The sequence below is a fragment of the Merops nubicus genome, unplaced genomic scaffold (genome assembly GCF_000691845.1).
Source record: "Merops nubicus isolate BGI_N331 unplaced genomic scaffold, ASM69184v1 scaffold22069, whole genome shotgun sequence".
Classification (NCBI taxonomy): Eukaryota; Metazoa; Chordata; class Aves; order Coraciiformes; family Meropidae; genus Merops; species Merops nubicus.
The window spans coordinates 1-57,796 of record NW_008630536.1 but is presented as its reverse complement, the minus strand read 5'-3'; the positions used below and the strand labels follow the sequence as shown (position 1 = coordinate 57,796).

General features: G+C 40.4%; 1 protein-coding gene across 1 annotated transcript; it reads right to left on the bottom strand.

The window, feature by feature from the left end:
* Positions 1-24,188: 24,188 nt before the first annotated feature.
* On the bottom strand, positions 24,189-48,176 carry SPAG6 (sperm associated antigen 6; the record flags this gene model as incomplete). Its single annotated transcript, XM_008947357.1, has 9 exons — positions 24,189-24,431; positions 26,630-26,775; positions 29,504-29,620; positions 30,828-31,019; positions 33,341-33,493; positions 35,941-36,114; positions 36,992-37,197; positions 44,366-44,549; positions 47,965-48,176. Coding segments are annotated over 9 exons (1,451 nt in total), but the record flags the coding sequence as incomplete, so codon positions are not given.
* Between the last annotated feature and the right edge of the window lie 9,620 nt (positions 48,177-57,796).

Genomic DNA, 57,796 nt, shown 5'->3' with positions numbered 1-57,796 from the left:
TTTGGCACACGAGAAATTATATTTTCCCCCGCAGTGCTGCAGATGGAGCTCCAAGCAACTGTCAGAAGCGCGGGTGCTTCCCCCTCCGTAACTAGAGGCAGATTTGAGGCGGTGACCCACAAGCAGAGGGCTCTGTAGCGTTTCCCCCAGCCTCCCTGCAGCCCAGCCGTGCTGCCAGCACCTTCTCCTCTCGGCACCTCTAGCTTGTCCCAGGGTGGTGAACCAAGGCCGTGCTGCAGCGTTTCAGGTCTTATATCCTCGTCAGGCCCTTTGGGATTTCTCACCCTCCACGAGCTAGATCCCTCCACTGCAATGGGATTTGCCAGGATTTCTGGGAGAAGCAGCCCCAGCTGGGCACCGGCTGCTTCAGCAGCCCCCCAAAGCACGAGGTGAAGGGCTTCTGTCATGTGCAGGACCCCGTGGCGCTCACAGCCCTGAACCTATTCTGCATCCAAAGTGGGAGAAACTTGTTTAATTGGTTGTTGGTGTCTTTTCTTCAGGAGCATCAGGGAAAGAAGAGGCAGCCCTGAAGAACTGTGTGCCAGTTCAGCAGCATCCGGGAGACTGGCTGACACTTCCATTGCACCTGTGCACCATCAGCATCCTGCCTTACAGCCCATCAGCAGGACCTCATAAATGGTGGTTCAGAAGCCCTTGGAAGTGACCTAGGATTTCAAGACAAAATGCTGCCACTGCCAGCTCTAGAGACGTTTTAATTACGATTCCACAACATCTGTATCAGAAACCTGGCTATTTTAATGACAAAGTACTGTGATGCCACAAAGTATTTTTCAAACTAATAAAACCTCTGCAGAATATTTCTCTGGAATGTATTAAGATCCAATTTCTGCATTCATTAGTAATATCAAATAGCATGTGGTGGATAGTTATTTGGGAAAAATGCATTCAGTATAAATTATTTTTGTATTATCAGGAATAATGTGGAGAGAGGCTTCCCGGCATCCTCAAGCTTCAGCCATTCCACCACCTGCTGCAGTTTATGCCCTAATCTTGTGAGATTTACATAGCATTTTAATTTTCAGTCTTGCCTGCATTTGCCAGCTGAGGGATTCTTATTAAACTTCACATTAATTCCAAATTCACATCATAACAATGGCAAAGAAATGGAGTACTGACAAAAGCGAGAGGCCAAACATGACTCAATTAAAATAGTATGTATCACTATTAATCACCTCTGCCTGTCCATCTACACTCCTGTGGCGGTGCCTCTCTTTGTAGCAGCAGCATCTATGAGTAAAGGCAGCTCTCCTCCCTCCACTCCTTCATCCACCTCCCCGAGGGATGATGAGGAGAGCAGGAAGCACCTCAAAGGGCAGTGCTAGGAGAAGCTCAGGGCCAAAGTGAAGCTCCGTCGCTGCTGAGCTCTGAGGCAGCATGTGCTGGGCTGCCCTTGCCGCCTCCTCTCTCTTCTTGTCAGGAAGCAGCAGCTCATGTCAGCCACCAAACTGAGCACCCCGTGTATCCAACCACCTGTCATGGTGGTAAGAAGCCTTGCTCCAGCAGCCAGTTTGTCCTTGTGCTTTTGCAGATCTCAGCCACTTGCCAAAGCTTAACGCTTCACATTATTATTAACAGTTATTCCACATAAAAATAAGGCAGGACCAATGGCAAAGAACAAAAGCAGACCAGCAATAACCACTCTCTGCAAAGTCAGCCCCCCTGGGTAAGCAAACTGAAGAGGGCAGTTCTTCTGCACAATTTACCACCAGTCAGCCTATTAACCTGGTGGTTAATAGGAGTTCAGTTGGAGACAGCCAGTGACGAAGGGGATGCTGGAGGCCGAAGGGCTGGCCCTGGCTGTCACCCTCCCAGTCCCTGCCATGGCCCACAGTGCAGTAAGTTTGCTGAGAATCAAGGTGAGCTTTGGGGTAAGTGTCCCACAGGGCCTCAACCTAGGGCAGCTGCTGGCAAGCTGGAAGATGGGATGGTGAGCTGGGGGCCATTCTCTTCAAAAGTGGTTGATATACTGACAAGCCCCAAATTTGCTCCAGCTGTCATGAAGGTCAGATTTAATGGAGAACACTTGGATCGGTCTCTCCACCTCCTCTGTGCTTTGTGCAGTTACTGGCATTTGCGTAAGGTGGGAACAAACCACCACTGGCTCCAGCCAACAACAGCCCCACGCCCACAAGGACAGCAGGAGCCCTGCTGTGAGGGAAAGCCCTCACACAGAGACTGAGAGCAGGGCTGGTGCACCTCTACGTGGCAGAGCAAAAATGCAGCTCCACATGCTGCAGACTTGCCCATATGTGATTTTGAAGGTCATAATATGAGGCTGAAATTGCAATGCCTGTGAAATTACAAAGTTTTAGAACAATCTTACTGCATCTCCTGCATCTGCCTAGCTAAAGGTAGGTTCGCTCACTCCAAAATCATTCAAATATGACCCAGGGAGCTTCTCTTGAGAGAAGCTTTGATGAGGTCTCCACCTTTGATAGAATGGATGGGACCATGTATGCAGGAAGTGATGTTGTCTTCTGTTCCCCTCTCTTTTTTCCAGATAAGTCCTATATGTGTCAGCGTTACCCCAAGCCTGTAGCATAAAGGCAGCAGCCACCAGAAACCACAGATAGCTTGGTTCAAAGGAGAGCAGGGAAAACCACACAATTTGGAAGACCAAACTTACTGCTTAACAGTAAGCATACATATTTGATCTGGCTGTGCTAGCTGCTCACAAAGCACTCCAGCCCAGTGCATATGGGCTCCATTTCATTTGAATAAAAACACTTCAGGTAGCCATGGAGGAAAAGATACAACTTGCAATAAGCACGAACTAGTTTCACAAGAGTAATCACTCATCTGAAACTGGTAACAAAAAAATGGCCCTGTAGCCAAGCACATCAAGCTTTAGCTTGACTAATTTGTGAGTGGTTATCTCTTTGAGAACAATATGTTGAATCTAATCTGGAGAAAAGTGGGTAATTAATGAATCAGTCAATGGCACCAGCTCAGTTAGAGACAAAGCTCAGCATCTTTTTTAGTGTGGGACTGTCATTTGTTGCAAATGATCAAACACCTAAATGGAGAACATTTTTCCTGAAAAAGGTACTGAGCCAGGCAGTCCCAGAAGCATTTGCAGCAGAGCTGGGCTTGGCTGCTTCCCCAGGTTACTGCTGCACCACAGCTTTCCTCTACTGAAACAGCAACACGAGGTGACACATAGGACAGGTTAATAGTAACAGAAATTATTTTCCTCTCTGTTCGCATTGCTGAAACTGCTGGGAGAGGCATTTCCGTTTTCCTTCTTCAGTAGCAACCCTGGCCATCGTGTAGTTTATCTGACCTTTGGCTATGCTGCACCATGAAATCAGACACCGCCAGGAGGGGGGCCAGAACAAAGCCTGGGGAGATTAATAAAAGCATTATTTGCAATGTGGCACAGGGCCATGAGTCACCGTGCAGCCAGGCTGCTGCACCTTCTGGCAGCAGGAAAAATCCATTAAAACTGTAATTAGGAAAAGGGTTTTTAAAAAAAAAAAAAAAAAAGGAAAAGAAGAAAAAGAAGGAAAAAAGATAATCTTCCCTTCTGCTCTTCTTTGACACAAAATCCTGGCCAAATGAATGAACAGGAAAAGCAGGAAAAAGCCACTCAATTGGAGTGGAAGCAAAATATAAACATAATGTGTGACTTTAATTCAAAAGAGTCTATTCTTTACATGATTGTTTGGGGCTTTGGGGGATTAACCAATAAAGAAAAAAATTCTGCATCTTCAGCCTGACATTGATGTTGGTATGGTACTTTCATTAGTGCAAAGATTTGCTGACATATCTCCCATAATAACTTCCACCTTCCCAGCTGCAGTGTGCTAGGATGCAAATGCAATGTTCTATGGCAAATATAACTTTATCTTCTGATGTCATCACATGCCAATGTCTTGACTTGAAGAACTCTAAATTCTGTGCAAGTCAGGTTCAAAGAGCTTGAGGATAAAGAAATATACATAATTATTATTATTAGAGTTCTATACCGAGCACAGATAATAGGAAAAGGAATTGGATTTCTTATCTTCAGCTGCATTGGACTGTAAGGTTAGAGATCAGTGACATCTTGAGTCGGAAACAAGAATGATACAACTCAAGCGATTCAAAACTAATCAAGATTATATGAATCACAGTGAATCAAACATGAACACGAGTTGTGCTCTGTGTTAAGGAGCTCCCTGACTGTACCAAGCTCCAGCAGGAAAGACAAGACCGGGGCAGTCTCTGAGTGAGGATCAGAGGGGATAGTCCTGCTGGAAATCATGCATGCCCAGTCAGGAGGACCCCATGAATGGGGCTTTCTACAGACAACTACCAGAACTGTCTTTCTTACCTGCTCTGATCCTTATGGAGGATTTCAACCATCCAGGCATCTGATAGAAGTGCAAGGCAGTATTGAGCAGGCAATGCAGGAGCTTCTTACACTGTGCTAATGATAATTTCATCACATGAATCCTGGAGGGGCCAGCCAGGGGTTACACTCTGCTTGACTTGCCAGTGATGAATGCGGTCATCGTATCAGGCTGGGCTTATCTTCCATCACCATAATTGAATTCAGGATCCAGAAGGAGGCTGGGAAGGTAAGCTACAGAGTTATGAGTCTGGATTTCAGAAAAAGAAACTTCATTTTGCTCAGGGATTTGTTAAATAAAATCCCCTGGGATGCAACCATGAAGTAGAAACATGCCCAGAAGATCTGAACAATTTTAAAAGCGATCTTACTGAAAGCTCAGTAAAAAATAATCCTGTTGTGCAGGAAGAGGGAATTTCAAAGAAGACGGGATTGGCTACAGGAGCATCTTATTGATGAAACCAGATGCAAAAAAAGAAGGTATTTGGCAAGTGAGTATGGATTTATTGATGACAAACTGCACTTGACTAACCAGCCTTCTTTCTAAGATAAAACCCCTGAATGTATGAAGAAGATGAAAGCACTGGGTGTAATTTACCCTGATGTTCATAAGGTTTTGACACCATCTCACACAACATCATCATTTCAAAGCTCAGAGGGTGTGAGCTACCAAGAGAGGCTGTAAGAGAGGCTGAAAATTGGCAGGTCATGTCCGGCAGGTCACCAGCCAGCACCAGAGGAGCACTGAAGGGGTCACTACCGAGATCCACGTTGTTCAGTGTCTTCATCAGCAACCTTGATGGTGACACTGTCAGATTTGTTGATGAATTAAACTGTCTGGGCTGACAAACAGTCAAGCTTTGATGCAGAGGCTCCTTTACAAACTTGAGATTTGGGCCAACGGACCAACAGAACCTCATGAGGTTCAACAAGAAAACATGATCCATTACAAGCTGGGAAGCATCTCACTGAAGAGTCACACTGGTGAGGAGGAGCTGGCGACTACAGAGGGCACAAGGCCAAACGTGAGTCACCAGCACCAGTGTTCTCTCATCTAAACAGGACATGTGAAATCCTAGGCTGCATTAGGAGAGAAGTAGCCGGAAAACTGAGGGAAGTTATTAACTTCCTCTATACAGTTTTGCACCCCATTTTTGGGTCCAACACTCCAAGAGAGGCATGGAAAAACTGAAAAGAGTCCAGTGGAGGTTTAGTGAGATGATCAGAGGCCTAGAGTGACATAAGAGAGGCCGAGGGAGCTGTGCTGCTTTAGTCTGATCAAGGGGAGGCTAAGGGCTGCTGGAAGAACTGTCCACAGCTCTTTGAAGTGTGGTTACACAGACAAGAGCCAAACTTGTCTTCTTGGTGCTAGAGGCTGTAAAAGGGGCCAGTGGCCACAAGATAAGGTCTGGAAATGAAAAGTCATGTTCACCAGGAGGGCAGTGTAACCCTGAAACAGGTTGCCCAGAGCAGCTGTGGAACTTCCACTCCTGAAGATGTTTCAAGATTTAGCTGGACCATGGCTGACTTTATCCAGCATTGGTTTATCCAGCCCCACTTCAGGCAGGGTGTTGGACTAGATGAACTCCAGAGGTCTCTTGATCCTGTGATTATCTAACTGAAATAATAACTGTATGAAATGATAACAAAACGTGATTATAAATAAGATTAAGTGGATTCACTTCCCGTTTGCAAGAAGGTAGCTGAATATGAACTACTTCATACGTTTGCACTGCACTAGACGAAACTATACAGTGATTCCTGAGTAATGTTGTTAAAAACTCCAAGATCAAGGGAACAGGAAATAACAAGGAGGAAGGATTGCAACTCAGAGTTAACTTGATCATTTGTATGGGCACAGTGAAACCATAAGCTTTCCAATGCAGCCAAAAGCAAGCTCAGACATTAACAAGGATGAAAGATTTTCAGCAGAAGAGATGTCATGCTGATCAGCAGAGGTTAAGAAAAAAGATTTGTAGAGCACAGTAAATGAATTTGAATTTGCAGACCATATTGGTGTCACAAAGGAGCTAATATACAAAGATGGGTGCACACCAGTGTGGACAGAAGGAAATGCCAAGTATGACGTGGTAGGTTACATCACTTCTGACATCAGCTGTTCTCCTGGCCACCTCCTGAGCAGAATACAAATGAACAGAAGAGAGTCCTAGAGGGTACAGAACATCTTATGGTGAGAGACTGAAACGTTTCAGTGTGGTAGTGTCCTGGTTTGAGTTAGAACAGAACTAATTCTGTTCAGTGATTTTACTTTTCAGTTCAGACTCTTCTAACTAACTGCACTTTTCAAAGCTAACAGCTTATTTTCATAGACAGTGTCTGCTTCTAGCAGTGATAATGCTCCATGTTATACGCCAAGGACTGGCATGCAGACCAAAGTTACTGCTAAATCTTGGGGTGCAGAAAGTAAAAGGAGTAAAAGACTGCACCCATGGGGAGGAGTGGAGAGGACAGGTGACCCTACACTGACCAGCAAGGTATTCCATCCCATGTATGTCATATTCAGTATAAAGCTGAGGGATCACCAGGGTCAAGCTCTCTTCTTCAATGGCCAGCATCTGAGGAAGACTGCCCGTTCTGCCTTCGATCCCAATCCGTGTGTTTGGGATCCACTTGAATCCACTTCCAGAATCCAGCTCCTGAATCCTGTTCGCATCTGTCCCCGAGTCCAGTCTAGGACTTTCCACAGTGCCTGCTCCACAGCATCAGTGGTGACACTGACATAATTGACATCAGGGGGGGTTTGGTTTCATATTGGGTTTGCACATATTTCATTTTATTGTTATTATTTTCATTAAAGCTGTTTTAGTTTTCCAGTCTATAAAATCTTTCTCCCTTACTCTCTGTCTTCCCCTTTGGGAAGGGAGAGGGGTTAACAGAGGGTGTCTCCGTCAATTGTCTAGTAGCTGGCTCAGCACTAACCCTTGACAGGGGCAAAACTGAATTTTGCTGCTTCTGTTGAAAAGAGCTTTTACAGCACTTTGATGTGTTTTCCTTCATCTCCTGCGTATAGGCAGAGCCAGCAAGCCCACGTCAAGCCCTGGAAGCCCCTGCTCCTGCTTTTGCCTCAGCGCTGGGGGAGCAAATTCAAAGCAGGGCTGTGGGCATAGACAGCAGGGACACGGTTTTCCCTTTGCAGATCTGTTTTGCTGCTTCCACCAATTTGCTGCTTGAGGCATCTGACTGCTATACCCTCATTCAACACGGGCTTTGGTCTCCACGTAGTTAGATGAGGAACACAGACTCAGCAGCTCCTAAAGCTTCCCCCCCAAATGTTGGAAGTTGAAGCTACATCAGCTGAAACAGGAAATGAGCCACAGTTATGTACACAACTTGTATATGAACTAAATAACAGTCATTAACTATTGAAATAAATTACTGGTGAGTGAATGCTATTAAATGAGTGCATGTTTGTCCCAAAAGCTGGTGTTATCTACAGCTACTAGGCCTGAAACATGACTTATCCCTGGGCTGGCTAGGCAGGAGGTCAGCTAGATGATCACGCTAGGTCTTTCCGGCCTTAAATTCTGTGGCTCTGTGGAAATTATGTGTCAGAGGGTTTTTCTTGTTGTAGCCAGACTGAGAGCTTGAAATCCACATGGTTACTGACAACTCCCAACTGTCAGTAAAGCTGTTTCACAGAAAGTGTTACATGACTGATGTCTCTACAACTGCACTTTTCCAAACAGATGGGGGCTGGGGGGAGAGGAAGGCACTGCTCTCAAATCAAATTAGTCTTGATGGATTACACAAAAGAAATTTAACACATGCTCCACATTTTGAGAAACTTCTAAATATAACAGGTCCACTGAAAACAAAGTATATGAAGGTGCTAAAAATACGTAAATACACAGCTGTAAAGCTATCTTCGCATTACAGAATGAGGACCGCTATCAGGGACTGGGAAAATAACATTTTCTTGATGCAGGAGACCCATGTCAGGGTTGCCACACCTTGTTTAATGCCAGTGATAAGTTCATTTTTGAAAGCTCACTGTTTGACTTCTGGAGGTTTGTCTCTATGGAACACAGGGCAAAGATAAAAATGTTCCCATTGTAACTCATGTCATCATTGCATTTAGAAATAATAAATTCGTGACATTATGGAAAAGAATGAAAATAAGCCACAAGGGAAAATGTGATATTGAAATTCTGCTGCAGCTGGAAACATACTGTAATAAAGAATTAACCAGTGATTCTTGGCCTACACCCTGACTTTCTTTCATTATAATTAGGCAGGGTATATTTTATTTTACCAAAGTAGTTATACTGACAGAACATTTACTGCATATGTAATTTTACTTATATACAGGCATGATGCATTAGATACAGCAGTGTAAAAATAGCACACTAGTATACCTGCATGTCAACCAAGCAATCGTACTGCTTTACATGGAGCCACGTAGTTAAGAGAACATATTTTGCATGTTCAGACAGGTTCTTGGAAAGCTAGAGAGTGATATTCTGAAGATATAAGTGTTTTACAATTACTTGTAGGTACTAATAATAATAGAAAAAGCAGTCTTAGAGACAGAATTAGCAGAATTAAAAGACAAAACTCAGATTTGCAGAAACAGAAAAGGCAGATTTTTTGTCTGAACAATTTTAAGTTTAGGAAGTAAAACAGGCACTGAGAAGTATAACAAATAGGGTCTGTATAACAGAGGAATGATTTTCCCAAGAAAATTACGTCTGAATTCCTTTATAGCCATTTTGGTTCTATGAGTGATAAAAAGTAAATCATACCTCTAGGTTCTTTATTCTATGTATAACCTGCTTTGAAAAAAAAAGAATAATGGCAGCTTGCTAATTATTATTTTTAAGGTAATTTTTAAAATAAGAAAAATACTCTCCCATGTAATTATAAAAACTAATTGATATGCTTCCAGGAACAGCAGGAAAAAGTTGGACTGTAGCCTCCTACCTAGAACGGTGCCAGAGAGTTTTCTTTGCTAAGACTGTGGAAGGCAGAAGAGGCATAAAAGCCACTGTAGCAGCAGACACTGAGAACATTAGCATGGGGGACAATTTTTTTTCCACTTGTCAGTGAACATGTACAAAATCTTCTGACTTGACTCTTGAATTATAACTGGGGGTATTGAAAAAATATTAACTGGTGCCTAAGCAGTGCTTTTTTATCTTCAGTATCTTTTACAAACATCCGTTTTGATTCAGCCCTGGCTTATGCCAGCTTGCAGCAGCAGCCAGATGTGGCTCACTGCCCCACCAGGCACCTATATGACTTTGCAGTGACGTTTATATGGTGGGAGGTGCTGCCTGGGAAAGGATCTTGTTTAGGCATGTGCTGAGTCAATGTATTTCTCTGGCAGCTTGCACCAGCAGAACAACTACAGTGGTCAAAGAGTTATTTATAACTACCCTCCTGCAACAGGATTCTTGAGGGAGGATGTTGGCACGAACACCACCATTCCATGTGCACGCACATCTCCAAACACAGCAGCTGCATCTCTATTTAATGAACCCAGAGTACCATTCTGACATAAGTCCTGGGTTTAGTTTTTTTTCCTAAGGAGGTCACTTATATGGGGAAAAAAAGAATGCAGCTCCAGCCACAGTCAGTACACACCTCATCCAAAAGCCTGGAGGCCTCCCCACAAATTGCCATAACTTCCTAATGAACTCATCAGAACTGACAGCATGGGTAAGCCTCTGACCATACAAACAAACCCCAACACTAATGTGGCTTCACTCACTTTAGCTTGCCTTAGACTCAGCTCCTCTCAGAATGCAGCCACTATACAGCTCCTGAAGCCCATGCAAGAGTGGGGAAAAGGAAAATTAACCTTGAAAAACTCAAAGCTCTGAACTCATTGCCCCACAGGAAAGCCACCCCTCTTGGACACAGCTGAGCCTCGCTCCCTGCTGGCTGCAGTCCCTTTGCTTGCTCATGTGGAACAAGTTACAAAATCAGATCATTGCTTAACCAATTTAACCAGTCAGCTACCACAGGTGAAGAATGACCATCATAGTATTCTTACTTTCTTGTGCTCTAGCATATGGATGAACCAGGCAGAAAAATGAAACAATCTGAAAAATGCAATGGCACATGCCTAATCTGCAAAATGCAGCCGTATGCATGGGGCCTCCACGCAGCAGTACATCTTCATTACTGTACTGGCTGTGAGCAAGTTGATGAGGAGCAGAAATAGTTCTTAGGCACTCCAGAACGTGTGCCTGCTGGTTTACTTTCTTTGTTTTGCAGTTTCCAATGCGAGCATTCAGCCTGCCTGTCTGCTGCAAGAAGGCTCTGCAGTGGAGGAGGTGCTGCTTCCCGCACTGAGGTTTTGCACATTTTCCTTCCCCGGCATTTCCCTGGGCAGGGGGAAAATGTGCAGTTTGCTCTTTGTCTACGGAAAATGTAAAGAAACTGGGAAAGAGGACAGGGTTGTTTACTAACCGCCTCCACAAGACAATATAATGGTAAAGGAAGACCGATTGCAAAATTTCCATGAGAGAGAAAACAAAGCCTGTCTCTCTTCCATCTTGTATCTCATGGTCCTGCCAGGCAGGCAGGATGCTTTGCACATTTAAAGGTGTAAAGCACATAATAGAAGCTACATCATAGGTGAAATAAATATGTCTGCATGCATTTCAGAGAAGGTAGGACTGGAAGCAAAAAAAAATCAAAACCAGAACCCTTCCTCCACCGTTTTTCTTCAATACGTGGATCTGTATGTTAAGAACTTCCAGAACAGTAGAAGGAGGTGTTGCAAAAGGGAAACAGGCAACTAATTCCAAAATTGGGATCCAAAGCCTCTTGCACACAGCATAGAAATTAGACTAGAGAAGTAATCTTTTGTACTAATGGGGCTGAATTAAGAACATTTCATTCATGGTCATTCTATATTTATTCCAGCTACACAAACCCTGCTTTGCTTTGGGGGTTCAGAAGAGCTGGAAAGATTTCATAATGCCACTGTGTCAGAGTTTGATGCCTGGGTTTCATTCCAGACAACATAAAGGCTGTATGGCAGCTTCCGAAGTGCCAGTATCAAAGCAACAGCCACGATGTTGCCCTTCACAATTATTTTTATTCTAAGACTCAAGAGCTTTGTTATACTTTCTTAAAAAAAAATGAAAAAATCCCTCTCCTTAGTGGTGCTAAAATCAGCAATGTGAAGAACAGATACCAAAATCATCTTCTTCCCCATTTATTTTGCTCAGATGTGAACGATGCTGCATCCAGCACAGAAAAGGAGTAGATTAGTCTCATGCCACTGGAAAAACAAGTGTATTAATATCAAGTTTCCCTCATGCATTTGATAATAGATTGTGCACTCTGTTTCTTCCATGCGTTGTAGCAGCTTACTGAAGATACTGTCAGTAGTCGCCAACAACCCAGCCTGCTCTTTGGACTGAAGCATTCCAGCCAGCTGTGGCTTTATCTTTAGTCCTTTTAGGCGTGGCCTGGCCTGTCAGCTTGCTGTGCATTTAAAAAATAGTTAGTACTTTCTTAACACCACAATCCTCCACTTGATTAATCTTTCGGGGTTTTTTTAATATATCCCGTAATCTTCCATCATGCACTCTTCTCACAAAGATTCTTGGCTACTGTAACAGGTGAAAGGTCACAGCTGGACATCATCCATCACAGCGGCATTCTCTCTGCACTGCAGTTGCATGAGTGGGTGGCTGTTCTGCAGGCTGCAGTAAGCAGGTAGGGACAGCTCCATCGAGAAGGGTTGCACGTTGTCAGTGCAGGTCCCCAGATGACTTCTATCATAATTTTAAGGCTCTGCATGTCATAAAATGCCCTGACACTAAGCTGCAATCTGTTTCAAATTATGCCAAATGCCCCCACATAAATCTCACTCGGAGCAGTCCTCCTCAGACACCAGCTGTGACAAGCTCAGGGCACAGAGAGCTACATAACAAGGTGTGGTTGCTATATCCTAGTTATCATTTGGAAAACCAAACCAAATCAAACAAACAAAAACAAACAAACAAAAAAACACCACACACACACACAAAAAAAAAATAAAAAAATAAAAAATCACAACTTAGAGTACCTTTCTTCAATTCACTTACCAAAATCCAAGACTGGAAAACATCAAGCATCAATGATCTTACACATCTTCTCCAAAAACCCTGGAGAGGAACCAGCTTCTAGAAATTATTTCTCTTCAGCTGCAGCCTCATGAAACCTGCTTGTCTTCAAAATCTTACAGCAGAAGTTGAGTAAGCTGTGCTGTCAGCTGTCTGGCTTTAGACACAATGCTGCTGCAGGCTACAAAATCAGTGTGGGGCCAGCACCCAAGTGATGGGTGCAGAGAGGGAGCCATAAGTGAAGAGGAAGGAGCCTGTATCTATTGAGAAGTGACCCACTTAAAGAGTCCCTGGTCACTGCCCGCTTTTCTCCTCCCACCTTTCCCCGCCACGCGTGGAGTGGGATGCCATGGTGTGTGGGAAAGACCAGCTGAAAAGCAGCGCAGGAAGAAGACAGTAACACACCACCAGGCACTGGAAAAGAGTCAGCATCTCCAGGAACAGGGAGGGCTGAAAGTAGCAGTGGGCACAGAGAAGATGCTACCAGCTTGATGAAGGTAAGAAGCGCTGTAAGAATATAGGAAAGTGGACAAATTAGCTGAATAAATTTTGTGGTGAAAACAGCTGGATAGACATCTCTGGAGACTGAGAAAAACCAGAAACAGAATGGAGAGATCATCATCATCTGTCCATGCTTATAATGATGACAGATATGACAGCCTGCCCAAGCCAACCGTTCCCATCCTGCTGTGGCACTTTTTCTTCCCAGAACAAAAGCTCATCAGCAGTCACTTCGAGCCCAACAAAAATCTGACATCTTTTACTGCTGCCTCCTGTGTTTTTATTTGCTGTTAACTATTTCTTTTTTGCTTTTGTATTTTATTTTCTCCCCATCTTGGTGATGATCAGTAAAGAGTTCTACCTGCAAAACTGCATTGCTTGTGAGTGGGCACAACAAAAGGCTTCGCTGCCTTCCAGCCTCTTTCCTGAGCTGAATCTTCTCAGTCTCCTTAGCAGCATTCGTCCCTCATCAGGCGTCATGTAAGAAAGAGCTGTATTTAATAGTTGGGTCAAAAGATTTTCATTGTGGCATTTTTCTAGCCTGAAAGCTCTGTATTTAGCTATGTTCTTCAGTTTTGTGCTCATTTCTTCTATTGAGTCCTAATCTATATGTTTTCAGTTAGAGTTACAGTCTGCCTCTCCCCCTTTACTCCAATAAACTGCCAATGCAGATATTCCCATCACACCATAGGGACTACCTCAACAATTAGCAATTGTCTATCAATAGCAGGTATGAAATCTATGCAAGAAACTGTATTCTCTCCTAATCTCTACACATCTCTGTATTTTGAAGACTATTGTATGAGAAGCCACATAAAATGCCTTGTGCCTATGGAGGGAAGAGCAGAAAAGAATAACTGGCACCTAAGAACTCACTTCAAAAGTTGAGCAAATGTGTTTTGAAGTTTAAAAAACTGAGTTACTGACATTTCTCTGGATGGTGGTTTCCACTCCTAAGTAAAGCTCTGCTCTGTCCCTAACTATTGTTCATCCTAACATCTCAGCCTGCATGGGTTGGGGGAAGGGCAATACAACATGGCAAGCACCAGGCTGCCAGTGGGCTGGCAAGCTGCCATTACAACTCCCAGCCAGTAAAAGGACTTCAGAAGTGATCTTGGGAGTTGCAGACCAGAGAGTTTGCTATCCATCCTTGTTAACAGCAGTAGGGTCTAAAAAAATAGGCACTGTAGAGAGGGATAAACATTGTCCCTTGGGAACAAAGCAGCATGGCTTCTGCAGAGAGAAACTTGGCCTCACCAACCCACTGCAATTCTTGGTGTGCATCAGTAAAGCTGTAGAGCAGGTCCAGCAGTCACCTATCGGTCCAATTTTGAAAAAGCTTTTGATGAGATTCCACACCAAAGGTTATCAGGGAAACCAACTTGCCACAGGATGGGACGAAAGACTTACAGATAGAAAACTTGAGGCAGGACACGAAGCAAAATATAAGACTTAGCAGTCACTTTTCAGGGTGGAGAACAGGCATCATCAAGGTGAGTGTACAGTGAAGTTCTCAGGTTTCCATGTGACACAAAGCTCTTTTAGGCAAGTAACTCTAGGAAGACTTCATAAAAGTGAGTGGGCAAGGGGTCCATAAGCAGATATTAGAAGGGTTAGGCAGTGGAGAGCATCTAACTTCCAAATCCAACAGTTGGAGGTGCTGGGGGAGTATGGAGAGAATGTGCCACAGGACATGAGAAGGTTCATCTGCTCTCTGTAGGTAGCACTACCTCCTACCACTGTTGGAGACACACTCAGGGCTGGATGGACGGACCATCGGTCTGATGCAGCAGTTAATGTCTTATGTTCTTAAGTGTTTTTCTGCACACGGTCCCAAGACATTTCCTAGTTTCAGTGCACTCTCTGATGGGGCAAATTCCCAGCCTGGCACTAGGCTTGGGATGTAAAATCCCATGAAGCCGCATTGCATCAGCTCCCAAAGCCAGCGTTGCCTGCCTCCCTCCATGTCTTCCTAGTAGCTGACCTGCTGGCAGGCTGACCTGCTAGGCACACTAAATGTAAAACCCTTCAAGGACCACAGGACAGTTAAAGAGAGAAAGAAGCAGACTTTGCAGATGTGCTTTCGCACACGTGCACTCTCTCACTTCCTCCTTCCCCATTAGCAGCTCTTGAAAAAAATAAAGGCCTGTGCAAAAAATGACAGACGCTCCCCTGGAAATCCCTGCTTTCACCTCCTCACCCTTCCTTGGATTTCTCTGGGGTTTGGAAAGCATCCTTTCAAGGTCCAGGATCACTCAGCTTTTCATTCTTCCTCTTCATTCTGATGGTACAGACATGTACATCCCCCTGTGCCTTTCAAAAGCCGAGTCTGCTGATTCTCATTCTTGAGTCTCCACTACAGATTCAGCCTCAGAGTGGGGACAGGTCAAAGTCAGTGGCTTGGTCTGCCAGCTCCGTAGCCACATATGGCCAAAACGTTCCAAAAAAGTTCCAAAGCGCAGTCTTCCCTCAGCCATGACTGGGATATTTTATTGCATTGCAGAAGGTCACTGTCAGAAACACTGTCAATGAAAGGAAGCTAAGCCCCCGCCGCAGGCAGGGCAAATGCCCTCCAGCTGCCACAGCCCGTCCTGGTGAGGTTCTGCCTTGCAGCACTGGTGCTGCCCGGCACAGGGTCAAAGGCTGGGGAGGGAATTGAAATTAAGAAAGCCTGATTTAGCAGCTCCTGTCGCCTGTCAGCCTTCTGTGCTGTGTGGTTTCTGCTGCAACAGGTAAAGGGTAAATTCTCTGTTGCCCCCAGCTCCTCCCATTTCCCTGTTTGGGTTGTATCCCAAAGCTTTTCCTGCACTACATCCCCTTTTCCAGCACCCAGGTCCACAATCTCAGAGGTTCCTGAGTTCACTTCACTGAGGGAGGACTGATGAGCTCAGCCCAGAGACCTCTGCTACCGCTTAGAGGAGCTGCATCCCAGCTCCCCCTCCCCCAGCCTCTTCACCACCACCCACACAGCAATCCATCAGCATCACCCATGGAGCATCTGGGGGCAACATGTAATTAGGAATGATGCTGTCTGCCATTTATAGACATACTAGTGCAAAGAAAAGCTCATGAAAGTAACACCCACCAACAGACATACCTTATAACATGCATCAAACATTAATGGGGAAAAGTAATGGACAGGTGGAGGAAAGAGAGAGAGAAGGATGAAGGCAGCAGCATACTCCACACAGCTTTAAAGCAAAGCAGTCATTAAAGTACATCATGCTCAGAGTGATGATGATGCAGTTATCTGATAAAACAGTTTATTTGAAGCAATAAATTAATTCTGTAAAATAAAAACCACTCTATCTTGCTGGGTAAGTAGAACTGCATTTGTTTTGTGACTCCTTTACTGGGATACAACCCAGCAGAGATTATGTAGGCAACCACATGCTGCACTGCCTATGCACAGGACAACATGGGGCCCATGGTGTCCTCCTTTCCTCTTGAAGACTTTCACAGCAAGATATCTTCTTTCAGGTTTTCCCCACAGCTGATACTGTGTTCCTCATCTCAAGCATGCCTGCTCCTCAGTTTATGAAAGTTCCTTTCAATTATTTCCTATTTTTAATATCTACCTTAATTATTTTTAAAGGATTTTTAAAAAAATAACTTGTGCTTGTCATGACACTAAGCACTTAATATTCAGGACTGTGTGTTTGCTTTCAAGACATACATCAGCCTATTCTCACAGCAAAAAAAAAGCTGTTTGTGAGATGCTATAACAATTCTGCCAAGACTGAGGAACTAGCCTTGAAAAAACCAAAGTAAAAAAAAAGGAGTGTGAACCTGGAATCAAAGAACAGGGGGAGTATCTGAGTTCTGCAAAAGCATCAGAAGGAGTTAAAGGAGAGATTCTTGCATCTCTCCCACAGATAAAGTCATGTAGGAGATATGTGCATCAGTGAATTCAAATTAAAGCAAATGAAAGAATTAAAAAACAGAGAGACAACATGAAGGAAATCCAGAGGAAAGTGACTAAACCACTGTTTTGTTTAGCAGGAGAAAGGAAAGGAAGCAAATGGACCAGCTGCTCACTCAGAGCATGAGGTGGCAACAGAAGACAGCGAAGACCTCAGTGCTCTGCTTATGAGGGTTATGAAAAAATGCTCTTCCAATGAGTTTTTCAATTGCAATATGAGGGCAGATCAAGTCTCTCCACTGCTTTGTTCATTCACTTGGTTTGCTAATCTGCAGCAGTAGAACAATGGCAGTTAAACAGGATGGAATTTATATCAGGTTTAGAAATTATACTTGCTGCCTACAGTTTCCCTGCAGAACAGCTTCAAATTACAGCGCACTTGCGGGAAGTTGCCGAGTTTTGTCATCTAACCATTCCACCAGTCCAGAGCACATCATGGGAGCTGTGCGGCCGTCATCTGACTGCCATATGCCCAGGAACCTTCCTTTGGTGCTCAGTCATCCACAAGTCAGCAACAGTTTTTGACTGGCTGAGGGTTTCCAGGACCATCTCCCCAGACAAGTAGTGTAGCCTGTCTGCAGCACCAGTTAACTAAAATCCGTCTTTCATGTATTCTTCGTGTGTCTATCCACCACACCAGCACCACATTTCATTCATCTGCAACAGACAGGAATGAACACTCAGATGAAGTTTTAAAAGCTTAGTAATGAATTTTCCCAAATTACCTTCTCGTTTTGTGGATTTTTTTCAGTTCCTTTGATAGGTATTGCTGCAGGTTTTCACACTATGATCTTGACAGGAAACTAGCTGTATATAAAAGGATCTTTTACTCTGGTCTTTCAGGCTACTCAGGTTGATGGGAAGGGAGAGGTATAACCCCTCCTTCAAGATTCAAATAATTTTCATTACAGAAAATTACTTCTGGTCTCTAAGGAGCAGGAAAAATCCAGATTTCAGATTGCTTTTGCAGTTCTGTGTCCTTCCTTTAGGTGTGCAATGATGCAGCTCTATTTTCACACAGAAAGAATCCAGCTGAGAGCACATTTTATTATAACTCCAGATGATGTTCAAGAGGATGAAAAACTCATTTTTTCTCAGGTGATCAAAGAACAAGTCCCAGTAAAATGCCATTATTTCCTCTCATGTCTGAATTCTGCAGAGGAACTCCGAACTGTTTAAAAAGCCATTTCAAAGATGTTTTAAAAAAGAAACACACAAAATGAAAATTAAAAAAAAGGACAGTCCTGGACTTTTTCACCTTCTCAATTACTTTACAATCTCTTAAGAACAGTCACTTAGGTCAAAGTAGTTATGCTGCTATAAAAAACTACTAAAGCATTCTTCTATTTTAAATTAAATAGCAACTTTACCAAACATTCCCATTGCATGACTGCATTAGCATAAACACAAAATCAGTATTTCAAAAAACACTTGGAGGGGGAAGGGCTAGGCCTAAAATTCATGACCTCGTGATAATTCGAGTCAATGGCAAAATTTTTAATAGATTTTATTACGAGTAGGTCTTGTCTGACACAAAAAGGTACATAAATATGGGGAGATGGTCCAAACTGGGGCTCAGGAGTACAGGTGATGCAGATCCAGTGCCTGATTCTCACTGTGATGGAAATCAGGTGAGTGCTGCTGATAAATGGAAATTAGTACCATACAGCTGCATTAGTGAGCAGAAGACCCTCCAATGACCTGCTCTTCTCCAGGTGCTTTACAGAGGCCAGTCTTGTGAAAGCAAAGGCAGAAATCATTATGATTCCACGTTGGGTGACTACGCTTGGAAGTGCAAATATATGTGTATACAGGGAGGGGTTACATAAACATCAGAGCAGACTAGAAATGGGAGCTGTTCTTTCCAAATTTTATACAGTGCTTGAGTCATAAAAAATTAACTTTGCCAAACTCAGTAAAGTCCCTTCCCTCTTTGTTCATATTTGTTCTAGTATATCCATAATCTTTGATCCTCTGCCGACTTCCATTGTTGGGGCTTATTTTCTCTGACTTGAGAACCTGAAATTACACTATATATCTTTGTAGCTCATTGAACTAACCAGCATTTATCTTAATTTAGTAAGGAAACATTTGGCTGGGTGTGACCAAATAAATACTGTGTCTAAACCATCACAAATACACTTTGCACAAGGCTACAAACCTGTCTCAGAGCTCTAATGATATTGCAAGTCAATGAAGCTTCAGTTCTCATTAACATGATTTCATCAGACCTCTATGTTGCATATTATTAATTTTTAACAATAGATTGTAATATAATTTATAGCACTGTGGAGCAACAAAAGCTGAATCTTGGTAGTAATCCAACCTTTCAGGTTGATAATGGCTTTAACACTGACCTAATATTGAAAGGTGAATATGTACAGAGGCCATCAGTCCTAATTATAAACAGGACAACAGGGATAAAACGCATCACTAGTCTGCATCAGTGAATACAAAACTTGCCTTGAGAGCAAAGGGCACAGATCTTGTCACAAGATTATGAGTTTTGTTGCCGATTTTGACAAAAAAAAAAAATAAATTTGTTTTAACACACTTTCCCCTCTCTCAAAATCAAATTTTTGTTATAACATGAATGAAGTATAGAATACCTAAAGTTAATTGGGGCACCTATTCTTCAACTCATTTTGGAGGTAGGAACCAATGGCAACAAGCATATTTTTATGAGGAAAAAGCAAGCCTTCAAAGTCACCGTGGAAATCTGTTCAGATGATGACATTAATACACTCACACTATTCTTCTCCATAGCTTGCTGATGCATGATAGTGACACAACTGGTTTCTGCTACAGACAGTGGATCATGAGCATTCAGCACTTTGCTGAGCACTCAGCGAGCCTCGAGATCGGACCTCTGGGTGGGTGGGAATACAAATAACTACGAGAAGTATTTAACCCAAGTAAGAGCAGCTCATTGCAAAGCAGCACAATACCATTTCCTGGTTTAACAGGCATTCTCATCATCAAAATATGCTTTAGTATTGCTTATATGTATTTCCTATTTCAATCTTTCATGCAAGATCTAGAAATACAGTACGACGGTAATAATGTAATTAGTATTTTCACTAGCTAAGTTATAGAGCTGACTGCAGAATACAGCCTAGTAGCATCAATATTAACAGTTAAGTATTATATAAAAATGACATCAATGGTTTTAGTATAGTCATGAGAGACAGTGTAATTTCCTCTTTCTCCAAGATCCCTTCAAATTGTGTCAGGTGAGGAACCTCACAAAATCCACTGGCTTTCAGTTCAGCTCAAATTCTAAAAATAAGCATCTCAAAGATTCTTTAGGTAAATTTTTGTAGGTTCTTGGACAATGTTCCTTTCTGACTATAGTAGTAGTTATAAAGCACTTAAGTTTTACTGCATTGACCTCTCATATGAATTTAATCTCCCCAGCACGTCTGCAGGTTAACAAAGGAATATAACAGATACTTCACAGCTGAAGATGATGGTACAAAGGGATTTGTAATGATTAGCCAAGACCTTAAAAGCCGTCCTATGTCAGTGCAAGAAGTGGAACCACTGGCTTTGTAACATAGTGCTATTCCAGATTTTTTTTCCACCCTGGTCACATAGTGAGATCTAAAACTCTTAACAACCAAGATATTGGTCACCGAGCAGTCACTAAGGAAGATCATGAGGCAAGCATGCTTTCACAGTCTACTCACCTGAGAGGACAATAGTTAGCCACCCCTACATGCCCAGAAACCAGAGGACTCCAATTTATACCAGAAGCTGAAGGCTGTCCCATGGCATCCTCCATGCCTAAAACTCACTTTTGGCCAAGGTAAATTCACAACCCCTAGACCAAAAAAAACACTGAGGATCTACCCACTCTCCACCCACTTCCTAATTACAGTAACTTTATGCTTTACTTCACAAAATGAGATTCATTTCTTCCTTCACCAGTTCCATTCAGCTCCTTCAACGCTTTTTTCATTTGTTTGTTAAGATGCAGATCTCCAGCAGATTGATCACTTCAGATGAGACAAAGCAATCCCTTGGTAAATCCCTCTGGAAATGCAGAACATATTATATGCACAAGAGTTAAACTCCTTGAATTTCCCCTTTTCAGATCCTCTTGGTTTCCAGTCATTCAGATAAAGAATGGAGCTTTTGTAGGCCACTTAATCCATCCACTGAATGAAATATGGTAAAGTTTTACACATCCACATGTTCTTTCAAGGCCCTGGTTTACAACTGTAGGTGCAGTAATAGCTGTAGTAATGTAGATAAAAATCATGGCCAGGCCCTCAAAGATCTTTAAAGGCTTGGGTTGAAAGGTCCCAATGCTGCAGTCAAAGGAACTGGCAAAATTATTGAAGGGCTGTCTCCACTTACATTTTTTTTTTCTGCCAAAGCACTGGCTTAATTTTCTTTGTGTGTCTTAATAAGCCACCTCTGTGAGTGGGACTCTTACTTGAAATGCTTGTACGTCCTAAGCTCAGAAGCAGGCACTGTTGAATGGTAAGCTGAGACAAATACCCAAAAGTGGTGTCAGACTCAAGCTGCAAAATGAGCCTGTTCTTCATCTTCTCTAACATCATAGTCACAAACTAGCATTAAAACAGCATTTACACAATGAATTAAAATGTAAATCTGCATTTTATTCTATTAAATTTAGACAAATGATACACACTTGAAGCCTGCCAAAGTAGCAATTACAAACATGAATATAGTTTTAGATGATGACTTAAGCCAAATGAGAAGGTAGAATTGAAACACTCCACATCAGAGCTTGTGAAACACTCCACATCAGAGCTTGTGAAACACTACAGGAAAAAAATCAACTCTTGCCCTAGTAATATCATCCTGCAATACAAATTAGCAATAATTCTGCCAAAAGGGGCTAGATCTGCCTTGAGCAGACATGTACCTCCAGGGAAACCTCCAGCCATAAGGTGTACGTACAATGCAGGGAAGCAGCCTGCCAGCCAGGGACAGCTGAAGGGGTCTCAAACTATGTGGGAGAAAAACTTACATTGCCACAGCCTAATGGGATGTGGCACTGTCCAGGAGAATCCTGTGGCAAGAGGCCATCCTATGATTCCATGAAACAGCCACTGGCCTAAGACAGAAGTGCCTAGCTGGTGTAAAGATGTACTTATGCTAGGTCTGATTTAGATTGTGCTCTGCACAATCAGATCGCTTTGAAGGTTTGCCTTGTGCAATCATTTCCTTTGTCAGGAATCAGAAAAAGACTGTGAAAAGACTGTGAACAAATTGTTTAGGCATTGAAATTTAACCCTGTGGAATCCTTACAGTGTAGCACAGTGAGACACAGCAGGAGCACATTTGTCAGGGGACTGAAGCCTCTTTGCTCTCGCTGCACAAAACGTATACATTAGCATTGTGTGGTGTGGGTGTGCCCCCCAGCACATGATGCAGCTATGGGTATGCAGCTCCATGCCTCCCCCGCCTTCCATCTGCGCTGCAACTGCATTCAGTCCTCTCCGCACCATTTCTGTTCTGCTAGAGAAAATAAAGCCCTCAGATCCTTCAAGACTGTCTGCAAGCCTTTCCGTTACATTTTCTTTTAGACCTTGTACAAGATTTGATTTGTAAATACCCATAATGCATGTATCGGGTATTACAACAACCTTTCTAATAGACCAAAAGTTTTCCCACTAATGTCCCAGCATTAATAATGTCAGAATATAAACATCAAAAACAAAAAGGCATTTGATAGAAGCTAGTCAGTTCCAAGACTTTTCAATCTGATGTGGGCTAAGGAAAGAACCCAGCTGGTGTGGTTTCCATACTAGCATTCATGACACCAATCATGTAATTCCATCTCAGGCTCCATACAGCAAGGTACTGGGATGCATCCCCGGCTCCTCCTGAAGGGCAGAGTCTGTGAGCACCAGTTACCTCACAGAGGGACCACAGCCCTCTGCAGAATTAGATCTAAACACAAAATAGCCCATCAATGTTTTTGTGAACTGTTTAAAAACATGCTGACAAGAATCAAACAAAATAGTCATTTGGAATTTGGCAGAGAAAACCCACTTTAAATCATTTCCAATTGCAATAAGTCTGTGGTCCTGTTTTACAAGTAACAGAAGAGACCATCTCTGGTTTATAAACGCATTCAGTCAATATGTTTAAGAATGTAGACAAGTTTCTCTCCTGTGGGGGTTTTCAAATATTGTCTTTCCTTGTGGCTGCCAGTATTTCAAAATCCTGTTCCAGAAACCGGTTATTACTCTTGAAAGAAAAAAAAGAAGAGAGGAAAAAAAAAAAAAAAAAAAACAACCAACCAAAACTGCTGCATATGAGGAAAAGAAAAACGTCTACAAGAACATATAATGGTAAACAATAGTTACATATTTGTTGCTACAATATACCAGAGGAGTAAGCAGAATGTAAAAGTCTTTTCAATCTACATAAGAAGGCAAAAATATTTCCAGGATGTTCTTCAGACAGGCAAGAAGACCTCATACCTCTAATAACCTCCACATCAACGTGATCTGCAACTTCAAGACTAAGTTCCAAGTGCCTTTCAACGCAATGCTGCAGCAATTTCAGTTCTTGAAGAATATGTGCTGAGCAGCCTCAGTCCCATCACTCAAAGCAGTGGGACTCAAGCATCCTCTGAATCTCAAGTTTCCTCTGAACATGCTCAGAACGTTGATAACAATATTGCCAAAGCCAAGAAATCTCTTCTGAGCTGCACAAATTTGCTGCCGACCCAAACAGAGATGACCCTTCTAGGGTCCTTCCCTTTTTTGCCCTTGGAATTTCTAAGTTCACTCTGTCCTTTCCAAGAGGAAGAATGATGCATACACCAAATAGTGTATTGCTCCTTCCCTCCACAGTGAATCCTCCACTAATTAGGAGGACTTTTGCTGATCTGTTATGTACTATGACAGGACCACCAGAGTATCATATCACGCAGAATTCAGCCCTTTTATCACCATCAGATCTAGTCATTTCTTTATTTAGCACCTATGAACATGTTCGGAGATGCAAAATCCCATCACTTTACTTTCTGAAAGGTAGAAGTATAAAATACCTCAGTGCAGAATGGATTCCATAATTAGAAAAAGCACAAGGGCCAGCTTTTTCCCCCCTCATGAAGCTTGGGAAGCTCTAAACAATATGCAGGCAAAAGGGGAAAATGGTTACAGTACTGAGAAGGCTAAAATTTGAATGAGATAATAACAAACCTTTCTTGTGGAAGGAAAAGGAAATGACTGGCTTTAAAAAAGCTTCTGTGATAAATCATCACCCTGCATGAAAGTCCACTCATATATGCTGCCATATCTCGTAGTAAAGTTAGAGAAAAACAAGAAGGAACAAAAACTTAGCAACAAACAACTTTATAAAGAACAAAATGTAGCTTGCTAGAATTTCTGAGCTCTTTCAGTAGTTCAGACAGTAGAAGGAGATTTCAGAATCAAACAAGAGTTTCAACAGCTGTATTTGTATTACAGTCATAAAGGCATCAATGTGAAATACAGCTCTAATAAAAATTGAAGTTTATAAAACTGGATGGTAATTTTCCACCCTTTCCAGAAGTATCTCAGAATATCCAGGGGAATAATACCTGAAAGAGAAACATTTTTTGTGTGCATTAGACTACAAGGCATGTTCTGTGCTAAGTAATGAAACACTATTCATATTTCTATTGATCAGGAAAAAAATCCTAGCACTAAACACTGGTCAAAGAATTCTGCCATTATTCCCCTACAATGTTTTAAGAGCCTGCTTTTCAACTTACTTTATCATTCATACTTGGAAGTCAGGTTTTCAAAAATATGTTTAGCTTCTTTTAGAGCATGTAGGTAAGTGGCTAGTTTTTAGATAGGGTCAGCAGCCATAAGCATTGTCTCGACTGAGAAATGTAGATGTTAACTTCTTTTGAAATTATGGCTTTTAATAAAAAGCATGAGTTTACACAGAACAATAGGCTGCCAGACAACAATAGCTACTGCTGCTCATCAAACATAAGCACACACCCCAAAGCTAATGTGAAATCTACATCAGTGTGAGAGACATTGGTTCTGGAACAAAAAAAATTATCACAATGACCTTCTCTCTCTAATGCCAACTCAAGGACTGAGATTATCCAATAGGTTTTCATTAGAGTAGGACTCTATGGTGCCATTATTGTCCTGCTGTCATTCAGTTGGTTTTCCACAATGGACCAACTACATACTTCCAATATGCAAGTATCACCAAAACTGCATTTAGTTATTTTTCAGGTTAGGAGTGTCTGAAATTTATTACTGTGTTATTCTAAAAAAGTAGATCTCAGTACATTTCTGGATTTGCAGGCATGTAAATTGTCACCTCTGAGCCCTGCAAGCTTTAACTATAAAGAGAGAGGAACACACTTCCATGTAATGCATGCCTAAAATATATTCAGGGAGAAATCCCCAGCGTTTTCACACTTAAGGAAGATCCATTTACCTTGTTGATTTTCATTTTCTGGATGATTTCTGCATAATGTCACTCTCTTTAAAACTCATTTTAGTTCCCCGATTGTGACGCTAACTTTTCAATGCATTATTATATTTAGTCTGCCAGTGGTCTGAAATAACAGGTCTCCAGGACAAACCCAGAGCTGGAGTCTATTATAGCAGCTGTGCCTCAGGCAGCACAGCCAACATCAGGCAGTAGCACAAAGAGGCAAGCAGGAGATGCTCAAAGGGGCCCTTTTCTTTATTACATCCCAGCCTACATGAGTAACCCTGTTTCATTTACTGGGAAAAAAATAGCTACAACAAAGAAACATTAATTATATCCAGAAAAGCGTAAGCAATCTCTGAAGTATTAGCTGCAGAATAAAGTTTCTTTATGATTTTGCTTTTACCCGTTTGACAGCCACTGGCTTTTCCTTGTGGAAACAAACAAGGCTTCATTTTATATGACTTACTCTGTAGCTACTATTAGCTGAAGAACTCTGTTGCTATAATTAAAATTGATGATGCAGATTTTCAGAGCCTGTAGAGGGAGTGCACAAGTACAACATCCTTTTGATGTGTTGATGGAGTGAAGGACTGGTAAATGGATATCTAGAATCTAGGAGGGCATTTCTCTCATTATTACAATTTAGGATGGTGACATTTTGACTATAAGCTATTTAAGAGTGTTTCTGTATTCATTAAGGGCAAAGTTCAACTTGGTGCAGACAGCTGGTGTATGGTCCTTTTATATAACACTTAAGCCTCATGATGAGGCTGGCAGAAGAAGGGCAGCTGTGGACAGAACAACTGTGCAGGAGAGACACACACAAATCTGTACATCAGAGGAACTTTCAGAGGAGCCTCTGAATACACTGGTTCAGACAGGCTCTCAGGGAAGTCAAGGATGCAAACTAAGATTCACCAATACCTGTATTTTGGAGCCTGAGTAATCCATAACTAAGTTACCAAGATAAAATAAACTTCCCACAGACATTCATTAACATGACAGCAGTTGTACTGAAGCCTCAGAGTTTGTCTGGGTAGTGCAGGACTGATTTTTCTTCCCAGCTTCCTGCAAGAGCCTGATTATTTGGTCTTTGTTTACAGACAAAGAAATTTGATTCCAAAAACAACCAGAAAAGAGAAAGTGTTTAAAAGCATGTGTCTGGTGGTTGTGTTACCATTGGGGTTGTTACCAAATATTACACTGTTCTATTAAAAATAAAATTAATGTATGAGTGAAATTAATATTTTTACCCCTTGCTTTTTATTTTTCTGGTGAAAAACATCTAACAACATTATAAGCATTAATTTTTTTAAATTTCATTTTCCCTACCTTACTATTTCCTCTGGGTAGCAATTGTTAATAGTGTTGATATATTCCTGAAGAACTGACCCAGGTTCTGCTTTTATTTCTTGAACCTTTTTAAGTCCCCCGGTTGTTACAAAGAGACGACGTGCTTTACTGTCATGTGGTAACACCTACACACAGAAAAGTGTATTGAGAAAAAAAAAAAATTTTCTTTTGAAGGAATCTATATGCTACTCAGCTCAAATATTGCTTATCTGTTTCTAATTCAGAGGACAGATAAAATGGAACATCAGAGGTGTAACATCTGTAACAACTACTGTATTTTAACACCCAGCTGTACAGGAAAAGAGTCATAAACCAGCCTTTTATGGTTATAACATAATTTAACATGTACTTTAATACACAGCATATATAAAAATAATGAATTGAATATTTATCTTTACATAAGTAATATTTCTTGAATTATTCCTGTAGAGACAATAAGATTGGGGAGTTTAAATAGATAATAAAAACAGAACACTAACATGGAATAACAACTGCATCTCTTCCACTAACCAAGTTATTCAGGTCTTTTATGTCAATTCCCACAGTTTAAATGTAGAACAGAATTTTATATCATCATAATGATCTAGTATAGATAGTGCATGGAAACAATACTGAGAATTGTTGCAAGTGAACAATGCAGCCTAGATGCACTACATGCTACTATTAAAATTCCTAGATATTAAAATCCTACAACACACTGTGTAGCCATGGAAGCCTTTTACAAACACACACACAAAGCAAAAATGTGAAGTTTTTGCAGCCAAAGGGGACAAGAAGCAGAAACGATCAGACAATACATTCTGTGCTCCATGAATGATGCCAATATGCAGCTCTGTCCAGAGGGAGGGAGGAAGGGAGGGAAGGAAGGAGAGAGGGAAGAAGGGAGGGAGGTGGGAGCTGGGCCAGGCAAGGAAGAATGACAGCACGTAATCCACAGGCCCACAAAGCTGCAATAGTTGTTTTCTTTTTAAAGGAAAAAAAAATTATGCAAGAGAGATAAGGCAAGCCATCAGCTGCATCTGTAATAGAACCAGACAGGTTTAAAAACAACTCTGAGAGCTACATACTACAGAGGCAAAAGCATTTTGTAAGCCTACACACTGGCCAGACAAATCAAGCCATAAATTTGACTGTATCTCAGTGTAAAGCAAGAGCCTTGAATGAGAAAGAGAGTGCCTAAAAGTATGAAGGAGAAGATGGATGAGATTTTTGCCATGTACATAGGTAAGCAGTCTTCATTTTTCCGGTCCCTCTAGGCCGTACAAAATCAACAGACAAGTGAAGAAAAAAGGGGAACACAGAGAATTTTCCCTATTATATGCTTCATAGAAGTGTCAGGAACAACTGTGATCGTTTCATTGAGAGAACTGAAAATACGGCTGTTTCCCCCCACGTCCCACAACAAGAATGGCCAAGGAGGAACTAGCAAGGAGATGGGATATGGCCCTTTCCTTGCCTTCCTCCTCCACACTGTGATTCCCAGGCTGGATAAGACAGCAGAAAACTCTCTTGGAAGAGGCCCTAAGGACAGACAGCACCTCTGAAATGCAGTCCCTTCCCCCAGTCCAAATGGAGACAGTACAGAATTGCACAGACCCTGAAAAGGAGAATGCTAAACTGACAGTCTAGCAGCGAGAACAGATCGGATCCCACTCTGAAGCACAGCTCAGAAATAAGGCTTTTGCCATGCTATAAATAAGCCCAGACATGTAATACAGCACAGCTCCCAGAATAGGAAATTGCCAAGCTATGGTACAGGACAGAAGAATTCTTTAACTGCAGAGAACTTAATTTTAAATGCCAGACAAGCACAGTTTATTTAATACTGCGTAGGAGAAGAAGAACAAAACAATGGCTGATATCCAGCAGCAAACAACATGCAAATCTATACACAGGGTAATCAATTACTATGCACTCAGCTCATTAATAGCTCCAGTCAGCACAGAGAAGCAAAAGGCACTGGATTCTGTGCAAATTTCCTATCTTTGTACAGACTTGGCAAGAAGACAGGACAAACCTAAGTGTGACAAGGTAATCAGGATTCTGTACTACAAACAGTAGTGCTTCCAGATCTGTGATCATCAGAACTGAACATCAGGAGTGTTTTACTTAGCCATTTCCAGAAAGAACATGTCAGCAAGACAGCCTGGTATCCCTGCTAACAGATGACGCTGCAGAGTATTGCCAAAAGATAGTCTATAGTTGAGCAGGATTCCCAACATCTAGTGAACACTGCAAATGCTGGAAACCTCCTCATTAGTTAGCAATTACTTTAAATAACTTGAAATATTTTTATTAAATTGTACCACTTTTTACATTATGTTTTCAAATCAACAGTGTAATTGACAACAGTTTCAAATTTTGAGAAAGAGATATGAGAAAAAAAATTGGGATTTTTTACACTTAATTGAGACTGAAAATTAATGAGGATAAAAGTGGTGAAGCCACTATACTGTAGACTGTTATAAAATACCTGACTTAACTCAGTCCTCTACAGCTTGTACTTTGTCTAAAACAGATGTGATTGAGATTTATGTGATACATGGCTCAGTGAAAATATTTGCACGTGAGTTAATATTCCACTTAAGCTCAAGAGGTAAGGAAGAAAAAACACGTTGCTTATAAGAAACAGATTTGCCAGTCTTAAGATTAATTATAGCAGGTTCCAGATGAAACAGTATCCTGCTTTATCAAATAAAAGAATGCGATGCTCCAAACTGCTTTGCAGTGGATGCTTGAGGATCCCAAGAAAACAACTGAGACCTTCAGAGAGGCTTCATCTTTGGAAAGATAACTTCCTTGCTAAATGGAAAACAATTAACATATTACTTATCAAACAGAGCCTTTTCTTACCTTACTAAACTGCCCAACAATGTGTTTCATAATATTGGGAGGGGCATCATGCAGCAGTGGTTCAAGTGCTGGGAGATACGTGCATTTCTGAAGGATGTTCTTTAAGGCTCTTTTAGTCTATTGAAATTCAAAATAAAATTTTTCTAGTAAGACATTAGCGAAAACAAGAATTCACGTTCTATATCACCGAAGTCTGGTCAAAAAAGCAAATTGATCAGAATTCTGAAAAAGCATTTTCTGAATAAAGATTATGATATCTATCAAGTCAGTTAATGAAAAATCAATTTTCTACTTAGATTTATTAAACCTCAAAACCTACAGTGCATCATATTCTTATTATGTTATCTATAGTCAAAGAAATGGCAATTTTCCTTTGACTACAATGGAAGCAGGAGTAGACTCTTTAAGTAAATTGAAGTACTGTAATAAAATAAGAAAACTGAATCAAAACACATTTTAAAAGATTGTATTTTAGTAGTGGCTTACTAGGAGAGCCTGCTGGTCTGGGATAGCAAAGTGCACTACCGTCCAGGCAGGGAGGGAAGGAGGGAGTGCAACCGTTGTGCATCAGTGCTCAGTTTCTGAAAACAGACTGAGTGTTGATTGCTACAAGCAGCAATGACCTTCTTGGGTAGGACTAGAGGTACAGCTAATTTGCCCTTGATATTTTGGTGACCACTGAAAATGACTATACAAAAGTTATTTTACAGATCTGAAACGTTATACTTCAGTGGCATGTACAGAAACGTCGCATGACATGGGAGCCCATAGCCTGTCATATTATACTTTTCAGCTGGTTCAATAACTGTTGCTCAAAAATACATTTTACCAAAATGCAACTCTAATAGTACCTACACAAGAAGGGCCTGAAACATGAACAGCTGCATCTTTTCAGAGCAGAGCTTTGGCTATTTGTTACAGTTTTCTTGTAATAATAAAAATGTAAGGATCTACTACAAGGAGTATAGTATTTTTGTACAAGAGGTCATACTTCAAAAAAAGAGAAAAGTAGGTAATTAGAAATTAGTCACTCACAAGAAATTATAGCATTTATGGGTGTGCAACTCTGTTCTAAACTTTGTAAAAGAAAATGAGGGACTGGACTGCTGTGACTGCACCATATGATTTGATATGCACCATATGCACACCCATTAGGATCAGAGAGTCCTAATAAATGACATGCAGCCTTCGGACACCCAATACTCAGGAAATCTGTGACTCGATGAACATCAATAACACCACAAATGATTTCGTAGGCTTTAAGTGCTTATACCTGTTGGTTACAATAAATAGCTCATACTGCAGATACTACAAATATACTTGCTTTCATTTGAAGATCTTCTGAACTGTGTGTGTCCATATACATAGCAAGCAGTGTGGGCAGCACATTTGCTACTGCAACAGCACGTGCATGCTCAGGAGTATGTCCTCCAATCTGTCCCAAGGCCCAAGCAGCTGCTGCTTTAATATGATCTTCATGTTCTTCTAGCAAGCAGGCACACAGTGGTGGTATTCCCTGCAGCATTAATCAAAAGCACAACCTTTACAAATCTACACCAAGGAAGGACAACTTGAAACCAATACAGACTGTTAGAAAATGTTTCTCTATTTATACTTTTCGAAAACAAGCTATAAGACAACGCATGCTGGTGGTGTCATATTTTCATATCATAACTAACAAGAGCTTTTAATAAATCTTAATAAATCTAGTTAAAGAAAGAAACAAACTCAATGTTCCAGCTCAGAAGGCAATCTGAGCTAACACAAATTTAAGGGATAAAAGGAATACATGACATGACACGACACAATTCAGGCTGTACTAAGAGTAAAGGCTTTAGTTTTCTCAGAATGAAAATAAAATATTTTGAGTGTTTATGAACCTATGAAAGCAATTTGAGACCAGAAGAGCTCAGTCATTGAGTCTTTGGGGTTTTTTTATTCACAGCGCTAAATTTCAACTTACCGATTTCTTCTTGAGTACAGTACTTCATGTTTGACTTATCCAATCACTTCCAGAAAAGTTCCAACTCTTGCAGACATCAAGAGGTGGACAATACCTCACTCACTTCAGCTGTTACTGAAGTTCTGGTTCAGGGTCACAGTCCTTTCTCCACAGGATTATCGAGCTACTTAGTAGGTGGTATTATGTGCCAGGATACTTCAATGGGAATCATGCTACTTCAGGTAAGGCAAGTCTACTAAACTTCTAACTGGAAAACCTTTTTCTTCATCCCATGGATCATTTTTTTGTCTTTTCTGCACACTTTTCATTATTTTTCCAAGATCCTTTTGAATACAAGCAGCAGAACTATATGCACTAGTACAGTTAGATTAACTTTTCTTTTCCAATAATGCTTCATCTTCCACTCTTTAATACCACAAAGACAGAACTGTCTTTTTATTTGCCACTGCACTGCAGCAGAAGACCACAATGAAATGCTTTTCCAATATCAAAATCATTTTTCAAAATTCATCCTCTCCAAGATGCAATACTGTGGAACAGAGTTATCATGTTACATCATGACATCACAGATATGCAACTGCATGTGTTAACACCACAGTGCACGTCTTTGAAATGGTTTCAGTTTACGAAGCCCTGTCCTTGGCACTATGTACCACTCCACAAGCTTAGTTCCCCTGAAACATTTTTTTTAAAAATTGTTTTGGGGTTTATTTGGGTTTCTTTTGTGGATAATTAAAATATTTAATTTCATGAGAGTCTGCACAGATCCCTACAAAATCTCTTGCTGCAATCCCATTCCATTATGGTAGCAACCATTATTACTCTCAAAAAATTTATCACTTAGGCGCTTCTTTATTAACTTAATCTTGGATTCATCCCACTTAACATCAAGCACTCAACAGCAGGAGCATATTTGCTCTAGGCATCCCTGAAAGTGGAAAGACAGAGACACATCCAGAGACGGCAAGGAAAAAGTGTCTAATTCTTTAGATTTCAAATGCAGAAGAGTTTTTTTTTTTAATCACTCCGACCTTCTCTGCGTACTTATTGATGTTACGTAGCAATTTCCATTTTTTAACTTGCATTCCTACTAAGATATTTCTGTTCCTCTGGTTTTATTGTTCTGCTGTTTCCACCCATATAGTGTATTTTAGATGCCTGACACAGTGTAAAAATGGGCCCACAATGCCCAGTGAAATTACTTCCTTCCTCCTGTCATCAGTTAGCATTATTCAGATCAGAATATTATGTCAAGCACTAATTTCACCTATTGTGAATATTGCAGATTCTCTTGCTTTGATATCATTGCCCAGCAGAATTTATCTAAACCTGAAAATGCATAGCTTATCTCATTTGAAACGCCACTTGTGCAACTGAATCAAACCATACTATATCAGAAACTGAGGTCTTTTAAAAAGTTTGAAGACTTCTCTGGCAAGACTACACTAGCAGTACTAGGAGATTCATGCTAGTGCAATGAAGAATGTGCCATTAAACATTCTTGTTTCAAAAAAGGGTTTTGATGTAGCCACAAATATTCATTTTAAGAGGAAACAGACCATAGAAATTCACTGACTTATTTTCTTTACCCATGCAATTGCATCACAGAAAAATCACATACTATAATACAAATAGATGCTCACGAGGACATTTTATGAAAGGTTCAACTTCATGAAGACACGCTTTGATCAGGTTACCACAATTTCAGCCGTAGCAAGCGTCAATATTTGAAGGAAGTGTATTCATCAACAAGTATGTAATTCTGTCACAAAATACATTCTCTGCCTGTGCTAATTCACGTCTTTCTCGGAATACCACCGAAGCATTATAGGAAGACTGAAGCATTATAGGAAGACGACAAAGTGATAGCTAACCTTGGAGACAATCACTGCCATTGACAAGTTCTCCGAATGAGCTGCTACATAACCAAGCATCATGATGCCAGGCAGTCTGACAGTCCCTCTGCAGCTGCCAATACAATCAATCACAGCAGCAACTCCGCCTGCATTTACTATCAGCTGTGAAAGCTGGAAAGATAAATGGAAGAGATTAGATACTGTGAAGTATCAACAGGCATAAAACACTACATTAGAAAAGACTTTAAATGCATTGCTCCTGATTTACAAAATAAAGCTGGAAAAAGAGTGATGTATCATACAGAGTGTTGGGCACTAAGTGCAGCATGAAGTTCTCTGGAATGAAGCTGTTTCGCTACTCTTTTTCATCGACTTCACTGCAAGGAAATCAGGACTCTGAATTCTTGATACTGTATAGTATGGAATGACATATTCTCAACTCCATTATTGTACTCTACTCCAAAGAAATACGCAAATGAGAGCCTAAAACATGAATGCCCTTGAAGACCCACCTACAGAGCCAGATATTCCTTCATACTAGTGCCCACTCACTCCCAAGCCATCCCAAGAGCATCCTATGTTCTGTGCACAGAAGAGAGGGAAAGGCACATCCCTCCTCGCACCTGCATTCTGGATAACCTCTGCAGCAGAAAAGCCTTTGTGGATCCTCTCCACTGAGGCATGAAGCCAAAATCAACTGTCATGGATGCGTAGAACTGACTTGGACAACACCATTCAGCTGTTCCAGGGTATTCTGAGGGAGGTTTCGAAGGAACCCACTTGATGGGCAGTGGAATTTGCCCCAGAATGCCAAATTATATAGCCTTGCTTATAAATGATAATCAAGCTATGCAACGTGCTTCTTTCCGAAACGTATCACTTCTCACATCACTTGAGGGACAGCGGTAGAGTATGTATAATATTAATAATGCAGAGAAATTAAAATAATTTAATATTATGATTATTTTCTTCTGTCTTGTTAGCCATATCCCATTTCTCCCAAAGATTCCAAAGCAAAAGAAGCATGTTCTTAGAAGTCAAAATTAAATGAGCAAAACTGAAGCATATGGATTTCCAATCCAGTTGATTACTATAAACATAAAATTTACCTTTGCCTTGGAGTCTTTAAAAGGGGATTGTTTTATTCATGAAACAGCTAGATGAAAGTTAAAGTTCTTACTTAGAAAAACTGTTTACATGACTACAAACTGCAGCCAGTGACAACCAAGTCCTATGTCCGGGCACAGTCATGTGCACTTGGAGGCACAGAGCTCCTGCATAGACACATTCCCCAGTGCTGTAACCCTCAGGCCCCACTGCAAGTCCCCCAGATCCTGACTTTCACATGAATTTTACTGCATATGCAGATAGAGAGCTGAGATCCAAAAACTACAACACTCACATGACCGCCACAAGCAGCTCCTCTAGAAATATTTTTGTTTATAATATTTGTATTTATTTATAGAAATATTGTTTGCCAATCTGCCTGTGCTGCAACATGTGTTGCTTGAACAGAGTTGCTCAGAGTTGGACAGAGATCACTGTCACTCAAGTCAAATGTGATTGTGACTTCCCACTGGGAGTCACCAAGATAATTCCTACAGCTCCTTTGGAGAGCTGTTGGAATGGCAAATTCCCCTTGCATGGAGGATCCTATGCTAGCAGCTCTTCTGACTTTACCTGCAGTCTTGTGAGTTTGGCCTCTGGCTTCCAACTCTAGTGCCCCCCTCTTCACTTTTTGGAGAAATAGAAGTTGCATTGCTTATGAGGTGCAGGAAGAAAGCAGGAAACGTGACAAGGCTGAAACCTTTAATCACTCACAGCTTAAAGACTAGCAGGCTCAAGAAACAGCACAATTTTCATGTTTAAACACTTGTCGGTTGTTAAGCTGGTATCATGATTTTTAAATGGCTGTGCTCAGCATTAGTGTGTTCCACAAATACATTGCATTTCATTCCAGAGTCATATTTAGAGCCTTTTAATTATTTCTGTGGTCTAATGTATTAACATAGTTGTAATTATTTGATTTTTCCATTTATTTTGTATTGACTCTGCTAAACATCCCAACCTTCCTGTATCAATTACTGGCAAAAAACACTGCAAATGCCAAGACTCAAATTACAAACTCAACCTAATAAAAGAAACTACCATCAGTTTAATAACCAAGAAGACAACTTTTTACATTCATTGTTATTGGAAAAATAACTAAAATGTGATCCCAGCACCCCAGAATATTTTTTTAAAAGACACACATCATCTATTATTGTTATAGGATGATCTTGTCATTTATTAGCTGGTATCGTGACTTCTGTGAGGCTTTTCTTATGATAATTTTAATATCTAGGACTGACAATCCTGTCAGCCTAAAACTCCCTCTCTATGCAGATATCTTATGGAATGAAGTAGCCAGGTATACATTATATGATTCCCAGTTTCTTAACCCAATTCATATTCAATACACATCTCATATCAGCAAGCATTTCCATATTTTTCCAATAAACATGCCAAACAGCCATTTGCCCTCCCTTTCGAAAAGCAAATGACAGAATAATCCTGTATTTTATTTACAGTGTAAAATCTAATGATATGACCTTGTATTTGCATTTTCAAGGTTTTACCTCAGGCGTATGCTTTGCTATCTCTCTAATTAAAGTTGCACCATTTTTCTTGACATATTCATCTGAGTCCTTCAGGCATGTGAGCACAACTGGGAAAATTTCTGCTTCAACCACCAATTCTGCAAGAGCCACCGAATGCTTTGCTATTTGGCTTAGCGCTGACAGCACCTGACGCTAGTAAATAAAAATTGTTATAAAATCAATAGTATACAAACATCCCACACCACACAGTCCTGCACACAAAAATCTATTGCATCAAGGAAAACAAAGCAGGATAGGGAAAACAATTACAGCTATTTTACAATTCACTGAGTCAATTCATGCATGCATATAATGGCATGGAACATTCACTGGTTCCTGAAAAAAAGTTTCTCCTTTGTTTTATCCCATTCAAGCTTGCTGTGTATTAAAAAAGAAAAAATATATATACACCATTTAAAACGGTAATTTAAAATGTAGTGAAATCTATAGGATGTATCTTTGTTTGCAGGAGTTTGGTCTTTCGGCTCTTATATTAAAGAATTTTTATCTATTGTTTGAAGTGGCATTTTTATGTTGTCTTCTGTTTCTGTTAGAGTAAGACAGAAAAATGATATTACAAAATATTTTTTTGTCAATTAAACTGGTGATTAAACCTTTGAAAACAGCTATTCACATCAGACAGCACACTGAAAAATACAGTAATACGTTTCATATTAACTAGTTTATAGTATAATCTTAAGTATGCAAAACCTTTTTGTAACTGAATTGTGCAAATTTTATCTATTAAAAATATCTGTTGCATTCCTTGCATGCTACATAATTAAAAAACAAATTCATACTATCCACTTCAAAGATTAGTTTAGCTGTTTCTCACAGAGCGGCAGCTTTTATCCAGCAGCTAAATCTGTGAATATGTTCAGAACTCTTTGTCACTAACTAGGTAGTCACATTTTGTTAACACCCAAAACAAGAGCCTCCTAAATAGACACGCACATCAGTGTCTTTGATTCAGTATCAAGTAATGACTTCTATAACGGAGATTTTTTTAAAAAGTAATTTTTAAATGTACCTTCAGTTTAGCATCAGGGTTCAGGATCATCTGAGCTAAGTGAGCGATAGCTCCTGCATCCACTACTGTCTGTGCTAACTCTGGAGAATGCTTTGAAATATCACTGAGAGTTGAAGCAGCAATCCTTTTCAAAGCGATTTCTGGCTCCTGGATACAGAGCACTAAAAGAGGAACAGCGCCTGCATCCACCACAGCTTGTGACAGTTCTGTAGGTCCAAGGAAAGTAATTAAGTGAGTATGGGTGACTGACCCTTGTGCAAGCCATTTTTCACCCTGACAGATACAGCAAAGGAAAAAGGGGAGGGTGTAGTTCACTGTCTCGACATCTGCATTTCAAATCAGCCTTCCTGGTTTCATAAACCATGTGGACCAATCCACAACTGAAAAGAATGCAGGTCAATAGATGGACCCCCATTTACATGCACACATTTGAGGTAGATTAGGCTGAAATGGTTTGTTATTCTGTTTTCTTTTTCTTTTTTTAAAGTAAGCAGATGTCAGCTGTTTAAACCCTGGCTATTCTACGCTGATCAATAGGAAAGCATTTTATGCATGGCTAACAACAACACAGAAAGGCAAAGTACCAAAATTTTACCAACCACCTAATTAGAGAGCATTTTACCCTCTTTAAATGATAAGCAGATAATAGCATAGATCAAATGCCAAAACCAGAAATATAAAAAACATACATAAAAGCTTTATCTTACATAAAAGATTGGAAAAAATTGAACCTGCTGATCAAAACTGGTCTTTGCTACTATACACAGGACAAGACAGAATTTATATTTTAATTACATGAAAATGTTATCATATACAACTGGACAAATGAGAAATATTATCAGTGGGATATTGTGTGACTGAGATTAGTACAATATCCTTAACTAAATGCACCTTGAAAAAAATAAAAATCTGAGCATATGATTAACTGACATGGACAAAAATTACACTATTACAAATTCATTAGCTCTCTCCATGTATGCAGCATTAATCACAGTCCTAAAATAAGAATTACTGGATATCAGAAGTGAAATTTATCCTATAACCAAGCTGTGATTTTTTAAAATAGTGTTGAAAAGGTGGTAAAAATCATGGGAGATTCAATAATCTATTAGGTTTTTAGTTCAGTTTTGCTACACCTTATTATGCATATCCATTATCATCTTTAACATTTATCTTGACTTACAGTACCATGGCAACATATGGCTGTTGTATTTCAAGACTCTAACTTAGCTTCTGATTTATAGTCCATCCACAAAGAAATTTTCATACTAAGAAAAATATAGCATACTTCATTAAATATACATAGACTAATATAGTTTTTCATGAAATCTGTAAGTCATGTCATCATTATGTTGTTAATATCCAAATAATGTTCCTGACCAGATTTGTTTTCACTTAGAGAGTTATAGCCACACACTCCAATACATGTGGTAAGCCAAATATTTACACTATGGTTTTTTATAATACAATATTTTAAAGAAAGTATAAATACTATCTCACAAAATTATAATAAATAATGCAGTTATTTTTAAACTAATATAAAATTAACTCTTCAAGCTTTACTTTTCAAATATCTATTTGACTGAAAATGTAGTGTGCATCCTCCAAATACATACAAATCATAAGGTTTCAAAACCCTAATGCTGTATCTCCAGTTTTACAAATCTGAAGTGAAATGTACCTGAAACATATCTGAAAACACACCTAAAAACTATCTAATAAATATAAGTAATACAACCTACATTCAGCTTTTTATGAAAAAAGCCATACTTGATTTCTTCGAATTGTATTTTGATGACACACCGACAACGTGGAATACATCATGAAGTACTGACCAACAGTCCAGATGAATTCAACCGACTGTGCCTCAGAAGGAACTTCAGCACAACCAGCTCAGTTGCCTACAGTTTGCTAGGAGATACGGACATCAAGGAAACCATGTCAAGAGGGACAGGATACTACTAGAAGAATGTGTTTCTTTGATGCCTTATGAGCTGAAATCGTAAGTTCAGGTAGAGAGAGAAAGAGCAACACTTTAAAGTCACAGCTATGCCCAGGCATGCAAAAGTAACCATAAAAGTTATTTTAAAAAAGCAAACTACATCTGATTCAATTTAGACCAGCTCTTGCTGTTAGAAGTCTGATATCATTTAAACACTGACGGTTACTTTTGGTCATAGTTGATTAAACGGTTGTTCTTCCAGCAGTGTTTATAAGGTTCATGGCTAATAACTTACCACATGGAGCATGTGGAGTTGAACCATGTGTCAAAAGACAAACAACTAGTAAACAGACTGTCAGAGAAACAGGAAAGCTGAGGCAGGGACAAAAGAAAATACAGATCCTCCCACCACATTCCTTTAAGAACTCATCCCAAAACTATCATTCTAAGTATTAAGGGTTCTATGATAATTGTAATTTTTTTCCCTCAAAAATAGACTAAATTAACCTTCCCACTTGATAAAACATCTTTAATTCAGACTAAAAATCAAAGAATTCATGAACCTTTGCTAGCTAATTACAAAACACAGACACAGGTGGGAAAAAAAATGAAGGCTGAGGAGTTAAAGGAGAAAACACAGTTGTCAAGAAGAAATTTTAAAAAACAAACATTCAGCCAAATAAATTAAAAGAGTTGGAACAAATTACAAAAAGACTTTTCTGAATGCTATGCCAAGGGCAAAGACAAGACCAATAGCTGAAGAGGGGAAGCCAACAGATGAAAACTAATTTATGAACCTCATTTAATTTCACAGAAGGTTGTGAAAACCCTGGGCTTGGAACTTCAGTTTGGGGTACAACCCAAGGAACCTGTCCAACTATCATCATCATGTATGATAAAGTAGGATTTCTCTCTGTATGAGTGAAGGTAAGAAATGTCTCTGAACATATATGGAATAACAAGGGAACTAAGACTTGAAACCTCCTATAAATTAGTTGCTGTTGTTCTGAATGATATCATTAAGAGTTTAGCAAATGGACATACTGCAGACATGAAGACTGACATGGAGGTAGAAGACAGACTGATAAAGCCAGACTTTGGAATTCAAGATGTCACTAGTTCAACCAGAAGTTGTACAGGTCTGTCTCAATACAAAAGTACTAATCAGGGACTGAGAAATTAATTCAAATTAAGTTGAGGCCTAGTCATGAGTTTATGTGATCAGGAAGAGTGGAAAATGAACAAAAAGGAGTCGACAAGATCCTGACTATGTGCAGGTCTCCCCCAGAAACGAAAAATCAGCTCGGAACAAATGTCATATTGTTCTGCCAGTGACCAGGCCTAACAGGAACGACACAACCAGCAGGAAGAGAATCCAATACGCAGACTGCATTGTAGACACAAACGTTATGATATGAATGACTGCCAGGGGTACAAACAGGTCAGTCAGCTGGTACATAAACAACACCACCCCCAGTGATCCCACAAAAGATGTGACTCAGCCCACAACAGGTGGTACAAACAATGAGCCGAGGTTTCCCATAGTTGGCATGGGAAACAGCCAAACCAGCCAGTTAAACGCATAAGAGAAAGGTGCCCACATGGCGACTCTCAACCAATTCACCCACGTTCGCAAAGGCCTAAACAGACCAGGGCCCAGCTCCAGGGAGAGTCAGGAGGTCTGCCCTGTCTGGGGAGTGCACCCCACAGACAGACACTCCTGACTCCCTGCAAGTGGTCCCAGCTTTTATCCCCAAGCAGACACCTGACCTTTGTCAACTCAATGCGGGACCCCTGGGGCTCATTTCCCTTCTGGCTCTCCCTGCAGGGCCGGCCGCACCCTGGGGGGAAGCTATAAGGCAAACTCACCACCTCTGTATGAAGGGCTGTGGGAATCACCCATATGTCAACCTTAATTCAGGGCTCAGGGTTCAGACCCCAGCATTTCACATATTAACATATTGGAACAGCAGCAAAACCTTCTTTGCTTGAAAGCAAATGCAAGTTTCAGTCCAGACCATGGTTCTCAAACAGACCCTGCTGTGGTGGCAGGTGTATCCACAGGAAATAACAGGGTTTGACCAAAACAAACACCAATACAGTATTTTTCTGAGGACTGTGTGGTCATGTAATGGCCACGCAGGAAGACTCTAATCCCCACAACTAGTCTAAAGCTGCACTTCATAAATCACAGATTTATGCAGATCGCTACAACCACAGTGCTATAGATTCCACTGGAACCTGTGGGAAAACCTTGCATCAGAAGGATAGAGGTCATTAATTATGAGGCAAGCTTAGAACCTGGAATAAGACAAAGTTACTGCTAGACTCAAATCATTGAAGAGCTCAGCAAACCTGGTCTAATCTCGTAGCTGACCCTGCTTTGAGCTGGAAGCTGGACTAGAGACCTCCCAAGGTCCCCTCCAAGCTGAGGTATCCTGTGATCCTAAGAATGTCACTTTCTGACAAAAAATCAGCATAACTCCACTCTCAGCAATATGCGTGAATATAAAGAGATTGTTTTTATTTTCCTACTGATTTACAATATGTTGAAGCAGGTAAGAGATAATTAATAAATTAAACCTTTTATGTAGGCAAAGCAAATGGAAAGCTAAGTTACTTGCATATCTCAAACCTAAGAATTCTGCATTTTAAAAGTAACAGAATATGGTATAAGTAAAAACTTACAAACTACTCTCCATGGACCTGATGGTATTTTGATGGTATTTGAAACACTTTACACTTCTTTTCAAACACAAATAGTAGAAATAACGAATGGCAAAATTACAGCACACCGACCTGTATAATTTGGGAGTAAAATTCAGCTCAAATGTATCTCCAAGAAAGAGCAGAACTGCAAGAGCTGTTCCTAAATTTTGGAATATGACCTGGCAAGAGTTTTAGTGTCTTGAAATCTCATGAGACATCTGTCTTGACCTAATATCTCGCAGGCCTTCTGGAGACCACAGCAGAAGTGCATTTCAAGACATCATTGTGTGAAGACAGTAGGGAATTTGCTCACTAGAGAATGTTTTCATCGGGAGGTGGGGATGGGGGACACACACAAAAAAAAAAAAGAAAAAAATACAAAACACCACAACAAAACACTACCACCCTCTTGATGCCTCAAAATGGAAGTCTTCTCATGGGAACATACACCACATTTCCTAGAGAGCAGCTTACAAGGTCATGGATGGAATTCCTGATTAAAGGCAGAGAGACCCTACCATTGCAGTTATCACCAAATGTTGGGAGCCTTTGCTTGCATTCAGGGAGACAGAGGTTCACATCCTTGCCTAAGACAGATCAGAACTTTTATCTGTCTCCCACATACATCACAGACATATGCCCTAATTATTGAACTTTTCTTGCCTGGGCAAATAAGCCTCCCTACCCTCTTATCTTTTCAGGAGAGGGGAAAAAAAAAAAAAAAAATCTTGTCTTAATGTTGTCCCAGTTTGGAACTGAAACACTTTTTGAAACTGAAAAAAGCCTTTCTTGGGTGGGGAAAACCATTTCACACCCAATTATATTTTTAGAGTTTAAGCTGCAATGTGTGTCCACCAACAAAGACATAAAATCATAACTGCCAGATTTTGTCAACCCAGGCATGTGAGTCTAATCCAGTTTCTTGAACAGTATCCACCAGATGTTGATAAGAACAGGTCCATCTACCTTTGTAATCCCTCTCCAATAATATCCTGTTGCAAAGGCATGCTTGCGGGAGTGTAAGAAACACACCATGCACAGAGTGATCTTTCTTGAGTGTAACTCTTCTACTTTCAGTAATCATTTTAGAGATTTCCTGTGGCTGTGTTATAGAGGAAGGTAAATCCCCCAAATTGGCCATAGCTGTGCAGAGGAAGAGCAATTTCTTTCAGTTTGTTTCATTTATTTATTTATTCATTTCTTTGGGGTTTTATAACTGATTACATCTAGTGATCTGTCTATGTCCTGACACTTGCAGCTTGGTAACACTTAATTTCAACCTAATTTCTGAAAATGCTGTTCTTATTGCTGGCACAAATTGACATGAGGCACGCACCCATTCACTGTCACAGAATAAATAATTCAAAACCATGGAATAAAAATTTGTACAAGGAGTTGGTTGTCTTCAGTACCTCCACATCACCTCCATCTTTGCAGACAATGCCATCACAGAATGAACTGGTTCACCCTAAAGTTCAGCCAGCATTCATGCAGTGAATAGCATGAAGGGCAATTGAAGTAAGTCAATATTGATTTACTGACATAACAAAACTACAGAAATGTTTATGTTAAGAGTAACACAGACACCCACACTACACACATTCATACAAACGATCACAAACAAATGACACAAACAAATCTCTTTCAGATGGAAGCAACAATTGTTTTCCACCAAAGGGATTCAGACCTGTTGACCAAAAGATAAAAGATTTTTACCACAGAGGTACCCCAAGAATGAATTTGTTTCCCAGAAAAAGCAGGAAAAGTGCTGTTGGGAAAGTGCTGACAACTTTGGAGTCTGTCCCAGTAAGTAAACCCTCTCTCTAACTGGAAAGGGGAATCCCCCGTGCCTTCTGCAGTCCAACACTCCATAAAGATTTAAAAAAAAAAATAGGAAAATAATTTCCAAATTCAGTCTATGTACGTTTTAGAGCCAAAACCAAACATAAATGCATGAGTTAATGGGATCCTAGAATAAGTTTAAACAATATGAACACAAGCCATTTCTCCCAACCTTTCCAGCCAGCAGTTTCTTCCTTCAGTTCTTTGATTCATGGCTCTAAACTTTTACTTGATCTATATAAATAGCTGGTAAAAGAATTACCAACCATGTGGATCAGCTTTTAAATAGGAACATGACACTGGCAGTGAGTTATACAACTGCTTGTGAGACAGCAGTGAACTGCTCGATATCAGATTTCTAGGATCTATTCCTGACTCTCAGAGAAGAGTGTGATCCACTGGTTAATGATAATAGTGCAATTAATATAGCATATTTATCCTGAAGGCACTGCTATAAGCTGAATGAAACTTGGTTCTGCCTAGGCTTCTCCATTTTACTATGTATATAGAACAAGAACTAATGTCAAGCAAAATAAACTCTGTTCCACAGTAACAGTTGCCAATGTACAAGGATTCTGAAATTTCTTCATGAAAAAGAATAAAGCAGAGTGTCATGTCCTGGTCATGAGCCCAACTGTTAGATTGGTATAGTTAGAATAGGTTCTTATTCCAAATTTAACATTTTCTACCAGTAGTGAAGAAATAGCATCTTGTCCTATTTATGTCCTATTTATTTGGCAGCGCTGGATTAATGGTTGGACTCAATGATCTTAAAGGTCTTTTCCAACCTGAACAGCTCTATGATTCTATGATTACAATAATGTAATTTATTATAACTCTTACATAGCATTACGTTGAAAGAAATATGTGAAATCTATTACCTGAATTGTGTCGGGCAATATACCCAAGTGCCCAAGATGCAGCTTCTTTGACTCCAGGGTCAAAATCTTCCAAGTAAATTACAAGCATTTCCAGTGCTCCACACTGAACTATTGCCTGAGCTAGCTGAGGAGAGTGTTTACCAACTGCTCTTAGCACAAATGCAGCTGCTTTCTTGTAGAAACGCTGTGCAAAGTAGAAAAACAAACAAACCCCAACTTTTACTAACATGAAGTAGTTTGAAGCATAATACAGTACACACATGCATAAATTAGACTTTTTTTAGTAGCAGCGATACATACAGATCCAAATAAGGACCACCAGACATCACACAAATAGTGAGCCTACCATCCTTCTTTGAGACAGCTCATGATCTAAAATTTGCAGTAAGTGCATAAACAAACAGAAAAAAAAGAGAGGGTTAAAAGGATATGGGAAAAAGATAATTATCTAGATAAGTCTGTTTGTTTAAGTGACTAGTGAATGATAAGAACTGCAAAAACAATAGCTCTTAACATATTCAACCAGGTTATGCAACACAAGCTCCTAAAATAATTCTAGCCATCTGTGACACTTGCAAAGTTTCACAATTTCTAATGTGTATACCTTCACAACACCTCTGAGAAAACATTGTTTACATTTACAAACAAGAAACTGAGACATAGCAAATTAAATCCAACAAATGGGTTTAGGATTTGAATCCTAAAATGCCTAAATATTGCCTAAGCCCATGGCTAAGATCCTGAAAACCTATTCCACCAAGCAGCCAACACTGTTGGTTTTGATCAAGCAGCCTGCAATTTCACTCCTGCATGTATCCTGAAACAGTTCCCTTTTGACAGGACTAAGCACTTTGGCACCTCTGTCATAAGTTCAAGCAAAACCCACACACTTGTCTCAGTTCTACCCATCTCCTTCAGTACTGGACCAAATGCATGTTTTGTTCCCTGTAAACTGCAATGGTGGTTGTAGTTTCTTCTAAAAGCACAGATAAGTCTACACCACAAAAGCAAACCTCCTGCAGTTTCATAACTAGCTGAAGATTAGATTTCTTCCCCCCTGCTTTACAGTTTCAAAATCCAGAGCCCAGTTAAAGTACTATGGCCAGAGACAACGTGTCAAGAAAAGACAGTTTCCCTCCCTTGTGAAGCCACTGTGCACCAATGAGTGCAAGTCCATGTGCCCAGGGTGTGCTCTCCAGCCTAGCAGCTGACAGATCATCCCTATGGACAAGCTCTAGAGGGCTCTCCCCATGTGCCAGCTCCTTTTAATCTCATTCCAAGGTCCTTGATTCTTTCCTGCTCTGCACAGAGGCTGGGCTCTTTACAGAGCTACATTTCTACTCTCGGAGTACCCAAAACTTAATGCAAAGCCCACATCCCTTTTGGATCAAGTCCAGAGAAACAAAGAACCACGTGAGTGCTTTTGTGCATCCTGTAAGGTGCCCAAACACCTTCAAAAGTCTGATCTAAAGCACTAAGGTACAGCAACAGAGGAGTATCTGCAATGGCTCCACAGAAGTAAAGTGGAGCCAGGCCCACTCCCTGGCCCTGAAGGGAAGTGACACAGCACACCGTGTCCATCCGCTTAAACTCTTCCCTCACAGCACAACGACCTCATCTATACTGCTGGAAACCATCCCTGTCTTGTGCTATCCTCTAACCCATGGCCAGGCATTGCCTAGTAGCTTGACAGTTGGCAGTGGCTAAAACCACATCAGAGAGTATGTTAATGATCAAAGAGCACAGTCACCTTCCAGTGCTCAAACACATACCCTGTCCTTCCTTGGTTTACTAGTACTGATATAACTCCTTAATGACAAAAACCTAGTCCTCTAAATTAAGGCCTACAAGCAGGTACATTAAAGATAATTTATAAGCAAAGGACTAAACAACTTCTGTTCCCTTGAAATAAGGGAAACAGCACAGACAAATGATCAAACCCCTATACAATGTAAACTACCATAAGGTTTGCTGAACTTGGTGGAGTTACAGTTGTTTACATCAGTCTATGTATGTGCAAATATGTGACTGTTATTTCTGTTAAGTAATTATGCTCCTGGCACAGAAAAACACTTCTTTGTTTTTATTATTCAAACCAGATTTATTTACAGACAAAATGTATTCCCAGGCAGTAAGAACACACTGTAAAACTGTATTTTGCTCAGTTTGACAAAACATTGATCTGGGATGTGACCCTGTAACTATACTCCATAAATCAGTAGTCAGTATTTACTGTGTGCTCAAAGAACCTGCTCCTTAAATGTACATGATGATACACAAAGAGCGAGTGGAATGGAAACGTATCTGGGGTGGTTTTTTGCCTATGGGAAATAAACTGCTAAACTCTGCATGAACTGGATAATGAGTTTCCTCCAATTGCCCTCAGTCACCAAGGCATAGTAGGCTTTCCATGACCTCCCACTAATCTTGCTGCTGGCCCAAGTGATTCTGAATTACAGCCATCTTGATGTAACTACAGCACAGGCAGTAACATGGAAGAGATAAATCGGGGTACGCAAGCTATTTATCAAGGCTTTGAGTTTTAGCAGGAGGCTAGTTATCAAACCAAAATCAAGGATAAAGAGTTTTGCCCCCCTTCTTCCCTTAAAAATATAAATAAAATAACCAAAATGGTTATAAACTTGTCTAACTAAAACTTTTAACTTTCTTTCCATACTATACCAGTAAGTTGACATCAAGGTTTTTTTCTTTAGCTTTTAGATTAATTGTATAGGCAATGACCCATATACACAAAAAAATATGCAATAAGTACTTACACTTATGTTTCCATCAAAAAACTGAAAATTAAAATACTTCATTTTTCAAATTATATTTCCATTGAAATCCTACTTCTCCTAAATCTAATAAATCAAACCCGCAACCTAAGCATGATTGTGGTATCAAAGAACTTAACCCTCAGCTGCCTCTTTCTTTTTCCAGTTATTAGGAACCTTATCTGAAAGTATTTTTGTTAATCTAGGTTAGTTCCACTGAAAAATCAAAGCTAGAACATATGTAAAACCTGAAGAAAAATGGCAAGAAGAGACACCACCAGATTTATCTGCATGGCAATTGTGACTACACTTCAGTTTTGACAAATACGAAGTTTAAAACCTTTCCATGTATTTTCCTGTCAGTGATTTGATATTTCTCATGCTACAGATTTCCAAAAGGCTACATTTGGACACATGAAATATTTCATTAAAGAAGTTCAGTTTTTATAGCATATTTTACAAGCATTTGGTACTATCAACAAATCCCAGTCAGTTATCACTAAAGCTCTGAAACTGTCTCATTTTTAAAGAGGGGCTTTTTATAAAGCATCCCTCAATATTTTAAAAACATAACAGTGATATTATTTTATTTCATATAGTGCATTAAAAGGTGGGATGATACTCTGAAGTCAAGCTAATTTGAAGTCAGACTTAGGCACACAGTACACATTGATCTCTCAGGGGTTCAAACGCAAGTGTTGTCTCTAACATCAGTACATTTATTGATACATTAGAGTAACAGCAGAAAGCTGATACAGAATGATTTCCCTTTCTCTGTGCAATAGTTAAAAATAATGATTACTTAAGAAAACAATGATGCCTTACATTCTGCTCAGACAATGAACACACGAGCTGTGGAAGAATGTTTCCTTTCACAACTGCTTCTGCCAGGTCATTGTTACAGTTGGCCAGTCTCCCAAGAGCCAAAGCAGCAGTCTGTTGAATCGTTGGGACGACATCCAGCAAAAGAGGTCTTAGCAAGGACATTACACCTGAGTTACACCAGGAAGAGAAAAGTCCATTTGGTAAGCATAAATCTTTCTAAACATTTGCTTTTATTCATAAAAACCTATTAAATTAGTCTTCCAGGAAATAAGAACTTGTAGGAAATCCAGGTGTTCCACTGAAATGAAGTCAGCGCTTGGATAGAATTGCTGATGCATAGCAATGTTTCTGACCACTTTTCATAGGTATAAAATATTTCTGAAATACAAAAGAAAAGTCACATGTATAAATCAGCTAAGACATGTACCAAATACATGCCTTAAAGTACACACAAGGAAACACGGTATATTCAAACATATATAAAATGCATGTGTTAAAGTATGCCCAGGAAACTCCATCTGCAGGTCCTGGTGAACTGACATTGGCATGTCACTCATTCAGCATGCCAGCAGAACCTCTATGTTAAATTATACCAAATTGCATTTCATTTATTATCAGTGATTGATTTGAGAACCAATATTCATAATATATTACACTCCAGATAGAAGAGTTGAAGATTTTCTCATCACGTTATTATTTATGATGTGTTTTCACTGATGAGTCCACAGTGTATTGGTTAAACATGAAACACTATGAAAGTCCATTCTGTGAGGTAGCCTTACAATAGATACTTAAAATTTTAGGTGAGGTAAGCAGCCATGACATGAACTATTAGCAGTCATGCCCTCAGAAAATCCCTACGCAGATGAACATCTGGCTAAAAATAGGAAGTGGGAGGAGTAAACTTTCCATTCTTGCAACAGGAGAGATGAGTTCACTGTGCAGTTCTGCAGGCCACTGTGCCGGGATGTGCCATTTGGTATTCGTCTATGATCTGGAACAGGGTGAACAGTGAGGTGAGACCTTGCTAATGACTCAGTTATTCAAGGCAGCAAAAGAACTAGAGACTGAATGACTGGGTAACAAAATGTCAAGTGAAATGAAGCACATATGGGGAAGCCAATCCTAACCTTGCAATACATGCTGAGGGACCCCAAACAGTTCACTACCACCCAGGAGAAAGAGCTCGATGTTAGACCACACAGGTCCATGGAGACATGGGCTCATTGCTCAGTAACAGAGAAGAAAATTTACCTACGTTATTTTACTGAGTGCTCAGGGTTATTTGGAAAGCAGATCACATTGCTAAGCTATTATAAGCTATCCTACACTTAATACCCTTCCCTAGAGCAGATCTGAAAAAGGTTCAGCAAAAATCAACAAGGGTGATCTAGATGACCACTCTGTACGTGGAAGCTCTTCCTACAGAGAGACTAAGACTCTTCAATAGGGATATAAATGAGATCCACATGGTTATATGAGAAACATGATTTGTAAGGTCTTGGAAAATTGCAATTCCTCAAAAGTGCTGTCTCTGTGTGAGGCAGGTGTATGAATTAACATTTCTGAGCTTTATACCTCAGCCAGAAAGCAATGCTCTCTGAAGATGCCGAAGTGCTACACCCGAACAACACGGGTTAAAGGAACACTTCAGTGTGCAGTCTCCTGACCCTACAAAAGCCAAGAGCCTGATGGGTGGGACACCTGGATCAACCTGAATCTAGGATGTGGCAGACAGTTCAGTTCTGGTGATGGTCTCAAAGCCCAGTGAAATTTAAACAAACAAGAATCACTTGACCCAGGAGGAACCCATTAGCTACATCCAGACCAGGTGACATGTTTCTGACCTATATGACATACGTAGACACTGCAAAATGTAAAGAAAGTTTATGTATACATAGGCTTTGAGTTGTCCCAAATACGAGATTTGTATTATTACTATTTTCAAGATTAGCTGATACAGATTTCTCTTTTAGAATAGACTAAAAGCCTTGAGCTTGAAAAGACTTCCAAGCAGCTTGCCTCCCCCAAGACCAATATAATTGATTACATGGTAGTATAAACCATGTAAAGCTTGATGTCACTAAAGTGTCAGCACAAAACATTCTACTGCAAATTATTTTAGCTGATGAAACTGAAGGTGAAGAAAGAGATGAAAAGTGAAATGGGAGTTACTTGAAGAAAGGACAGAAAATGCGAAAACATGGTTGGAAAAATAAAAACAGTGAATAGATAGAAAAGGTTTGGAAATAATAGAACCTGTGCTGATCCTCAAGGAGAATGTATGTGCTCAGAGTGATGTCTGAATGCGAGAAAAGACAGTGAAAAAATAATTACAATGACAAGAGCTTTGGAGGAACAAGAAAAATCAATTCCTGTTGCTGTACAAGCCTCATACTGACATCAAATTAAGTGAGAATTGAGAGAAGTGTATAGGCCTACATAATACCTGTGCATTTGACATACTTAAAAGCTTCTACCTCTACTACCCACCTTCTTTAACATCAGTTGTTTTCTGTGCCTCAAGATGCTATCCCCCATCTCTGGCCACTCTGCAAGTCCAACTGCTTGAGAAGTTTTCACCATCATCATGATTTTCTTTACAACACTTAGAAAAAATAAGCAATTAATTCCAAGAGTGTGAAAACAGCTACATAGAGATTATATGGTCTCCACGAAAATACCTATAAGAAAACCAACATGCCAGCCTTTTCTTCTTCCACTTTTGAAGGTAGTGCTGGAAAGGACAGATATGCCTGATGCAGATGGAGGCTTTTCTGTCCTGGGCCCAACCCAGCTCTTTCTTTCAGAGACAGCTCTACTTGATGAGCTCCTTTATTTGGTCTCTTTCTTTCTTTTGACCATCCTGTTTACAGCAAAGTCTACACCTCTTTGCCAAAGAGGTCCAAGCCATAACTCCTACCAGCAATTTGAATTAAATTAAAATATGTTTAACATTATCTTAGAGCAGGAAAATAGGTAAGAACCTTCCAACAACTTCCTTTTAGCTCTACCAGTCACTCAAGTGAACATGGCCAAAAACTTCAGAACTCTTTGGTCTTCTTCTAAATAAGTCTGTTGCAGCAGAAGTAGGAAATGCACCAAGTCTAATTCAAAAGGCAGCAACACAGAAAGTAAACTACAAAATAAGGCACTTAGACCATCAGACTAGATTTGTTTTGGAAAAGTTCCTACTAGCAACTCAAAAAGAGGGTAACAAAGAATTACTGCCAAATATTCTCTCTTGCCTAGCAGAACCTTGACTGACCTTGGGCAAGGAATGATTCCCCTTGTATCCTCAGTTTCCCACTCAGATTTGTTTCAAAGAATGACACACTTTAGAAACTGAATCACCCTTACCACACACTTCTCAAGTGGAGCTGTTGTGAACAGGCCTAATGCACTTTCTTCTAGCAAGTGCTGGCTGCTGCCTGTCTGGAAAAATAAAAGAACCTGCTGCTGCTGCCCTGAGTGATTTTAAGTTTTTTCATTCCAAGTTTCTGTAGACAAACAAACAGTGACTATTCTGGAGACAGCAACCTTTGTTTGGTTATTTTGGTCTCTTGGAAAAAAACACCTGCAGGTCTTGCAGAATCTCTGCTCTCCTCCCACCTCTGCTAAACCTTAATCAAACTTGAATAGTCACAGGTCAGACAAAAACCACTCTACATTTGAAATCCTCTCCTTTTCTGCACCTGAAGATAACCATTCCCACCCTATTCTTCCTCAAAATCAAAATTTATTTCTGTTTTAAAATGTAAATGTGGAAAAAAGTCATTCTACACTAGCATTGCCTCTGGATGCACTCATCTTGATGATGTTGCCCTTCTAATTTATGCTTTGGATCAAATATAATGTTGTCTTCTCATTTTTGTGTGCTGTTCCACTAAGAGCATTCACTGAGCTAACATAGCACTCAAACATTCATCACATCACCTTAATTTTTCAAGGCTCTTGATGGCAAATTCAGCTGATTTAACAAGGAAATAAAATGGAAATTTATTTCTGCCTCACCCCAACTTCCTATCTTCAACTACCCTTTCCCAGAAGCAGCAAAGCAGTGAGTTTTAAATAGGAAACTTTATAAAAATTTCCCAGAAGAAAGTGAGAGAGAACACTTTCACACACACTCGCCTGGATACAGCCTCTTCCAGAGCCAACGTGGTACACACATCTCAGATACATACTCCTGAACTGTGGCTCACCCCCAGAAAGGATCCTTCCTCACTGCAACGATTCCATGCACAGCACAACTACAATCCTTCACGTATCAAAGGGAACATAATACAGTTTGGTAACACGGACTCTGGGTAATCAAGCCATTCATACAGCAGTTACCAGATGGTGTGGGACACAACACAGATTGAGTTTGACAGCGGGGCTGAAGATTTCTGAAGGACTGAGAAGCTGTAAGTTTCTCCTCCTTAAAAGCTGATCTGGCTGATCATTTTTCAGAACCTATTTCTGCGTTAATGGAGCAGAACTAATCCTGTTCCAAGAGGACTGAGTTTCTGAAAATGCCCCCCCAAGGCTAGCTAGTTGCCACCATACAATCCTTCAGAGGCACACCAAAGCCCAGGCAATCACAAAGGACCTGCTTTATCTTTTAATGGTCACTTGTTAAGATGAGACTAAAGTTTCTAACAAATTCCGGGTTTTAAATTTTACTTGCAAATCTCCTCCAAACAGGCTAGGAGGATGAGAAAAGGAGGAATCCTGGAGCAGCTGAGCTTTCAGTTTGGTTTAAAAAAAAAGCCAGTCCTCCAGCTTCAGCTGCGTTTCTCTTCTCTGCCATTTCTCTGGTACTTTCCTTAATACACAGCCTCCTTTCCCTTCATCGGGCACCACCGCATTATCAAGCCTTGGGGAAAGACACTCTCCTCACTTGATCTACTACAGCTCCAAAGATAACCCTTTGCCTTTCATGCCACATCACATAATTCTCTCCCATTTCAGCTCAACAAAGCTTTTATTCAAAATTAATTTCTTAACAACAACAACAACCAAACAGTAAGTTCCATCATTCACAAGAGAGGGTACATCAACCCATATGTTGAAAATTCAGATCCATTTGCAAGGTCCAGATAAGGCAAGAGCACAGATGCTTTAAGGGAGCAGCTCTGTTTCTGCACAGCTGACTCAACAGCCATCCTCCCTACACACCCTGTGGTCCCAGCGGGCTTTCTACAAAGCACTGTGCTATCAGACCGCATTCTTTAATATTATTTAAAATGTGGAACTACATCCTGAAATCCCTTCCCAAAGTCTGATCCTCCTTACACAGGGAGGATCCAACTATCCCATTCAAAACAGGTACATTTAAAGTAAATATACTAGAAAGAGAAGTTGAGAAAAATGGATGGGAAAAAAGACTCAGTATAATTGGATGAAGGAAACAAATTTGAACAGCCTTTCCTCAAAAGCAAGGACTCCTAAAACCAGTACAAAGATTTGGAAACACAGCTTTTTAAAACCTGTCACCAGTGGTGTAGCTCTGGAGTCAGGAGAGAACTAATGCTCCTGACATCATCCTTTACCTGCATGAAGTAGGGGGGAAACTGCTATGCCACAAGGGTTTGTGATGGAGCCCTACCCTGATGCAGAGAAGCCCTACCCCATGCTATAGCCCCTTACGAACACAGACTGTGAGGAACAAATAAGGGAGAAGATGCCCAGAGGTAAAAGATGAGGAGGGAACTCAGTCCTGGAATACAGCTTGTATTGCTGGAGTGTAAGGCCTCAGAAGGAGCTCCATACGAGGCAGAATGGAAAGGAGACCTCGACTCAGTGTTGTAGGCTGATGGAGTGGCAGGATAGCTGGAAAAGATTTACTTGGAAAGGATCTTCTGTTCACTGATATTTTGGAACTTTCTGTGAACCCTGCAGACTGGCCAGCAAGCATGTAAGGCAGAGCAGCAGAAGTTGAAGTTACCTGCCCAAGGTGACAAAAATACCCCAGCAGCAATGAGAAGGGAGCCCAAGCGTGCAGGGTCCCAGCACACAGATTCCCACAGCAAAACACAGGCTGCTAGACCACACAGCTTCAAATTTCTTTTTCCATGTTCCAGACATAGCTTTCCCCATGACTTCCACAGCCATTATGCTTAAGAACGCAACCAGCCCCAAGAAAGGGGTTAAAGAGCTAATCTTGTAATATCTTTAAAGTCAGAGGCTAAATTATAAGACTAAACTGTTTCTTAACCCAAGCTCTAACAGAAAATAATGTAATTCATACTACGAGAGAACACAAAAATGAATATCCAGAAGTAATTCAAGTCTTATTCTGATACATTTATTAATGATGAATTGTAAATGTCTCTAGAAAAAAAATCAAATGAAACAATATTTCAAAGAGACTATTTATTTACAGAGTGCTGCACTTCACAAGGCAGATGAAGAAAGAATTAGGCCCTCAGTGACTATCACTTTTAGAAACATACTGAAACTAGTTCAGATTTTCTCCTAAATTTTCTAGAAGACAGAAGGCTGCCTAAATCTCAGTGCAAGAAAGACAGCTCAAGTTCATCTGCCATTATAATTGAATATAGTCTGTTTCTAGGATTTAAAATTTTTAAAGGAGGGTATAGAGCTCAACAATGCATTGCAGTACCAAACTTCATGAGCTGTAGCTGCCAAACAGATTTATTTTTAAAGAATATGTTTAAAACCTTTACTATCAAAGTAGCTTATCCTATTGGTCAGCAGCCTTACAGAAATGAGATTTAATAAACTAATTTTCTGCAATTGTTCCAAGTATATATTTACTAAAAAGAAAAAGCTTATGAGTTTTAGAAAAAGGGTTTTTTTTTTTTCCAAGTGTCCACTAATTAAACATTCAACCCCCAAATCAAGTAATTATTGATATTATTCATGGTGATATTTAAACTTGTGTAACAACCTTATCAAAGCCAACCACAAAGCTGGAAAACACAGGAATGAGTTCTGAAAAAGCAATTTCTCTGATCATTCCTTACACGTCCCTGCCACCAGAAAGCTGTTGAGTGCCCAGACACTAACCTCTCAGGACATCCCTGACCATGAGCGAGCCAGTGCTGTGTAAATCTGTTGAAGTCCAGGGCCAGATTCCACTTCCCTGGTTACAACTACTTCCAGGACTTCTGCTCAGTGTGAAAGCCAGCTTGATGGGATGTGGAAACTTCAGAGAAGAGATGCCCTGGAAAAAGGTGGTTTTCCTGTTGGCACTCTATGACCTTCTTTCCAGCTTGCCAGTTCCCACCAGTTTTCCTCACTGGTCATACATAGGACTCTCCACAGTAACAGTATCTTAAAGTTTTTCAACAGTCAAGCAAGCGTAAGAAACTCCTGCCTTTGATCCTGGCCACTAGCTCCCCTCCATGCTGCACTCTGCAATCTCCTAATCTGCAATAGTACCACTGCCTGTCTCTGGTTTAATACCACAGAAGCAGGGCTTACAGTGTACTACAGAATTATTTTTTTAAGCATGCTTCCATCTTTCATGATGTTAGCATGGTATCCAGAGACACCCTCACAAAGTACACAGTCTCAAAACTAGTGTTTCTTCTTTCAATATACTAAGTATTTATCAAAAGGACTTCCAAAAATGGGAACAAACACTTTCTTCCTTGAGTGATCTTTCACTTCTGCCAGTCTGAATTTTGGATATTCCAGGAAGGAAAAACCCGAGGCAAATAACGTAAGAGTACAGTATTTTTTCAGGACTCAATTTTGTTTAAATTCAAGTCACTGTAATCTTGCCTTCTGCTTCAGCAAGAAAAAGACTAAACCCTGACAACATTTGAAATCCAACCAAAGAACCCTGCAAGGTGCCCCTGCTTCCTAAAGCTAATGGAAAATGACAGCAGGCAAAGACTTTCCACATCGTCTTAAAACAGTGATCTCCCTAAGGGACAGCTAACTTTCTTTACCAGAATAAGAAACAAGCCCCCAATCCTTTTATATACGGATTTAGACAGATAGATGTACAGGCAGACATCTTTCTTTCTCAAATCATTGTTCCAGAGCTCAGTAGATCAAGACCATAAAAAGTACGGCAGTTACCTACCAGATAGCTATGTATGAAAATACTTGTACAAGTGCTTTAAACAGGGACCAAATCACATTTTATTTAGTGGGAGGTTTTAAAAACCACTTTATCACATTTCATTTAGGAGGAGGTTTTAAAACCTGCATCTAGTACATCAAAAATAACAAAGCTATCAGCTACCACTTTAATTATGAATTAGTTTTAATGGCACAGGTTGGGGAAGACAGTAAAAATCTCTCAGCCATTCAAACAAGTTGTAATAGGGAACACTATCTTTGCAGACATCCCCCTCTTTTCTAGCATCTGAAAAACTAATGCCTACAGAAAAGCTGCTCAGTATCAGAAGAAGCCAAGGATGATAACCTAAACAAATGCACTTTCCCACATTACTACCCCAAAGCCTGATCCCTGTAAAATTATCCCTTTAGACCAGCACCGGCTGTATGCAGAAGAAAGTTTCAGGCCTCTGAACTGATTATTCCTTCTGCACAAGCAACAAATCAGTTCTCAGGTAAAGCTACCAAACAGCTTATATCAAATAATTATTTTGAGAAGAAATTGAATGTCATTAAAGTTAGCTTGGCATTGCATTTTCTTTCTTAAAATAGAAACTTCCTGTGTTTTTAAAAACACTACAGTAAGACTGCCCAAATGTGATCTCTCTCTGTGAGCAGCTAAAACCAGAACTGTAAACGGGCACAGAGGGACATCTTCTTACAAACAAGACACAAGTTTTTCCTGTGGCCAATACATCCCTTTGACAAACAGAGATCATTTGTATAAACTAAAGCAGTGGCTTTAACTCACTGAAAGGTGTGGGGGGGGTGTCAAGAGGCACAGCAAGGCAAGACAAAAGGCCCGGTATCACTTCCATAATCAAAGCCAATGTTTCTCTAACAAGAATTTAAGTGATAGATTTTCAGTAACACCATTTTAATAAACCGTTGTAAATACAACAGCACATTGAAAGAATTTACATGATTGGTTTTCTTCTTTTGTTTGTTTGTTTGATCCCACTGTACCTCAGGAAAGACAACCAGCTTCGCTAAGTCTGGGAAACAAGTATTAAAAACAAAATCAACACAAACCAAAACATAATCAATTAATGAATACCATATGGTAAAACAACTACCAATCTATGGCACTTTTTCAAACTGTCTTTCAGGTAATCAATTACTGAGCACTTCTTCCTCCCCCTTTTAAGCTCAGGAACTCTGGCAGAGCAGAGTGGGTCTGCCAGATGCCAGCAGCACAACAGCTGGTAGAAGTGCTCCCGCAGCTCCTGTTTCTAAAAATGCTCAATTTGGTTCACAACATCCCATGACAGCAATTTAACAAAAGCAAATCCCTCCTAAGCTGAGCAAATCTGCTGGTGAAAAGCGCTAAAGAATTTAGGAACAACTTGTGAAGCTAGCATAAAACCAGTTACTTCGAAGGTAGGCTTTCCTTGGCAAGTCGGCACTGGCTTCACCAGGAATTCCGTTCTCTGTACTTTATGTAATATCGGAAGCACCAGGAAGGAAATAAAGAAATGCGTTACACTGAGAAGATTTCCCTGAAACAAAATTAAGTTTCGACAGCACACCAGACATCCGCGTCGAGGCAAGCACAGACCTAACGCAGCGGACAGGCAGGACAACCCGCGCAGGCAGCTCCCGACCGGCAACTCGCTTTCGCACCGCGCCGCGGGGGACTCCGAGGGGATCGGCCCAAATCCCTCGCGGAAAAAAAAAATTCTTGGAAACTAAGCGGCCAGTCTGGGGGGGCAAGAAAACGCGGCAAGTGCCCGGGGGCCGGCCCAGCGGG